Genomic DNA, 72,089 nt, shown 5'->3' with positions numbered 1-72,089 from the left:
TGTGTCTGCCTGTTAGGGTCTCAGGATTTTTATAGGCACAGGATGGGGGCGTGGCAGGCCACGGTGGTCTTGGGAGATGCAATATTTGGGCAGGAAAATAAAAATGCCTGTCCTCACCTAGGTCCGCGGGCACAGGCCCGGGGTGGAGTCCTAGCCAGGGACCACACCCTTCTCTCCTTCTGTATCACTTTCAATGCTTTTTCTTATTTGATATCTAGAGAGCAAAGAAATACAATACCAAGTGCGAAATTTCATGGCACCCACTGTAGGTTAAAAAAAAAACAAAAAACCCCAGCCCTTGAAGGAGAGAAATGGAGGAAGGGAATTTTGTTTAATTAGAAACTCTCTAGAAGTAAAGGCAATAAATACATAGTACTTCAAAAGATCTATTAATGAATGTTTCATTCAGATGTTCAGATGGAAACTTCTCTATCAATAAGAAGTGACTAAATGGAATAGATAAGTTTTTGTTCACATTTCACTTTTCAAGAAAACCTGCTTTGAGATTCTCTTCATAATTCATGGTTAGTTGCTCGGCAGTCCAAGCTATGGAGTGGTACAATGGCTTTAGAGTTGACAGCGGGCCTAAATGAGAAACCAAAGTTCAAATCAAGACGTCTAAGTATTATCTGAATCATTACAAACGTCTGCAATTAATTCTCTGCACTGCTGATGTCTGTCTTTCATCTAGTGAACAGAGAAAAAGGAAATTCAATAGGATCTACTCTTTATGTCAATTGGATGAGAAAATTTCCCACTGCCTGAAAAGCATGCTGATACTAAAATATACCACCGAATACATTTCATTAAGAGTTATTATCACTGTGATCACAATGACCAAGAACTCCACGAAGAATTAACGTCATTTGGCCGATACCTCCTCAAATGGGTCCACTGGATTCATGTTTTTCAAGGTATTGTTCCCAAGCATCTCTAGCAGAATGACTTGAAGTGCTTTTCCTGCTGAAAATTACAAAATTAAATTCACTGAATCAGAACATCTGAAGGTGGTTTCCGGGAATTTAATATACTCCTAGGTGATTCATATGTTCACTGAAGTCTGAGAACCATTATACTAATTTCTCCATGAATCAAACTGATATAGTTTGAGATACCAAAGATACAAGCCGGGATTCTTGTCTTTAATAATATGGTAAATCAGAAAAAAAAAAAAAAGGCCCAGTTTTCTCTGTGTTTCAAGCATATGGATGTGAGGATGGACATCAGCTAACAGAACTAGAGATGTCATTTTTTTCTTTCCCAAGACCATCTCTTCAGGTGAGAAGAAGCTTGTCTTTACCCTGCAGCAAGTCACAATTAGCAAATCATGGTCTCTTACAACACCAGAAATCACAACTTTCTCTCTTTTCTTTGAACTCCTGGCTTCTAAACTATTTATTTATTGACAGAATCTTATTCTGTAGTGATCATAGCTCACTGCAGCCTCAAACTCCTGGACTCAAGCAATCCTTCTGCCTTAGCCTCTTGAATAGCTGGGACTACAGGTGCACATCAACATGCTTGGGTAATTTTTAAAAAAATTTTATGGGCCAGGTGGCATAGCTCATACCTGTAATTCCAGCACTTTGGGAGGCCAAGGTGGGTGGATCACTTGAGCCTAGATGAGTTTGAGACCAACACAGCAAAACCCTGTCTCTGCAAAAACTGAAGTAAAATTTTCAAAATTGCTTTAGCTTGGGAGGTGGAGGCTGCAGTAAGCCATGATCGCACTACTATACTCCAGCCTGCGTGATAGAGCAAGACCCCCTCTCAAAAAAATAAAAATTTTTTTACGGAGTCTTGCTCTGTTATCCAGGCTGGTAAACTTTCTTGAAACAATAGATATAGATAGATTAGATGATAGATAGATAGATAGATACATAGATAGATAGACAGACAGACAGATACCGCATGAACACCAGCAATAATAAAACTTACTTAGCAACCCAAAAGCTTTTCATTAGCTTTGTTTTACGGGGTTCATTTGAATTGCCCACAATGTTAAAAGGGAAGCAGTCACATCCTGAATACCCTCAATTGTAGAGTGGCTGCTTTCCTCAATTCTTTCTTCATTCTTCATTTTCATTGCTTTACTTTCACTTTTTATGAACTCCTATGCTCCTGAATACAATGGATCTCTCTAAAATCTCTTGGTCTCTTAGAAAATATCTCCTTCCCCTCTCATTAAAAAAAAAAAAAAAATCAGAAGTCTTGATTTTGTCTTGCTGACAAAAAATAAGCAATCTCTGCTCTTGATTCCACCAGCTATGGGTACATGGTTGGCTACTGTCAGACCCACTAAATCGTAACATCAAGCAAGCCCAGGAGAAAGCAATTGTAAGTTAGAAGTGGTACCTACTGAATTAGGCATGAGCTGGGCCAGAGGACACAGCATGCTTGTATCTCACCAGGAAGTAGCCCAGATCCCCAAAGTTCACCAGTATTGCACCCACACTTTTTTCCCCTCAGCTTACATAGAGCTTTAGCCACATAAAGGATTCTTTTCTTTTCTTTTCCTTTCTTTTCTTGTTTTCTTTTTTTTTTTTTTTTTTTTTTTTTTGAGACTGAGTCTTGGTGTGTCACCCAGGCTGGAGTGCAGCGGCACAATCTCTGCTCACTGTAACCTTCACCTCCTGGGTTCAATTGAGTCTCCTGCCTCAGTCTCCCACGTAGCTGGGATTACAAGCGTGCACCACCACACCCAGCTAATTTTTGTATCTTTACTACAGATGGGGTTTCACTGTGTTGGCCAGGCTGATCTCGAACTCCTGACCTGAGGTGATCCTGAGTGCTGAGATTACAGGCATAAGCCACCACACCCAGTCCACATAAAGGATTATTTATGACCACAAAAAATAGGATAAATCTTCAGTTTGGTTCATAGATGGGTCAGCTCAATATCTTTGTGAAAGATGACAATAAACTGCTGTTACACTACAGCTTCACTCATATGACACTTACAACCATGGTGAAAGGAAATCCTACCTAGGGGCAAAACTTTGAGTGGTACACCTGGTCATCCACTTTATGTAGAAAGAAAAATGACCCATGATAAGAATATGTGTGGACTGAAGAGCAGCGGCAAATGGCTTGCCTGATTGGTCAGGGCCCGGGAGAGAGATTAGAGGACTGTAGAGACAAGGCAGTCTGGAGAAGAGGCCAGCAGACAGACTTATGGGATTGGGCACCAAGCGTGAAGGTCTGTGTATTGAATGATAATGCCCATTACAGGGCATCCTACATCGAGGAAACACTAAAAACAAAGTAGACAGAGTACTCGGGCTGACAAAGCCAGGCTGCCACTGGCTACCCCAGGGCTGACACAAAGAGCACATGAACAGAGTAGTTATGGTGGCAGACACAGAGGCTATGCATACGTCCAACAGCATTAATGCATATTCACCAAGGCGTGTGTAGCTACTGCTGAATGCCCAACCTGCCAGTAACAGAGACCAACACTGAATTCCCAATATAGTACCATGCTTTGAAGAGAACTATTAGCTATTGATAGCAAATTGATTACACTGGACCCCTTTCATCTAGGAAAGAGATTGGTTCATCTTACCTGTAATCGATTAATAATATTGATATGAGATTGTCTTTTCTGCTTGTATGGCCTCAGGCAGTACTATCGCTATATAAGATTCTGAATAACATGGCTTCGAACCAAGAAGCCCACTTTGTAGCAAGGAGGTGTACTTGTTAGGGTTCTCCAAAGAAACAGAATCAATAGGATACGTGTGTGTGTGTGTGTGTGTGCGCGCGCGCACGCGCGCGCATGTGTGTGTGATTTATTATAACGAATTGGTTCATGCAATTATGATGACTGGCAAGTCCAAAATCTGCAGAGCCAGTGTCTAGCTTGAGTCCAAAGGCCAAAAGCTTCTGTAGAACCAGGAAGAGCTGATGTTCCAGTCTGAAGACTATCAGGCAGGGGAATTATCTCTTACTCAGGGGAGGGACATCCTTTTGTTCTCTTCATGCTTTCAACTGACTGGATAAGGCCCATCTACATAAGGGAGGGCAAAATGCTTTACTCAGTCTACCAATTTAAATGTTAATCTCATCGAAAACACCTTCACAGAAACACCCAGAATAAAGTTTGACCAAACATCTAGGCACCCTGTGGTCCATTTAAGTTGACATATAAAATTAACAATCACAGAGGGTGTAGCAGTCATAGCAGTGGGCATGTGGTTATGCAAGTCACCTGCACACAGAAACTGCCAGTTGGATAGAGTAACAGATGGCCTTTTTAACGGCGTAGATGAAGCACCAGCTTGAAACTGATACCCTGAGGTACACCTCAAATCAATGAAGTTTATATGGTGCTGTGTTTCCAACAGGTAAACTATGTGGGTGCAGAGACAAGTGGTAGAAGAGAGTGGCTCTGCTTCTACATACCCACTTGAAGAAGTTATGCTTCCCATATCTGCAATTCTGGGCATTTTTGGTTTAAAGGTCCTGATTCCTATAGGGGTAATGTGTCCACCAGGGACAGAGGAATTTCTGATTCTTATTAACTTTGAGTTGTGGCTGCCATCTGGTCATTTCAGACTTTTTTTTTCTTTTATGATAGAGTCTCGCTCTGTCACCAGGCTGGATCTTGCAGTGGCGAGATCTTGGCTCACTGCAACCTCCGCCTCTCAGGTTCAAGCAATTCTCCCGCCTCAGCCTCTGGATTATCTGGGACTACAGGCACATGCAACCACGCCCGGCTAATTTTTGTATTTTTAGTAGAGACAGGGTTTCACCATGTTGGCCAGGATGGTCTTGGTCTCTTGACCTCATAATCCACCTGCCTCGGCCTCCCAAAGTGCTGGGATTACAGGCATGAGCCACCGCGCCAGGCCCTATTTCAGACTTCTTATACCAAAAGATTGGCAAGCTACAGAAGGAATTACCATCCTGGCAGAAGTAATTGACCCTAGTGATCAGGCAGAAGCAGGTCTTCCACTGGGACAGGAAGCCTTACATGGAGGCAGGGAAGAATACATTTGACCACCTGGCAATCCATTGGGACATCTCTTGGTACTACCCTGTCCAAATTGGCAGTAAATTGATAAGTGCAACAGCCATCATCTGAAAAGGCACAGTGGCCAGGGGATCAGACGCTTTATGGATAAGTGTCTGAGTTGCCCCAATATTTAAGCCATCTAAACCAGAAAAGGTGGTAACTAAGGGTGAGTTGGTGGAGGCGAGAAGTGATGAATGTCAGTTGAGCTCCTTAGGCTAAGTACAGAAACAGGGCTAGAGCTTATCTTAGTAATACTCTTATTTTAAATTTTCCCAGGGAAAGGGACTAACTAGAATCCTGAAGGAGCTCTCTTTGATGGGGTAAATCTTTTTTATATGAGTAAGTGGATTTGAGCAGCCCAAGGGGTTGACTATAGTGGATGCTGTGGTTTGAGGACCATATTCTCCCTTTAAGAATGGGACATCTATTTCCCTATGTCAGGACTGTAGCCTACTGTCAGCTCATAGCTGAATTGCTTTCCAGAAATTTCCCTTGCCAAGAGTTCTGTCTCATTCAAATATATGTTCCCCTCTCCCCAAGAACAGCCCTCCTCGGAAAGGAAGTACAAAGGCCTGGGGCCCTTACCTTAATTCAGGACAAATCTGAAAGGCAATCACAGCTTCATAGCTGAGACCATAGTTGTGACTGTATCACAGTTTAGTTTCTCCCTCTACTTAATTTTGCTTTCTTCCAGTAAACTTTCTGTTCACAAATAACTGTCCCAGAATCTGTTTCCAAGGAACTTAACCTAAGACAAAAGGACATATTAGTGACCATCCAAAGAAGCCTTAATTACTTTCACATGAAGTCATTTAAAAGCCAAAAAAAAAAAAAAAAAAAAATCCACTTCCATTATGGCACAACTTACTATGGTACATCTTTTCAGATATATGTGGGCCTCCCTGGCAGCATAAGCTGATGAAATAAATGAAACAGCTCTGTCAGTACCTGTAATTCACAGAGTTCTTGATGCAAATGTCATTTAAAATAATCAGCCTCTAAGTGGATTCCACATGATTCAGATGTTTAAGTTTTCTCTCTAGGCCATTCTGAACTAAGAATTATCTTAGGTTCATCCAAAAGATGGATTTGGGAACTGTTGCTAGGTTCATTTTATGGGTCCAAAGTAGAGCAAGTTCCGTTGTCAGAGCATTTAGAAATACGGATATGGTTTGCTTCTTTTCTACCTCATTACCAAAATATATAGGATTATTTGTAGCTTCAAAAAGCGAGATAGGTAAATCCCGCTGTGTTCTAAGTTTAACAGGTATCTCAAACTGTTTTTCACGTTGACTTGAAATATAAAGTCACAACGCCTCAAGGCAAATGTAAGCTGAATCTTGCTGACTCTTTTTAAACTGTCCAGATACTGCTATTTTTTGAAAATGTCCGGAACAACTGGTGATATTTCAAGAGGAAAAAATTGGAAATATTTTTTTCTTTAGGCAGAAGTGAATTATTTCAAGCTCCAAGTGGTTCCAAAGTCCATTGAGCTCCAGAGGCTGGGTTTCCTGAGATTTCTAGTGGGCACAGTACTTGGCATAATAAACTTCTTCTCCTGCTCCATTCCCTCCACCTCAAATAGCCACGTGCCCTCTAACCAGCCCTGGAGACAGACCTCAGTGTTGAATGATGGCTAATAGTCATTTTCACCAATTCGCTTTAAGAACTATGTTTAGTTTCCAAATACTAAAGGAACAGGAACCGCTCCCTTAGGAGAACAGTGAAAATAAAATCAAAACAGTTTAAATTTCGAAGTTCAAATTCATAATTCTATGCTGCAGTCTAGTTTCCTCCCCATAGGAAATGTGGTATTACATACAGTACAAAGGGCTGCACTCACGTGGAAGGGTTAGTCCAAGGCTGTCAGAGCTGAGAATGACCTTGGAGATTACCCATTTCTATGCCTTTCATTTATAGATGAGACAAAAGACTCCAGGGAAGTGATAGCAGAATGGAGAGGAAAAGAGACACAAACTTAGACACATAAAGTTCTTAACTTTGTTCTTAGTTACTTTGTGACCAGCCTAGATATTAACAGCATTCCCTTATCCAGAGATTTCTTTAATTTCTTTCACTTGGGGTCTGCCTCTCAGCCACAGTTCCACTCCACTCTGCCTGCCCTCAACCTTGTCACCCCTCTTAGCAAGCTGACCTCATTGTTAAGGCTTCATATGTTAAAGAATATCTCTCAGAGAAGCTACCACATGTGTTACGGTCTTTTATGTAAGCCTCTTTTAGGTAAAATGGATGAGAGTAAGGCCTGGCTGATGCTGATGGGGCATCATGCAGAAGCAGAAAGCTGTGTCTCCTCTTTGTTAATCTTGCATGCAGGGCCCAGCAACCAATGCCCTCCTTCTCTTGAACAGGACGGAAAGGTCCTGTCTTTGTTTTCTTACCTAAACCAGCCCTAGAGACAGACCTCAGTGTCTGAAGCACTGTGATGCCTTGGTTTACTTACTCTAACATGTCATGCACTATGTCATGCCCTTTCAAAGGCTTCCTAAGATTTCAGTCTCTATTTCAATCCCCATCCCCTCTCTTTCTCTACTTTTTCAACTATACTCTTTTTTTCCATGACAAAGGTCACGTTTCTTTTCTTAATTCAGTAAAGTTTTATACAAAAGTCTCTTGTAATCCTACATCTATCTATATATAATATATATGTTATTTTATGTAATCCCTGGTCTATGATAATGTAAAGTCAATAAATGACAGCAATTATTTTTAATTATCAAAATAAATTGTTAGAGATTCAAGTTAGCACACAAAATGGAAATACATTGACAATCTAAAAACTATGCTAAAACATAAACTCAAGACTTTATTCCTCTTCCTGTTCTATCAAAATTGTGCCAAGTAAAAAAATAAAAATTGTTCTTTTTATTTCCACATTTTCTGCTGAAATACCTTTTATGGGTAAACAGTTTGGAAGAGAAGAGCTGAAGTCCAGAAAACTGATACATTAGATAATTAGGCAGTGAATAATTGAGAGGCAACAGAAATGAGTATGAATTTTTAAAATGGCATCACAGGCTAAGATCACCTCTCTCAATCAGATAATATTGTTAATTAAGACATCTGATTTCCACTAAAGTTTGAAAAATCTGCAGGCAGATGTTCTCATTCATTTTATAGATGATAAACCTGAGGCTCAACGAGACTATGATTTGTCCAAAGTAAAAAAACAAAACAAAACAAAAGCATGTTGATAACACGGCAAGATAGTAACAGGGTAGGAATTCACATTTTTTTCAGTATTTTTTTTGAGCTAAATTATATCTGTGAAGAAGCGAGCAGATTTTAAGTGTACAGCTCAATAGGCTTTCACAAATTGAACATTCACATATATACCACCTAGATCAAGATGTAGAATATTAAGAGCAGCCAGAAGTTCCCTAATAAGGTGTATATAAAAGAAGCCAGATCTTTTGACTCTGGGCTCAATCTATAGAGGTCCTTAGCATGATTGGACTTTTTTTCCTGATATACACAGCAATGGAATGACAAGATCAGAGTGACAAGATCAGAGCAATGGAATGACAAGATCAGAGAAAAAACAGACTGAAAATCTTTATATGCTATTGGTGTGAAGCAGTATTGTACTATAAGTGCTATGGAAGACCACTCAACAGAGGTCCTGGAAACCTATTTAAAATACTGATCTGTTGTTTATTAGATGTGTCATCTTCCACAAGGCTTAGTGCCTTTGCAATTTTTATTCCCTCTTTCCAAATTGCTCCTCCCCCTTTTTTTTGTCCTGAGTAACTAACTCCTACCCATCTTTCAGGACTGAGCTTAATCCTCACGTCAGTGAAAGCCTTTCTAACATCCCCAATTCAGATTCCATTTTGCCATTACTTGTCTCACAGAAACTGGCACTTCTCCTTAAAAAAATTGCTTATCTAATTTTTCCATTTATAAGTGATTATTTTGTAAGTATTGTTTGTTGATAATAATATCTGCATTCTCAGCTGGTAAGTTCTGCAAGGGTAGAGTGATGTCTGTTTTGCTTGCTACACCTGTTTGGGGTTGCTGAGACTACCCTCAAGTTTGATAATTTGCTAAGAGGACTCCTAGGACTCAGCAGATATTTGTGCTTACAGTTGTGATTGTTGGAGTGAAAGGATACTGTGCACAATCAGCAAAGGGAAATAGCACATGGGTGACGCTCAGGGAAATCGAGCGTCAACTTCCAAGCATCCTTTCCCAGTGGGAGTCACACAGAATGCACTTAATCTCTCCAGCAATGAGTTGTGACATGTAAAACGTTGCCAACCAGAGAAACTCAGAGACCCATTGTCCAGTGTTTATACTGGGGCTAATCACATAGGGACCCTCTGCCAAGCACTTACCTAAATCCCAGACTCCCAGAAGGAAAGCAGGTGTTGAGCACACACCACATTGTCTATATAAATAGTTTTGGCACCAGGAGCCACTCTTACTGGTTCTGGGAATGGAAGGAACCGTCCTAAAATTTCTGTTCACAGATGCGAGGACACCAATTCCATGAATGGTTCTCAAAATAAGGATTTAGTTTGGGAAACTATCAGGAGATATTGGTTAACAGGCTTAAATAATTTGCTGGTCTTTCTTTAATTGCAGGAGTTTCAGACATTTCAGTTTATATAAATCTCCAAGGTGGTAAGGGAAGGTAGAATATGCAGTGTTTCCTAGAATATGTTTTTACCCTCTCATTTTAAGAGATTAGTGTTCTGGGAGAACATGTTGACAAATGTTGCTCTAATTCCAGCCCCTTTTTTCAGACCAGTCACCTTCCCACCTCAGCATGTTGTGCTGTCAAGGTTTAGGATAGAACAGTTCAATGAACACATTTCAGGTTGCATAGAACATGTTAGAACTACAATTGCTTAGTCTATTAATTCTTTTACTTCCTTCTAAGCCACTTGCAGTCATGATCATAACCCCATAACACATAGCAGTGACCTGAATCACAGATAATGGGAGAGTAGAGGGGTTAAGCATATATTTTCACTGATAGCAAGAGACTATTTATTCAATATCCCACCTTATATGACCCAATTTCTGTTTCTTGGCAGAATTTTGCAAAGGCAATTCAGTTTTGCAAAGGTAACTTAATTGAAACTCATTAGCATGTTACTGACCATACAGCACAAATAGTGTAGAACAGAAGTAATTAACCACCGTTCCAGTTGAAAACCTACATTCAGCTCCTTTTCTAATTTCTTCATGGCTTCTGGGGTTGAGACTACTGAGGTGAAAGCTGTGTCAAGGAGGTCATAAATAAAACCATTGCTTTGGATAATTAATATATAGTACTATGATTTTTTTCGAGTCAAAACTATTAATTTTTGACAAAATACTATGTATATTCATACAGAAACTCATTTGGAATAATGGTTTTTATATAAACACTAGAGGAACACCTTATTTTTCTTCCTGGGTTTAATTGAACAATTTTAATACAAAGCAAATTAAGTAAAATAGGATCCAAGCTTCTCTGCAAAGTAATAGTTTACTAAGTTTAGCTAGATGTGTGCTTAATGAAAAACCATAATTTTTTCCACGGTTGGAGGAACTGAGACAATGGTTGTTTGTCAAATAATTCAGACCATATATTTAGACTCCTCAGCCACCTATGAAGGTATTGGTAAATTAGCTGGCATGAAGTCTCAACTATGGGCAATTAATGGAAACAATTACAGCCTCAAAGAGTGACAAATTTTCTTCTAATTCTAAAGACAGGGACCAAGGCTTTATATTTTCATAATGAGAATTTTTAAAACTATCCCCAAAATGATGCTTGGCTTCTGCAGTTGGATAGAGAACGTCCTATGATCATTAGGTCTGATCTGTTCTAGAGACAGAGCTATTAGCAACTCCCAGCCAGGAAGTGCAGATAACTCAGCGGACGGCTCCCTCCACATCAGAGGAAAAACATCACAGAGTGCCTTTGCTGCACCATCATTCTATGCCAAGGAAATACTGCTTGAGGGTTAATAATAAACTTCTATTCCTTGGTAGAAATATAATAAACTCAGTGCAGTAATACAAATGAGATAAATCAAAATAAAGTCCTTGAATTCCAGTACTTTGTGGTTTTCTGTCCTTTGTGCAGCATCACAGGGGTGTATCGATTTATTTCAAGGGTGTTAAATTCTATCATTCACTGCCACCATCTCATAAGAAAAAGCAACACTCTTAAGGCAACAAAATTGAAAGGCATCACAACAAGCTATTTAGCAAAGGTCTGGAATGTCCTCAAGAAAGTCAATGTCGAGTGTAGAGTGTTTCCTCAAGGAGGTGGAGCTATTCCTCATGGCACCGTCTGCAGAGGGTTTGCTGAAAAATCATACAGAGACCCAGCAGCTGTGCCATACATCACATATCAGAGTCTTAGGAAAAGGAGATGCACTTTGGAATGAAGATACTGGAATTAATGCATAGTTAAGAGGTATTTGGACTTTATCATTGTACTGACCAGTAGTAGCTGGTCATTTTTTTTAAATGGGGTCTGTTATAGAGGCAAATTTTTTAAGTAAAGATATTTAAAAATACCATCATTTAGCATTACTATTTCATGTGGAAAATTAAAAAAAGCATTTAATAGCAACAAAAAGGAAAAACGTAGTTCCCAAATAAAACACCATATTTAAATTTAAAAAGAAAAGTAAGAGCTTTGTGAAAAATGTATCCTATTTCCCTATTGCTTTTCTAGATAGAGTGGTGAAAATTTTATCAAGGGTCAAGACCACACAGTGGACATGGATAAGAACCACCGATGTGCATGATATTACTTAATGTTGTCCTTTTCGCCTAGTAGATACCTTTACGGTAGGATTTGAGAATCTTTGATTTTGAAAAGATTACTACTTCAGCTGCCTGCTACTGTTCACAGAGCAAATGATGGTTGAACTCCTGGCAGGCAAAATTTCATTTATTTGTTCTGAAAATGTTTAATGATGTCATTTTATCTCTTAAGATCCAAATCAAATAGAAAATGTAAAACAATAAACACAAGGTGTCAGGTGTCTGGCTTATACAATCCTTTTAAGAAATGGTCCACAAACAGTGCATCCAAATTAGTTGGTGATACTTTTAAAAACAATGAAGGTTATGGAGCCACACCCAAGATCTGTATAAATCGGAAACATTAGGAGTAAAGCCTAGGAATCTACATTTGTAATATGCTCTACAAGTGATTCTTATACACACCAAACTTTGAAAATAACTTTTTTGGATGACCCCAGATAGATAAGATCATATCCTGTTCTGGGAGCCAAATTCAGTCATTTTTAGCTGCATTTTGAAGGATGGGTAGGACTTGAGGATTAGAATTGGAAGGAAGGGGCATTCTTTTTGGAAATAATGACATGAATGGAAACATAGAGGCAGGAGAACAAATTGTATTTAGCGAATGGTGAGGAGACCAGTGTTGGAGACAAGCTATAATGTAGAGGAAGAGCAAAAAGAAAAATGAAGAAGCACATAGGAGTGACATTGTGATTGACTGTCCCACTAGAAAGCATCTGCTTCCCATACAACAAATAAATAGAAGGTCCTCCAAGTATAGGTGACCTAAGCAAATATAGTAAACGTTACAGGTTCAAAGATGGTGGAGAGGTGAGAATGGGGGGTTCTGTAGAGCAGGCACTCCTCTATTTTCAATTATCTGTTTACTTATTAATGTTCAGCTTTAATCCAAAAATTTAGGAACAAGCTCTGACAATCTAATTTCATTAACAGAATTAATAAATGAGCTTTGTTGATGTGTCTGCATTGTAATATCCTCAGATAAAGCAGTGCAAATCAACTGCTGTGGTGGATAAAGATAAGCACACAAAGACTGTGATGTAGTTTCCCTCCCTTTTTATAATTAACTTTTGAATCTGTCATGCTTTTCAAGGTCTAAAATAAAATAGTAGGCAGTGAAAGTTTGATCATCAATTGCATTTAATAACACCAATTGATATTAGATCTTACTGTTCTATTTAATATTTTACTTACTTTTTATTTAAACTTCAGATTCTATCGGATTCTATATTTTCATGCTGTTTCATTCTTAAACTGCTTTCATTCCCAATTCCGGGATATTTGTAGATTCTTACTATTTGAGTGCATGAGTTAAACCTTCCATCTACTGGCTCACTAGGAGGCCTGTCCACCATGAGACCAATCCAATGCTGAGCCACAAGCTGCAGCAACTGTCATGGTGGAAGAACCCTATGGCCACATTTTGATGTTTTTTTCTTCTTGGCCACTTCTTTCTTCAGATATTATTCTACAGCTGCCAAAGTCCACACTGCCACCACTGTTCATGGCACACAACTCTAGACCAGTTTGAAATTAGGTGTTCATGTTCAAATTCTGACCTGATCACAGGTCATGGGCCTAGTGTGGAAGAATAATTCAATGTCATGTGGTACAGAACATGGCCAGCTATATAAGCAATCACCTGTAAATAACTCTTGAACCCCTTTGGAAAGGAGTTGTGGTCATGACAGATTACATCACTAACCTTTCCACTACAGCATACTATTCAGTACAGGGACCTTTTGACACAGGCAACCAGTTTATAAAACCAACATACAATGTGCTTAAAAAGATATTCAATTCATCCATCCTCAAATGATGAAGGCTTGATTCTGGAAGCTTGACCATGAGTGACTGAACTCTGTTGTAGAGAAGTAGCACCTTTCTGATCTGAGTCATAAATAGTGGCATAGGATATGATTTCAAGTTCAAATTTTGCAGCATTGAATTCAAACTTATCAATAAAATATATAAACTCTTCAAGATGAAAAATCTGTGTGAAGTTCAACCAGTAGACCATAGCGAACACAAATTGAATATCCAAGCCTGAATGCAAAAGTGATTTCATAGCTCCAGAGCTTTATCCTGCAAACCAATAATAACAATAATAAAAACTATGCAGCTGGAGTGGTCAGGTCCTCTTCATCACTGCCAGGGATTCCTAGCTGGTCAAATTGCAATGCTGGGTTCTCATAACCACTGCCACTAAGAGTGGAGCTGGAGGCATAAGCAAAGGACAGACCAGTGTCTCCAATTCTCTTATACCTGGGCACTGAGCCTCCACAGCACCCATAAACAACCCAGTAGCCCCATGGGATAGGGCCAATGCCACAGCCCACAGGCTATGTGCTTTTTATGTTTTCTGTTTGCAATCGCACTGCAAATTACAGAGCCTTTGTTAATGTTGTCATGACTGAAACACTGATGAATGATTTGAAGCCATTTCCCAAGAAGCATGAAGAAGCTTGTCATTCTGGCTTAACACCCAAACTTGTTTGCAAAAACTACTTTAACCTAGTTTTCTCTAGATTTTCTCTGTCCAGAACCCAACAATCAACTGCAGCAATCTCTCTCTATGTCTCCCAACATATTTTTGTAATATTCCCCCACAAGGCATGGAACTTCTCCATTTCCACCCTCTTATTTTAGGGAAATGTGAGTTTAGAGAGTTGATAGAAGCCTCTCCAAAAGAGTGGTTTCTTCTTTGGTTCTGGTATATTTTCTTGTCCAAGAATGTCTTTGCCAGGCAGATCATTTCTCCCCCTTTCTCTATACAGAAGGAAGGCTAAATGGCTCGAGAGAAGGGTCATAGCATTTAAAGTCTGGCAGATGGTTGTGAGTGGTATGACTGGGGAAATGTTATTCAACTTCATTGTACTTCAGTTTTCTCTGTAAGACTAAAAATGGGGATGAGAAATAGCTAATGTAGTGTTTGCCATGGAGCAGGTATTCCAGTGATGGATATATATTGATTAATATATATCAGTAATGAGGAGTTAATATATTGAATATATATATATAGTCTAGTGATCGGTCTATCTGGTTAAAGCCATGCCATTGGATACCTCTTCTTGGATTCCTATGATAAACTAGATAGATAGGTAGATAGATGATAGATAGATAGATAGATAGATAGATAGATAGATAGATAGATAGATGATAGAGTAGATAGATGGGTTCAAGAAAGAAAAAGTTATTTTTAGAACAGATGGGAAACACCTGGAAGTCACTGAACCCCTGCCTTTCATGGGTCTATAAAATAAGCCATCTTAAGCCAGCTGCGGGATGGATAGAGCCATTGATTTGATCTGGCCCCTGAAGCTACCCAGAAATCAGAGTTGAGCTAAAAGAGATGCTGAAGAGTTAGCAAACATTCCTTCTCCATCTTAAAATTTGACTGACTGTGGTCTGGCCAGTTAGAACCCAGCTGGAAAATGGAAATATCTCCTAGTAGATGAGGGAAATATTCTGCTTCTCCCTGCAATGACATGTATTATAGATGATATATAGGCATCATATATATTATACCCCACCACACACGTTTACACATAGTTGAACAATAGTCGGAGTTTTTGTCATTTCTTTGCCAAACTATCTTCAAAGTGCCTTAGAAACTGAAAAATCACTGAAATGTAGTATTGGGAATCTGAACAGCTAGATTCTAACAGTAGCATACTGGTAAACCTACTCTTCTGAAAAAAAGAAAAAATGGTTTGTAGTGTTTGCTGATTTCTGTGGTGTAAATATTCCCACAGTGGCTGATTTCAAGCTATCAACCTGACATCATCAAACACAGAATTGGGAAGAGAAGAGCATAGCTCGCTCTTGTGAGCTGGTACAAGTCAATTCTAACACAGTAGTGGTTCTAAAATAAGATATGTGTTTTGTGAACCAAACATTACTGTCTGGGTTTCTGTTTTCTCATACGTACATCAAAGAAATTAAACAAGACTAAAGTTTTTCAATTTGGATGTTAATAATAATTATACACCCACATATATATAAATATATTACACATGTATATGCACACAAATGTGTGTATGTGTGTGTATATACACACATATATTCACATATGTTCTTTGCTCAAAGAAACTTGAGAAACTGTAAAGAAAATTAAGTAGATTTCTTTATAGCGGGACCTCTTAGAGACTTTAATACAGTGATTATGTAAGAAGAAGCTATAGTATTTAGCTTTTCCTAAACATTTGTTTATGCCATAGCTGTTAACAACAACCAGACCTCTGTGTCTGATATTTTTGCAGCTTTGAAATCCAATTAAAAAAACAAAAAAAAACAAAAAAACAAAAACAGAAAGAAAGAGGCCTCAAAAAGTTACCACCCTCTTCCTCATGCACACTTTCCAACTCCACTCCTCGCTTTTAAGTTAGGGGAGCTAACTTTTGTTGCGTACCTACTAAGTGCTGCATCTGAAACTCAGCTATAGCAAGGTTTTCTACCCTGAAAGACAGAAATTATCTCCTAATCAATTTCTATATTAGAAATCTGAGCTTCACTAGATAATTTAGCCAAAGCCATAGTTCGTTTGGAGTGAAGGAGGCAACGAACACTGCCAGTCAAAAAGTACCTCTCCCAGGGAGCCTATTTAGAAACAAAAGTGAAATCTAATTCACATTCACATAACCGCAATCGATCCTGTAGGTGGAGAGCGATTTTAGCAATAGTGACACCTTGTGGCTTTATCTGCCATGGCTTATTAGCCAGGAAGGCTTAAAGAGATTCCTTTCCAGACAAGTCACCCACTGAGAGCAGTGGAACCAAAGTGAAAAGAGTGCTGAGAATTTTGCAGGGTTATCATTTTGTTTTTTCTGAAATAACCTGAGATAAAAGCAGCAGAGCTGTCTTTTGTTCCTCCTTTTCTCTTATCCTTAGTTCTTTTCTTGGATTCCTATGATAAACTAAGAAGCAAGTAAGTATACATTTATATCCTACTCCACCTATATCCAAAACAAAATAGTCCATTTTAAATGCAAAGGTGACTCTTTATTATACAAAACACTAATGGCCTTAATTTCCATGGGACTTGCAGTTTCCGGGAGGCTCTCTGTGTATTGTTTTCTTGTGTTTTCAGAGAGACTTCAGATGCTGCCTAATAAGATGAAAAAACACATTTTTCTAAAGCAGCCAAAGTGCTTTTAGGTTCTTAGAAGATAACAGGACTGCTGTCAAGTCATTTGAAGAGACATCTGGAAGGCAATTTTACAAAGATGAGGGAAAATAGGAAAGCCAAAACTGGACAATAGAGTAGAGAAAGAGGAAGTTAAAAAAAAAAAAAAAAAAAAGGACTTTTACCAGCCTTTTACTATAAGACCAAGGACATACACAGGATTCTCAGATTTCACAAGAAGCCGGCCGGGCGCGGTGGCTCACGCCTGTAATCCCAGCACTTTAGGAGGCCGAGGTGGGCGGATCACGAGGTGAGGAGATCGAGACCACGGTGAAACCCCGTTTCTACTAAAAATACAAAAAATTAGTTGGGCATAGTGGCGGGCGCCTGTAGTCCCAGCTACTCGGGAGGCTGAGGCAGGAGAATGGCGTGAACCCGGCAGGCGGAGCTTGCAGTGAGCCGAGATTGCGCCACTGCGCTCCAGCCTGGGCGACAGAGCGAGACTCCGTCTCAAAAGAAAAAAAAAAAAGAAGCCAAAACATTGTTTAAAACTTTCATTTGGAATTCTGGAGTGGAGAATTAAGGATGCATGTGAACTTGTTGTAGATTTTCAGGGGTTCAGGCAGTGGGGAGAGAAAAGGTTTAAATTATGCAAAGGCACCATGACTCAGAAGGCAAAATAAAGAAGTGGAAAATGAATGTTTGTGACTTCCGTTTATGTCATGCTGCAGGCACATCAACTCTCTGAGCTTCTGTTATGCTACCCACAGAAAAGAGATAAATACCTAGAGGGAGACAGGACAGTCACACGAAAGACCAACTCTAAAGCCCTTTGTTTAGCTTGGTGACCTGGTAACTGCACCTGTGCCCTGTCTCCTTGGTTGACGGGGGATAAAGATGGTGATGGGAGCTCAGAACAAGGGAAAAAGAAAATAGGACTTAAGGGAGATGTAGAAAGTTTCGGAATGAAAGAATGGGATTAAGGGAAGGAAGCAAAAAAGCAAGGAGGGTTTGTGAGTACTGTCAGAAAGAGACTAACGAAACTATTTTCTCCAAGTAAGTCTTGCTTCCAATTATCTGTAGAGAAATCTGTCCTCAACATCCCTGGATGAAGGGGCCGGGGGCAGTGAGCAGAGGAAGTTGAGCAGGGATTCCATGTTTCTGAACTGTTTCTCATATTCTTTTTTTCCACTAGAATATTCTTCCAACTCTCATCTCTGATTCAAAACCTTAACTTTTCTCTCTAGTAGCACCTCACATGACTAGTAAGCCCTTTCAAAGGGGTATGCACACCATTGGATACCCCTTCTCAATAACTGCTTGGCAAACACTGCAGAGCACCCACTGTGCACCAGACACACCAGCAGCACCTGGATGCAGAGGATGAAGTCACAATCCCCTCAGCCCTCCAATTAGCAGCTCACTCAAGAATGCTCTGAATCTCCTTCCCATTCTACATCACTGCATCTCTCTTGCTGTGCTTACTATTGTTATTGGAAACAATTGCTTTCTTCCCAAGACGGGTCCTAAACTACACGGGGGTAGAGACAATGTTTCCATCTTTGCATCTCTCTCTCTACCGTCCCAAAGCCATTGCACACAGCAGATGCCTCCTGAATAAATGATCACGTATTTGAGTTGAATGCCTGACTGACTGTGGGGTTAGGACTTGCTGTTGCTTCCATTCCCAAAGTGCTACGCTCCAACCTAGTGAGATAGAGGTAGTGATTTTCTGATTGGCTTCTGGCTAGGGAAGGCTAAGGTTCAGCCAGCAAAGAGATTTAGCAGGAGGGCCAGCCAAAAGAGTGCACCAGGGAAATGGAGGTCTGTGGGTAGATAACATCAGATTGGTTAGGAGGCAAGACAGAAAGCAAAGTGGACCCAACCATCCCACCACAAGTGTCCCGCCTGCCCTCGAGCTAGATCTGAACATTCCTTTATTCTTCCTGTTCTTCCTGTCTCCAAACCTATTCCTCATGCCCTAGCCCCTCTGGGCAGCTCTTCTTGGTAGAGTTACAACAGCTGCTATTCTAAGTACAGGAAGCTGTCTTGTAAACAGTAATTTGTTCATATCAAATGTGTAGGACTAGAAACAAGGTAATACATGATAACTTTAATTAACACATTCTCAGATAAGACAGCCCTATTTTGAAACAACAAAAAGAAAAAAAAAATCTTCATAATTCATCCTGAGGAAATAAAGCTCCTTATAACAAAACAACCAAGTTATCTATCAGAAGCTGCCAGGACACTGCCCCTCAATCAGCAGGAATGGGTGACCAAATGCCCTGTGTGGATGGACAGCAGCAGCCAGACCGGCTAATCAGTAGATCCCCGACGTCGCCTCACAATGCAACGTCTACTCACTGATGCTTCTCTGACCTCAATTCCCAATCTGGTCTCCTCACTTCTCTTTTCTCTCATTAGAAAAATCCAAGCCAATAAAGATATTTCATTTTCTTTTTTTAAAAGAAAGGCATTTCAGAGATTGATAGTAGAGAGACAGCAAACAGCAAAAGACCCTGATCTCCTGCTACACTTTCTGCTGTGCTTCTCTGAGCTATGAAGGCCAAACTCATTTAGTCGCTTTCAGGCAGGCCATTTCCCTCAGGATAGCGAACCTGGTATAAACGGGTCTGGAAGGCCAGTGTTCAGTGATCTCCAAGTACCTGAAGCAGTCTGAGTCGCCTCCACTGGTCACCTCCGCCCTGTCCTGACTTGTCCAGCTGTTTCCTCCATGACTGAGTGCAGATGCATTGTTCCCTTTCCCCATTCCAAGGTTCTTAGAGGCATTGCCTGTGGTTGACAGAACATTTTGTACCATTTTAATTGGTATTTAAGGATATTTTCAAGCTAGAGTTACATAGTTTTCCCTTTCTTTGCAGATGTCCTATAAGGCTATTTGTATGCATCTTATTCATTTTTTGTTTGTAAATTATTAATATGAATGATAAATGCCCACTTTAGAAAAATGTGAATCCTAAAAAAAATATAAACTGGTAATAAAACTCCCAAAATCTCACCATTAATTACTAAGCTACTAATGTTTCTGTAATCCTACTCTGAGGCATCCATTCTGTCTCCCTTTCTCTCTCTTCCTGAATATAGCAAAATGGACCGATCTATTCAATCTCTATCTCATACAGATTTTCTCAACTGCATTGTATGGAGACAGAGGAATACAGAATTGAGCACCAGGAAAGTTTTAGGTCCCTTTTATTCCTAAGGCCTCCACCATGAACTGGGTTTATGGAGAAGCCACTTCTCAACACAAGTACCATTTAGGAACTTCTTTCCCTATTTAGGTCACCTTCCTACTGGCCTCTTGATATCAATATACAAGTTGTCAGAAAACAAAACTACCATGGCAGAAGAAAGTGACAGGCGCATAAAGTACCAAAATATCTCAAAGTTTATCAAAAATCCTGCCTCAGGTATGGAAAGTGCAATCCATTTTCCTTCCCAGGGAATATGTGGCAAAAGGATTTTCTTCTCAAATATTCATTTTAAGATAAGATAAGGAGCAGGGAGACAGAGATCTATATGCATTTGATTTGGGATGGTTTCTTTGAAGGTTATTTTGGTGGAATTGTGACTTTAAAACTATGACGTCCTTTTATCAGAGCACAATGAATGAATGTAAATGGCAGGTAGTCATTGGCAGAGAAAAATTTCCAGTTGTCAGAAAACGAAAAAATGTGCAGAGATACACCAGAAGAGCAAGTTGGGTAATAGTGGAGATGCTTCTCTTCCGGTTATCTCTAAAAGGAAGTTTGGTATAGTGAGGATTTGAATTTGTTCAGCCCTTTTTTATCAGAGTTTTTCACATTATCAAGGAGGAAAAGTGATAGAATAAGTCCTCTCCTGGCAGCCTTCCTATCCTGTGGCTTATTAGTGTGGATGTTTCACTAGTAGGGCATAGAATAAAGATTCTAGGGAGGGGACACAGGAATAAAGTGAAGGAAATATGCTTTTGGCATGTCTGCCTAGGGTTGAAGCCAGCTTCCCTGTATACTTTTTGAGTGACTTCACCAAGTTGACTGGTCTGGTCTCATCTGTATAAAGATAATAAAATGAGTTCTTACCTTATAGGGACACTATAAAGATGAAGCAATGTACTAAATATCTTGAACTGAGTGTGTACTAAAAATTTAGTTATATTCTAGAAGCTTTGCCAAAAAGTGAAGGCAGAAACTTAGGTGGTTTGACCTCTCCCTGATCTTCTTCAGCCCAAGGTATTGCTTTTAAGGCCAAGAACTCTCATGTATTTAGCAGGTACAAATTTTGGTCCACAAACTTGAGTGTGCATGAACTCTTCACCTTGTATCATCCTTCAGAGCAGTAGGAGTTTTTTTTATCAGTTATGACAGGTTCTTTCCCCTTGGTTATGGCAGAATCGCAAAGATTTCTGTGGTACCTGGAGGGGATGAGCTGCTGATGTCCAGTATATCCCGGCTGCTACTGATTCCTGATGGCTGTTGCCTACTCTGGTCCTTTTGAAGTTCCCTGACTCGCTGTGTCCCTACCCATGTAAGTAAGAGAATCTTAAGCAAATGCTCTGAACCAAGGTGCCAAGATCTCCCTTCTGAGATGCCCCTTGGCTCAGAGGAATGAGCTGTGTCTCGTACCCTTTGCCCCCTTAAAACCCCTCAAAGGCTTTCTCTCTCATCACCCTCCTAGCAAAATCTCAACTGATAAAACTTTTCCAACAATGTGCTTTGGGATTCTTCTGTCTTTCATCCTACTCAAATTCTGGCTGCAAGGACTACACGAACCACAAAGCCTGGTAACTTGCTTCAAAAAAAAAATGAAGGCAGGAAAATCTTAGGGCTAACAAGAACAAAGTAATATTTCAATTAATTATTCTGACACAGACACAGGATACCATCAGTTTTCTTTAACGCCAGGGTAGTCAAATGGGAATTTTTTTCCTGCTGCATTCAGCCTTGAAAAAATATATTTTAAGAAATGCAGTATGAGAATTACTTGTAAGTGTAATTATTTAGCCACATTTCTGCCTTATGGGGCTCTTCTATCCATGAAATCCCCACATTCAGGGGCCATTCTTGGCCTCTGCTCACTCCTCCCTCAGCCACAAGTGCATTTGCCTCCACCTTCTAAGAGCTGTTTCTTAGCTCTCAACACCTGGAACAAATGCTTTCTCCTCCATGAAGTCCTTTGTGATTCTTCACACCCTCCTCTTTAATTCTAATGAATCACTTCTTTCTCTCACAGCACCATATTTATACCACTACTCAACAATTACTTCTTCTGCATTTTGGACTGGTATTTTCTGTTTCTGCTTTCACAGGATGATAAGCATCTTGAAAACAAGTTAGGGTAGTGACAAATAACTTATTCCTAAAAAGAATTTGAGTCAATTTTAATTAAAGTAATGATGTAAGAGAGAGACTAGGTTGCAATGAAAGTCTAGTAAGTTTCTTTATGTTTAAAGGAGAGAACACACGGGATTTTTTGTTTGTTTGCTTTGTTTATGTTTTCAGGGGGTTTTTGTATAAGACAATCATTCTTAATTCTTGTTGCATATTAGTATAAACTACGTGATTTTTTTTTTTAAGTAGCAGTGCCCAGGCCCCACCCTCAGAATTCTGATATAGCTGCTCTGAGGTGGGGTTCAGGCATTGAAATTTTTTAAAAGCTTCCTATGTGATCCCAATGTAAAGCCAAGGCTGAGAAACTTTAGTGTAGAGATGAACTCCATTGTCCTGCAATTTATGAAGGGTTTTTAATTGACGTTTCTTATTCTCCTGTCTCCTCAATTTCCTAATTTATTTATCATCCTTTTGTGTTACATATATTTTTGTGAACCACCTCAGATTCTTTTGAGAGTAGGCAGAGTTTAAATAAGCCACTAAAACGGTGAGCCAGCAATTCCCAATAATCTCTTCCTAGTATACTAAGATGTTCCCATCAAGTCTATAAAACTTATTTTAATAAGTTTTTATTCTATAAAATATATTTTTAAAGAACATTCATTGCATCCTCTCCCCACAACTAATACCTCAAATGCTTCCTTTAGCTAAAGAAAACAGCAAAAGAGATTTTATTTTTTTAAAAAAGACATATATCAAAACTTCAAAAACTTTGAGTATCTTATAAAACTTGCTTAGGTTTCCCAACGTTCTATTAGTCTAAAATTCTGAATGTAGAGCTGATTAAGAAAAAAGAGTTCCTTAAGAAAAAAGAGATTTTTACATCAGGACTGGATTATTGAAATAATAGAGCCACAATTCTTTTAGGACCTGAAATTGTGAGATTGAACCAAATAAAACTGAATCATGTGTTTTAAACTATATATTTGGTCAGAACTCTCTTTAGTGTAGCCAAGTCCTTTATTCATAATTAAATATTATGATAGAATCTACTATAGTTTTATCTTAGTTGAATATGAGCAGTTCTATTAAGCAATTTGGGCACTGAAATTTTTCTAAAATAAGTAGAAAAATTACATAAAATCTTCCATAATTGATCTGATTTAATTCCATAGTACCAAAATTTACCACAATAATTGTATCTGGTCATAGATGAAGAGACTGCCTTTTAATCATTTCAAAACAATAGTAAATATCCAAGATCAATATCCTGACACAGCAAAAGCAAAAACTGCTTTCACTGAAACTTCGAAGGGCACAAATACTCCACTTATTCCAGCTTATTTATAGAAATTTATTCTCTTCTCTACTTAGGTTTCACAGAACTTCTAATACCTGATTTTTTGGCTTCCTTCTGGTTTCACCCTAAAAACTCACCAGAAAATAAATCTTTTATAAATTTAACAAATTATGTTTTTCAGGACAAAAAAATATAATGAGAAAAAAGGGAACCATTTTCCCACCAAATAGCTCTGAGGGATGTAGGAGCCAACTCGCTCATATTTCAGGCATGCTGGCAAATTGTTAGGTTACACGAGCTGTTACAGTAGCTTCGTGTTATGGTCTCTCCATTAATAAAATAGAAATGAGAGCACCTCCTACTTTCCTCTAGCCAAGACGGAAGTTATGAGATATTAAATTCTATTCTTTCTGTGAAGAGAAAAGGAAGAGCTGTCTATACCCATTAATCTATACAGTAGGAACTTCACAAATACCTAAATTATATATGTTAGAAATTAATAGAGATTTTTAAAGCTCATTAAAAGCTTCCTGAAGTATGGACCAATTTTTTACATATGTAAGACATTATTTGTTAAATTAAAGTAGCAAACTCAAAGATGAATTCATTTTCCCTCCTGCGTTCTATCTCATAACCTCTGGGATAAAACACATTTTTATTTCCCTGAATTGCTTTTTTTTTTTTTTTCTTAATTGGCCTCTCTGGGTAATTCCACGGGATAAAACAGAAAATAGTCTTTGGGATTAGTAACACTGAACAGGTGCAAAATGTACCATTGAAAAGCTAGTTAAACCTCAAAGGTGGCTGCTCCAACTATAATTTCAATGAGAGACACACAGCCTCATCAGTGCCCATATGCTGGCCAACTGGGGATGCTCTTATCAGAGCAATCTTTATAAATGTAACAAGCCTGTTTCAATGCTACCCACAGCATGAGGCTGCTTTCTATTTTGCATTGTAATAGATTATACAGCTTCAATTTTCAATGGACATGCCCTAACATATTGGGTCTCTCAGGAGACATAGCAGCAGCATTGACAAGGAGGGGCAGAGGGCTAAGCAACACCATGCAATATTTAAAATGGTTTTTTTTTTGACAACTAGCAAACTGTGATTACCAAATAGGATGATTCACCACTTCCTGCTGTCAGATATAATAGCATCTTCTATTGTAGAAGCCTGTTACAGAATGACCAACTAAATATCTTCTGAAAGATATGTGTGTTCACATATTGATCATAAGATACAATGTTTAACTTGTTATATATGAAAAAATATTACCGTATAGCTTTTCTTTTTAAAGAGTGGAATAGGGTAAGGGAGAATGTGGAACCAAGGGAACAAGGCCAGCACTGTACCACAGATCACACTAATACCTGCTGAGGTTATGTCACCTTTGTCAGAATGGTCTCCAGGTAGTTACTAAACTAAGTGAGAAACTACAGTGATCAACAATTCGAGTTTGTCCTGGGACTCAGGACTTTCAGTGCTAAGATTGAGAAAGCCCCAGGCAAAGCAACGTCATTTGGCAAACCTCCTGGAAACTTGTCTTTCACTTACCATCAGTGCACACTTTGATCTGAAATAGCATAAAACCATGTATTAACTACCCAAACACTGACAACTTTGCTGGGACACACGTGATGGTATTTAAAAGAAGACAGAATAATGATAGACTTTCCGAGATTACCTACACACACACACACACACACACACACACACACGTATATTTTGGTAGATGGAGTCTGGCTCTGTTACCAAGGCTGGAGCACAGTGGTGCGATCTTGGCTTACTGCAACCTTCCACCTCCCAGGTTCAAGCGATTCTCCTGCCTCAGCCTCCTGAGTAACTGGGACTACAGGCACGCACTGCCATGCCCGGCTAATTTCTGTATTTTTAGTAGAGACAGGGATTTTGCCATGTTGGCCAGGCTGGTCTTGAACTCCTGACCTCAGGTGATCCACCCGCCTTGGCCTCCCAAAGTTCTGGGATTACAGGCATGTGCCATCACACCCAGCCCCTAACCATTACACCTCGGCAAATAATTTCTTGACCGTTTTCTAAATGTTTGTATGAGAATTGGGCACTACGATCTTCAAGATGACTGGGAGGTCTTGCCAATATGATCTCATACCAGATGGAAGGAAAATCAAAACTGTATTGGGTTGGGTTTTACTAATCTCAGTCTTGATGGAATTGTTGATGTTACAATCTTAGCAGAATGTAAGACTAGATATCACAGATTTGAAAATTGTGCTGCATTGGACTAGGGTATTCCAATAGGATTTTCCTTTTGAGGCAATGAGGCAAGGTTACCCATTGTGAGTATCCAGTATCCTGAAGGAAGGGGGGATTCCCAGGGTCAGTCACCCTGAAAAGCAGCAGCTCCAGACAGAAAAGGAAGCAGGCAGGGAAACAGGTTGTGAGGCACCCTAAGGGCAGACATGATCTGAGTGAGACCATATTTAGCACTAATCCAGGATGCTCACCTTCTAACCCCCCAGAATCTTTAGTAAAATTTGTAAAACACCTACAGGTTAGTCTAAGCCAGACTACACAAAGTTAGGGGAAGGGGCTAGCACTGTTTCCACACTTGGAATCAAGGGTTAAAACAGTGTTTCTCAACTTTTTTTTTTGTTACCAACCCTCTAAGAAGCCTTGTTAGGCAATTTTCCCCTAATTGCCTCCCTTTATGAAATTTTAATATTGCAGATAGACCGTATATCTCTGTTTACATACCCATATGCACTTCTGTGCTTTATACATAAAAAGAGTAAGATATTGTCACTCCCCAAGAACCAATTTTCACCCCTGTGGGTTTGCTGTCACCCCTATTGAGAATGCATGGGTTGGGGGAAAGGATAATTGCTCCAGAGACACTGCATTCTAAGAATATCAAGAGGTGACCTGCAGTGGAACAACTAACAACTCACTGGGCAGAGTAGAAAACAGAAGACTGATAAAATCCCAGAAGACAGCCCTGAGTTGTAAAGTACTTAAACATTCCCAGGCAGAACTTGGTGAGAGACTGCATTCCCTGTAGTCAAACTTGATGACAGTTCTAAGTTATCAATAATATGGTTATTAAAAGTAATGTATTTTCATTTTGTCTTTACAGGCTGGTAAGCCTAGGGAACATTTGGCTTACAAATGTAGATGGGATATATTTTTGGCAAAAATGGATGAAACTGGGACTCAAAGCTCTCAATGAAAATGAAACATCATATAAACTCAACTGTACCAACAAAAAGGCATATATGTAGAAAGGAATGACATAATGGCATTCACAGCAACCTGGGTGGAATTGGAGATCATTATTCTAAGTAAAGTAACTCAGGAGTTGAAAACCAAACATCATGTGTTCATACTCATAAGTGGGAGCTAAGCTATGAGTATGCAAAGGTATAAGAGTTATACAATGAACTTTGGAAACTCAGGGAAAAGGGTGGGAGGGAAGTGAGGGATAAAAGACTACAAATTCAGTACAGTGTATACTGCTTAAGTGATGGGTGCACCAAAATCTCAGAAATCACCACAAAAGAACTTATTCATGTAATCAAACACCACCTGTTCCTCCCAAAACCTATGGAAATAAAGAACAAAACAAAACCAAAAAAAGGCATATATGATGAAATATAAACAGAACATAGTGATTAAGTGATTAATTAGTACTTCTGAAAACAAAGCAAAAGTTGTCATAATTGACCAAGAGCAATCCTGTAGAGTGTTTCCAGTGCTAGGGCTTGACTAATGTCATGGTAAAGATAGTCAGAAATAATAATATAAGAGTCAAAATGCCACAGCTAAGATTTGTGTATTACAAACTCTATCCACCTTCAGTCTTTTGCATCAGAAATTATGTTGTCTGCTCTGTGGGAAATAGCATGTTGCATAGTGGGAAATGGATTGTGCTGAGGAGATCTGAGTTCTCTTTCCAGCTGTGCGACTCTGGGCTCCTGGTTCTTCACTTGCTAGCTGTCAATTTGCTAATCTGTAAAGTGAGGGTACTAAAATAGATGGTCGCTAATATACTCTCCCACTTCTAACATTACTTAAAGATAGGAAATTTCATACTTTGCTTTCCTTTCTTAAGCAGCTAATATTTGATGAGCCTTTAAGTAGTTACTAAGCATCTCCCACTTTCCACATTGTAGTAAGTAATGAGTCAGGGTTGGATTAACATAATTTATTCAATGTTATCTCCTTTTTCTACTAAAAAATATCACAATTTATTGTATTCAAAATAAAAGGTAAGACCTTAAAAGCAAGTAACCCAGAGAGAAGCATGCAGTAGTGTAAATTTACACTAAAAAATATCAGATTTTTTCCTACTAGTAGGGTTGGCAAAGAGAAAGCTAAAAGACCAGGAGGCTCAGGACACCTAATCTGGAAGAAGGACATGTGAGTAAGAGAGCAACTCCCTGGGAAGCCAAGGCTGTTACTGATGGTACCCTTGACTTAACACACTTGGATATATCCTGAGCACCCCAATAGGCTAGTGTGACTTAATGCTTTGGCATGGGTTTTATGATATCAAATTACCTAAAGATAGAGTCAAACCCTTAGCCACTGTCTCAGTATGAAAAAAAAATGACAGGAATTGGCTTCAATTGTTTAAAACATGGGGCACCGAGTCTATGATTGACATGACCTTCAGGAAAATAAAATACATCCACAAGTTTTGTCACTTCAAGCTTTGCTTGTTCTTAAATAACACTAGTGAAAAATTTCTTATCTAACACTAGTGAAAGTTACGTAGTTAGAGGAAAAACATTTTCTATTGGAAACCAGAAGTTCCAAGTAATAGAGATATTATTTTTTGATTTTGAGTATTTTTATTGGTAAATAACACCACTGGTCAGATTTGAGTTAAAAACAAAAACAAAAACTTAATTTATTTGGTTACAATAAAAGCAGCAAAAAAGAGTACTATAACTACTATCCCGCTTTTGTATAACTCTAGCAAATGTAACTGAAGAAAATATTTTCACTTTATTTTTTCTCTAAGGAATGAAGTCTGCAGCCCACCATTACAGCCCATGTTCTGAAACAACCTGCCACTGAGCTCTGTGACCTCCAGCCACACAGAGCTGCTTGCTGGTCCCTCCATCTATGGCCTATGTTCACATGGTACAGTACGCACCTCTTTGCACTTTATGCTGCCACTAGTCACTTAACTGTCTGTTCTCCCTTTGGACTGTGAACTCCCAAAGGAAGAAACCATAATTATTCATCTTAGTCTTCCTAGCATCTGGCACAACATCTGCATAATATATGTGCTTGATTAGTGTTAATTGAATGAAAGTAAACTACTTTTATTTTCAGTGGCCTTCTAATTATGTAAAGCAGTATAATTCTAATGAATGCTAGAGTCCTAAATGTAACATAACAGTGTATCTCTGTGTTTTAGACATTTTAAAAAAAGAAGTGAATTTTAGTGAAGTACATATTTTCTAATTATGTAAACATAAAATGTCTTCAAATTACTCCAATTTTCTCATGCTCTCTTTTATGTGAGTATGTAGGAAAATGGGGCCTCCTGTTATTATCTGTCCTGTTTGGTTTTAATTAGCGTTGTTAACATATAATAAAGCATGCAAACATAGGAACATCTATATGACTATAGCATTCATTTTTTATTCCCATATTTGGAGGCACATAGATGTAGTCACTCGGTACTTAAATATTTCTTTACAAAATATCAACAGACAGGAAAAAATGTAAATAGAAATGCTAGTAATTTTAATCACAGCTAGCTCTAAAAATCCAAGATTAACTCCATCTCAAATACCATAAATAAATACTTATTTTTCTGGACCAATGCTTATCTGGAGCCAGCATCAAACGCAGAGCTATGACAAATGTCTTAGAACATTTTCCTGAGTAATAAATAAAAAATATATATAATGAAGGACAAATACTAACCCTATGATTCCTTTCTTCTGCCCTTCACTTGACCAGTTCTATGTAATATGTTATCTTCTGTAATATCCATGCACAGATTACACATGCTATTGAGAGGTGACAGGGTGCTGGCAGCCCTTGCTCGCTCTGGGCACCTCCTCAGGCCACAGCACCACTCTGGCTGCGCTTGAGGAGCCCTTCAGCCCGCTGCTGCACTTGGGAGCCCCTCTCCAGGCTGGGGGAGGTGCGGAGCCAGAGGCACAGGCAGGAATCGGGGCTGTGCATGTGCACACAGCCCAGTGTGAGTTCCAGGTGGGCATGGGCTTGGTGGGCCCCACACTCAGAGTGGCCAGCTGGCGCCGCTGGCCCGGGCAGTGAGGGGCTTAGCACTTGGGCCAGCAGCTGCAGAGGGGGTGCTAGGTCCCCCAGCACTGCCAGCCCACCTGCTCCACACTCGAATTCTCATGGGGCCTCAGCCGCCCCCCCGCAATGGGCTCCCGCCAGGCCCCAGCCTCCCTGACGGGTACCACTCCCTGCTCCACCGACACCAGTCCCATCCACCGCCCAATGGCTGAGGAGTGTGGGCACGTGGTGCAGGACTGTTGGGCAGCTCCGCCCGTGGCCCCGGCGCAGAATCCACTAGGCGAAGCCAGCTGGGCTCCTCAGTCAGATGGAGACTTGGAGATCTTTTATATCTAGCTGGAAGATTGTATATGCACCAATCAGCACTCTGTGTCTAGCTCAGGGATTGTAAATGCACCAATCAACACTCTGTGTCTAGCTCAAGGTTTGTAAATGCACCAATCAGTGCTCTGTGTCTAGCTAATCTAGTGGGGACTTGGAGAACTTTTGTGTCTAGCTAAACGATTGTAAACGCACCAATCAGCACTCTGTGTCTAGCCCAGGGATTGTAAATACACCAATCAGCACTCTGTGTCTAGCTCAAGGTTTGTAAACACACCAGTCAGCACCCTGTGTCTAGCTGAAGGTTTGTAAATGCACCAATCAGTGCTCTGTTCTAGTTAATCTAGTGGGGACATGGAGAACTTTTACGTCTAGCTAGAGGATTGTAAATACACCAATCAGCACTCTGTGTCTAGCTCAGGGATTGTAAACACGCCAATCAGCACCCTGTCAAAACGGATCAATCAGCTCTCTGTAAAATGGACCAATCAGCTCTCTGTAAAAGGGGCCAATCAGCAGAATGTCGGTGGGGTCAGATACGGGAATAAAAGCAGGCTGGAGCCAGCAGTGGCAACCCCCTTGAGTCCTCTTCCACATGGTGGGTGGTTTGTTCTTTTGCTGTTTGCAATAAATATTGCTGCTGCTTACGCTTTGGGTCTGCACTGCTTTTGTGAGCTGTAACACTGACTGCGAAGGTCTGCAGCTTCACTCTTGAGGTCAGCGAGACCATGAACCTACGGGAGGAATGAGTTGAATAAGCAACTCCAGACGCGATGCCTTAAGAGGTGTAACACTCACCGTGAAGGTCTGCAGCTTCATTCCTGAAGCCAGTGAGACCACGAACCCACCAGAAGGAAGAAACTCTGAACACGTCCAAACATCAGAAGGAACAAACTCCAGACACACCATCTTTAAAAACTGTAACACTCGCTGTGAGGATCCGCGGCTTCATTCTCCAAGTCAGTGAGACCAAGAACCCACCAATTCCGGACATGCCATCATGTACTAAAGAACTATGATACATTTTTGAAGTATTGTTGATGATCTTAGATAAATTTTTAGACAAGAAAACAAGCTCAGGATGGCAAGCAATTTCACAGATCTCAAAAACGTCATGTTGAAGTGAAAAACTATTATTTTGGAATCTGTTGATTATTATATAAAGCCTCAATCCATTTCTGAATATTAATGAATTTAAAATAGTTATAATTGTCTTTGTTCCAATATGTTTATAATTTACATCTCTACTTATATTAATGCTCATAGTAGTTTACAATTAAAATATTTATGTGAGACTGTTAACTATAAAGTGAGTGAGAAGAGATAATCATGTAATTCAGTGGTTCTCAACTTGGAGCAATTTTGGTATCCAGGGGACATTTGAAAATGTCTAAAGACGTTTTTGGTTGTCACAGCTGAAGTTGAGGGAGCTGGATGGGTGGATTGTTACTGGTGTATAGTGGATAGAGGCCAGGGTTGCTTGTAAATGTCCTACAATGCACAGGACAGCCATTCCTCCTACTTCAGCGAAGAACAATGATGTAGAAAAAGGAACAATAATTCAACCAGAAACCAGGCATAATTAACATTACTAAACATTAAAGTTATCTTCTGGTTTATTGCCTGGCAAATCACAATCAATAGAAGATACCTAATAATAATTTTGCAAAGATTATTGAAGTGTTTTCTATATACCTGGGTTTTCTGTTTGTTTTATGTTTTTGGATCCTCTGCAAAACCAAAAACTCAAAAGTAGTTTGTCAGTTGTGACAATACTAGAGAGCCAAACTAAGGTATTTTAAGAGTAGAACTTAGAAGGGTATAGTGATAGTTCTCAAACTTTAATGTAAACAAGATTCTCCCAGGAAGCTTGCTTAAGATATAGTTCTAGGAATTCTTGTTAAGAGATTACTATTTAATAGACATCAGCTCAATTGACCACATTTTGAGAAATATTAATTTAGTAGGACAAATGATTAAGTAAGCCTTGCATCAGCATTTCTCAAACCTGGACCATCAGAATTACCTGGGGAATGTCTCCAGAATAGAATATATATAACTATTCCCAGACATTCCCAGAAATTCTGATTCAACAGGTCTTGACATGGGGCCCACACAACTATGTATACTTTAAATCCCCCAGTTGATTATATTGATGAACCAGGGTTTAGATTAGCTACCATAGATTATTACTATAAAATATCATTTGTCCTAAATTGATTTTTGCTGGAAGCTAGATGAAAGTCTTTTCAAAGCTGGATTTTCTGGACAGGTCATGGGCTAAGTGTAGGGCAGATTTTATGTTTAGGTTTTAGCCCCAATTACCCAGCTTACTAGCTACGTAATCCTGAGTACTTGACATCAGCTCTCTGAGTTTCTTCTTTGGTTAAATGGGAATACTGCCCACTATGCAAAGGAATTTTACAGGTTGGTTAGAAAAGTGCCTGGCATAGTGTAAACAATTAACAATTGTAAACTTTAAAGCGAGATAGATATCTATACACTTATAGCTTTTCAGCTATTCCAGAATCAATATTAATACTATGCATAAAAATTAAAGAGCTTAGAATTATATCCTTGCCTAGAGAGTTATGCCCCTCTGTTAAATAAGCTGGCTATCAGAAGCACTCCACAGAAATACTCCAATATATTTACAAGTCAATTTGTATACTTCAACTTCAGCAGACACTGTGGAGAAATAAGCAACAGGTAGGCTCTAAAATGGCCTTTATCCCTACGTCTTGGTCATCACAACCTTTTTATTATCTCCTCCCCTTGAGTGTTGGCTGAACTTATTGACTCACGTCATATGAATAGACTATGAAACAAGTGATAGGATGTCACCTCTGCAATTGGGTTACAAAAAGATTGTGGCTTCTGTCTCTAGTGCCCTCTCTTGCTCCCTCACTCACTTGCTCCAAGAAAAGATAGCTGTCCTGTGGAGAGGCCCATGTGTCAAGGAACTGATGCCCCTGACCAAAAGACAAAGAGAATCTGAGGCCTGCTAATATCCACGTGAGTGAACCTGTAAGTAGATCATCCCCTAGGTTAGCCATTAGATGAAGGCAAACCACACTGACCATTTGATTGCAGCCTTATGAATCTGAGGTGAGGCACTTAGCTAAGCTATGCTTGAGTCCTGGCCCACAGAAATTGAGAAACAATGTTTGTTGTTTTAAGTTGCTAAGTATTAGGAAAATTTGTTACATAGCAATAAATAACCAAAACAAATGACATCAACATTCTGCTTATAAATTCAAGGATGTGATAAACATTTGAAAAAAGAAAGGTCACTATGAAAGAGAATGTATTTCAATATATACTTGGATAAAGTCAAGGAACCATCATGGTAATTCATATCATTTGGCATATAAACTTTATTATTCACAAGCAAAAGGGCCCGTACTGTATTCAGCAGGTCTAGGCACAGCTGCAGATATAGCTAACATGGAAGTTTTCTGCAACAATGCTTGTGAGTGGCCACAACACAAGGGTTGGTTCTAAAAGTGGCATATAATTGGTTAAAATCACAGTGATTTCTTAGGAAGTGAATGGCCAAGTTGACATTAATATGAAAGTTTTGAGACCTTGTGATCACAGAAATTCCGAGGTGACGTAGTTTCAACAAATATCCTAAATCACAGAGGAAATGGCAATTTAAATAGGAAATTAGTTCACAACATTCAGAAATGGCTTCTATGAAATCCTTGACTAGGAATTCCTTTCACTATCCTAGAATTGGTTTTGTTAAGACCATAAAGACATGTGTCACTTATCAGGCCAGTTAGCATACTCTTTCATATTGGGTCCTTTCCTGTGGAAAAGCATAAATTTTCCAGTGGTAATTTGACCCATATGGGCTACCATCCCCGAAAGTAAATTTGCACTTGCTTACAAGAATTTTAACTAGGCTATCCTTGAGAATGCCTCATTACCTTTATAGCAATAATCAACTGAAAGGATGATCGAGGCTGACCAAAAAGATCTGGCTGATTTGCCTCCGGGACTTAATCTTCCACAGAGAGGCCAATGTCAAGTGCTCAACTATAATTTCAAAATTAGACAAAGTCTTAAAAGACAGCAGGCACATACTCTGAACACTGCAGGACCACACGGATCATTTTACCCAATTTTAACATAAAATGTCTTTTTTTTTTTTTAAACTACAGGTGGTTTCTTCCAGAAAGTAGTAGAGGTTTAAAAAAGTCAGACTAATCAAACTACCCTTACGTGTTTCCCGACTCCATTATATAATTTCTATTTCCATTTCAATATTACCTCACTTCTCTAAGTGTTTGTTTTTCAACTATAAAATTGGATAACTAACAATATCTACTTTGTGTCATTGTAAACAATAAATGAAATAACCTAAATAATGTATTTATTATAATTTTTCTAACAGAGAAACTGCTCTATAAATGCATGTTATGATAATAAAAGTAATAATTACTCTATGTCATCTCAGAGAAAATAATATGTGGAATTTAGTGTCCTTTCCTTTTTGACCAATTGTGATATTGTTGTCAGAACATTGATGGAAAATCATTTGAAACCTAGAACTTCATGAGCTAAAGGATCATTCAACTGAGAAGGTGATGAAAGGCTTATTAGACATACAAAGACACTCAAAGTTAACATTGAAAGTCTCTTTCTGAAAGATATACTAGGTGATATACTCCAATTAGAGAAAAATGAATTCAGGAGAAGAAGAGGAATGAAACAATTACATGCAAAAGCTAGTAAAACTTAATTCTAAATAAGTATTAGTTTTTAATCAGTGTGCTTAACAAGTAGATTCCCTGTCTCCTTTATTGTAATTTGATTATTTCATGCATGAAGATAAAAGATACAAGCCAATATAATTCATGAAGAAAAATTGAGTATTGATATTTTGGGGAATGTCTGAAACACAAAAACATAAAAAGGAAAGTTAACCAGAACCCTTGCCAATGATAGCCTTTAATATTTGTGACCATCTTTTTATGTTCTGTGTATTATTTTAAATAACTGGGATTTATTTCATACATTCTATGTAAAAATGAATTTCAGTAGCCACTTGGGAAAAAAATAATCCAAAGAATATCTGGCATGAGAGGTAGGAGGAAGAGATGAAGGAAAGGAGAAGGAAATAAAAGCATATCAATCTCCTGTTGAGAAAGATGACTTAGGTGCTGGTTAAATATTGACATTGAATATAAAGTAAAAATTAAATTTTGTGTTCTTAAAAGTTAGATTTTCTACTATAAGAAAGATAGTAATCATCTATGATATAACTACACAAAAGATAGAGGCTTAAAAAGTAAAGATCATATGTGTAACATTAAACCAATAAAGTTAAAATGAAATGCACGATATACTGAGAAAGTTTAAATGATAAAAACTGTCACAACATAAGTAGAATACCTGAGTAGACCATAATCAATCAAATATATTTAATATATTGTGATTTCAAATATACTGAAATCACAACTTAAAACTATGTCCTGGCCCTCAAAACTTACTAAGACTTAATTATTTCACAAATGATATGTACCAAACCTTCAAGGAACATGGAATTCCCAACTTATACAAATCATTACAGAGTATAGGAAAATATAGCAAGCTACTAAATTTATGTTATAATTCACATAAAACACTGGAGTCATATATAGCTAATGATAGCACATAATCATCTCAGATAGCAAACTATAAGATAAAATCATTTATGTACAAACATTGATAGCTTGTCTAGAGACTTGCATAATTAATTATAATATAATAAGAAAACCAATTATAATACAATAAGCATAATAAGAAAAAATATGTCATTTCCGATAGATACAAAACTGACAAAATAGCTAGAAATATAACCAGTTAATTTTTTTAATCCATGGGAAAATATAGAATGTTACTGAAGAACCTTTAAAAACCCTTTAACCCTTTAATATGTGAAAAGATATTCCATATTTATAGATGCATAAACTCAGTATTTTGGCTATCAATTCTTATCATATTAATATATCAATTCAATGAATTCCAAACAAAATCCCAATACAGTTTTTCATGGGAGTTGAAAATATAATTCCAAAATTCACATATAGGAGTAAATGCATAATGATAGACAAGACAATATTTAAAAATAATATAAGATGGCTTTTCCCTGTTTGATATTAAAGTATATCATAAGGTATTGTGATTAAAACTGTGTGGAATTGGCTAAAGCATAAACAAATACATCAGAGGGATTAAACAGATAATTCAGAAATTGACCCATACATATTTGGGAAATTAGACCGTGATAGATGTAGCATTTCATATTAATGTTGAAATGACAGATTATTCAATAAGTACTTCTCAGATGATTGCTTAGTTATTTCTAAAAAAGCAGTTATATTATTCCATAGCAATTATAATATTAAGTTCTGAATGGATTAAAAATACCTAAATATAAAAGACAATATAATAAAATAATGGAAGAAGGTATAAATGATTATGTTTATGTCTTTGAAACAGGAAAGATCCTGGGACAAGACACTAAAAATTGATAAATTTGGCTGTATCAAGTGTTAGGATTTCTGATTGATAAAATACAATACTACTCAAATAAATAGATGTGGACATTCTAGGAGAAAATAGTTGCAAGGTAATGACAAAAGATTTTCATCGATAATATATAAAGAATTCCTACAAATCAACAAGGAAAGGACAAATAGTGCAATAAAAAATTAGCAAAAGAAAGGAATGATCAATTCACAGAAGAGAAAATACATATGGCCAAGGCAGGTACAGAAATGTATTCAACTTCACTAATATTCGGGGAAGGAAAAATTCAAACAACATATTTGTCTACCAGATTGTCAAAATATTAAAACATTTAATGCTATCAATTGTTTGTGAGGGTGTAAGGAATGTGACAGTCTCATATGGTTTAAAATTTAAAATGTGCGTAGCACATTTCTAGTAGCAATTGAGCATGTACCCTAAAAAGGTACTGTGCCTGGGAATAAGGTGGCTTGAGTAAAAATGCTTGTTGCAAAAGATGGAAACAACCTATTTCTTAGGATTACCAGTATTATATCAATATGAGTATAAAGCATCAACTATTCGTATATCAATATTAAGCATTCAGTATTAGGAAGCAGTTAAAAAGGAGGATTTGGACTAACAGTTAAATGTGTAAAAACCCTTTACTGAGTTTTAAATGCATGTTTTAGAATGGCATATATATCAATACAATTTATATTTTGCAAAATCACTGAGCAATAGTATTTATTTTTCATAGATACATGTGTCTGTGAGTACTTAAAATGGTCTGATGCAAGGAGAAGCAAACTATGGCTTGCCTGGTTTTGTGAGGTCTGCGTCCTAAGAATGGTTTTTACAATGTCTGTGTCCTAAGAATGGTTTTTACAATGTCAAATGGTTGGGGGAATAATCAGAGGAAGAGAATATTTTGAAGCACATGTATAAAATTCCAATTTTGTTGTGCATAAATAAAGTTTTACTAGAATACATCTACAATCATTTGTTTACATTTTGCTGATGGCTGCTTTCAGTCTCCAACGGAGGAGTTGACTAGTAGGTAACAGAGACTATAAATACACTTGTAAATATTTAATTAATTAATTAAATTAGAATTTCATTAACACTACATATATGCCTAAAATATTTACTCTCTGGCCCCTTACAGAAAATGTTTGCTGAACCTGAGGGACAAGCACAAATTATAGCAGCCAAAGAGAGCTTTACCTTAGCAGTCGGTTTTAAAATAGAATGAATTCAGCCTGGGTGACAAAGCAAGACACTATGCAGAAGAAGAAGAGGAAAGAAGAGGAAGAAAAGGAGAAGAAGAAGATGAAGAAGAATAAGAGGAAGAGGAGGAGAAGGAGGAAGAAGAGGAGGAGGAGTAAGAAGAAGGAGGAGGAGGACCAGGAGGAGGAGGAGGGGGAGGAGCAGGAGGAGGAGGAGAATGATGTTTTCTCATTTATTGGTTGGATTTCTGAAATAAACCAGTCTTTAAAAAGAGGGAAATCACTCGGATAAGCTGAAAATGTATAGGCCCAACGAAACTTTATTTGTGGCTTGATTCAAGTTATATTATCAACAAGATCATATCTGGGCTCCACTTCCCTGGGCTTCCTCCACTAACAGGTCCACATTTTTTCACAAGAGAACTGCCAACAATTCCTAGGGCCTTGGATTCTCCATTTGAATCCAGGAAAAGAAGCTAGCATCTTCATCCCAATAATCGTACCCAGCCCATTCCAAGTTGGGGAAAGACACAGATAGATTGGTAGGGAGGGGTATTTTCTCATTACCCTTGTTTAGAATTGCCAGCAGGTGGTGATTTAAAAAACAAAACAAAAACAAAAATGTATAGTTTCATTATTGCTTTTAAATTTCTCTGCAAACAAAGCACTTCTTTGTTGTCTGCACCTGGGCTGACCTCTGCTGGCCTGTCTTTGGTGAGCCACTGATCCTAGAAGAAGCTTGAGACTCACTCTAGAGTACTGAGTAGTTAGGATCCCACAGGTCAACCAATGATTGAGGTGGGAAGATAGCAACACACCATCTTAGGCTTTGACCCCTGTAAGGCACCTGGACCGTGAAGCTAAAGCAGTCTTTTTGTTACCAAAAGAGGCAGCGAATACTCCTGCGGATTTCTACTTATGTAATTAAACACTCATGTTAAAAATAAGGAAAAGCATGTGCTTGAGTTTCAGATAACTCTGGATTTAAATCCTATTACTTATTAGGGGTGTTTTCTTTGATAAGTTCCCCTGTGCCTTCATTTTTTCTCTTTTAATAAGTTTGACATCAGAGAGTCATTTTAAAGATTAAATGAGATTAGTAATATAGTCTAGCACTTAGTAAATAATAGGTGCTCAATAAATGTTACCTAGTGTTATTTGTTATTGTGCTAGAAGTATGGCATAAAGCCAACAACATGGAAAGCTTCTGGTAATTATTAGATAATGCTAGTTAAAAGGAACGAGTAATGAAGGACAGGCTGTTCTGTGGTTCAGTGTTCGCTTTTCGTTCTCTGCTGGGTTTTTTTTCTTTTTTCTTTTTTTTTCCCAGCACAGGTCATTTTGTGGAGCAATAGTTTTGATGTTGCTAGCCTATAATAATTTGTCTGCAATAAAGTCTTGTTTCCCTTAAAGCTGCTTATCTCCTGTGAGAGAAACTGACTACATTGATGGCCCACATAATGGTCTCTCAAATGGCCCTTTGAAAACGTGACTTTGAAACTCTCCCCATCAAGAGATGGAGTCAATTTCCCCACCTCTTTCTTTTTTTTTTTTGAGGAGTCTCACTCTGTCGCCCAGGCTGGAGTGCAGTGGCGCTATCTCGGCTCACTGCAAGCTCCGCCTCCCGGGTTCACACCATTCTCCTGCCTCAGCATCCTGAGTAGCTGGGACCACAGGCACCCGCCGCCACGCCCAGCTAATTTTTTGTATTTCTAGTAGAGACGGGGTTTCACCGTGTTAGCCAGGATGGTCTCCATCTCCTGACCTTGTGATCCACCCGCCTCAGGCGCCCAAAGTGCTGGGATTACAGGCGTGAGCCACCGCGCCCGGCATCCCCACCTCTTGAATATGGGATGCCCTTCTGATCTGTTTGACCAACAGAATATGGGGAAAGCCACAGCACACCAGTTCCAAACCTAGGTTTTTAAGAGAGCTCACTTACCTCCACTGTCTCAACCCACTGCATTTGCCATTAAGAACAAGCCTAGGCTAGTCTGCTGCACAGTGAAGGACAATGTGGAGGAGAGCTGAAGCACCCCAGTCTCCAAGCGGGCTGGTGCCCGATTTTGCTAGAGCTGCTACTCGACCTACAGCTGACCAGAAATACAGGAGTCCAGCTGAAACTAGAAGAATGCTCTCGATGCCACAGACATCTGAGCAATAAACAGTTTGCTATGCAAACCAATTCACCTTATCTATGTGCTTTTTCTTAAAATAACATGTTTAGTTTTCACATTTCTCTTTTATAAGTCCTTAGTTAACAAGAAGTATTTGATTTCAGTGAGTATAGAAAAAGTCTAACAAAAAGCAGGTGAATAAATAGTCATCTCTAATTTTTGATAAAACTAGGCTCACCACTTTGGACCTACTTTTGGTTGGCCTTTTTGTATTCCTTAGAAAAGGTTTGTGCCTTTCTTTTGTGTGTTTTTTGTTGTTATTTTTGTTGTTCAGGGAGAATAGAAATGTACAAATAGCCAGACAAAATATGTATAATTTTTTTCTAATGTTAACCGTCAAAAAAACAAAAAGACAGAAAATAAATAACGCTTTTACTTACTCTTGTTCCTTTAGGAATTATTTTGTTTTCCACCTGGGATGTTCTCGACAATTTCAATTGGAATTGGTTTTAGTTCTATTCTCAGAACTGTTAACTCTTAGACCAGTATGTGACTGAGCATCTTCCACTTTAATTGATCTAATTTGCACGCATAATTTTGATGGAATTATTCATTGTAAAGTGCACCTTTGGGCCTTACAAAAGCCCCCCCTTTTTTTTCTGTGAATCCATTGCATTAATTTACCTGCAAATTCCTCCTTTCTCTAGGCGCTTCCCTTGGTTATGTAAATACTTTTATACAGATTTCCCATTACAAACTGTTCAGAAACACTGTGTTCTCTCATTTCTTTCCTGTTTAGATTGGGAATAGGTCTTGGAAACTTCAAAGTTGCAATTTTTAATGATTTTTTTCTGATAAATTGGAGATTTTTGTCATATCTCTGATTCATTAATAACATAAATGTAATAAACACTAAAATGATGATTACAGCATCCTAGTCCTGAAGATTCTAGTTTCACTTCCAACACAATTTAATCATAGTTTCCAGGGTGCATTAGTAATAAGATACAAGGTTTTAAATATCATTTAACGATTATTTATTCTACAATCCACTAATTGGAGTAGCAATTGAAGAGTGTCAATATAGGAAACAGTCGTGATGGCAATAAATTTCTTTATTCTAATTCTGTATGGCATCAGTATCCTGAGGTCACTAGTAGTGTTTCTAAGATGCTTGAATTGAGACCTAACAGCCTCTCAAATAGGCTAAAGTTTGTGGAGATCATCAAACATATTCAACCATTCAGTCAATATAGCTCACTATACTATTGCATTATTCTTTAATTATTTGTTCCCATGCTTCTGTTCCTCCTAGACTGTGTGCTCCCAGAGGTCATGGATCTGCCTGAAATACAATAGATATTTAATTACTGTTTGAGAGAGGGAGAGAGGGAAGGAGAAAGAGAGGGAGGGAGGGAGAGAGGGAGGAGGAAGGAAGGAAGGAAGAAGGAAGGAAGGAAGGAAGGAAGGAAGGAAGGAAGAAAGGAAGGAAGGAAGGAAGGATTTAGCACATATGCATGTATATAATTGTGACTATAAGACTTCCAAAACAGAGTAATCACACTGCAGATATTGCAGCTAGACTCAAGTACATAAGCATATATATATTCAGTGCGGACCAGTCTTTGCTTTAGCACATCAAAGCAGCCAATCTGAGTTTTGTGCTGAGTCTTATAGGCTGACCCAGGCAAGAAGAAAGTAATGGGGTGGGAGAGAGGAGAGAAAACTTGTTGCTTTTAGCTGATACCAGCTACCTAGTAATATTAGCCTTACTCAGACCTCAGTCTACCTTTTTGACCCTTGAGGTTTAACTCCTTTCTCCTTTTCTCCCGGCTGGTAGGGAAAGAAGGGTGAATTTAATTCAATTGTTTCCTTCCTTCCTTCCTTCCTTCCTTCCTTCCTTCCTTTCTTTTTTCCTGCCTTCATTCCTATCTTCTTTCCTCTCTCCCTCATCTTTTTCCTTTCTTCCTTCCTACCTTTTTCTACAAAGACAAAACGTCTTGAAAAAGGCTCAGGATATATAGTTCTACCATGAATGTTAAATATATTACTACATGGTCAAAAATCTGGTAATTTTGTTCATATTACAGAATTACCCTGATTTTATATACAACTAATCAGACTTAAAGATTTATAACTGATTGATTCCAACAATTTCTTATCTAAGAAAATAACATCATGAGGCATTAGCTACACTTATTACAATGCACCTGTACTGAATAAATAGGAAACTGTAAATTGTTGAATTGCCCTCATAGTGCCTTCTGATCTATATCAGATTATATCTTGAAATATTAAGATTCTGGCTGACAATGTGGTATGACTCCTATAGGCTGAATTGAATACAGATGAGCTTTATTAAGGAGCTGAATGATTTACAGCAAATAAACAGCATCATAAATATTGGTGCTTATTCCTGAGATAGATGTAATCTTCAGGAAGAGATTAAGCCAATGTATGTATTAGGAAGATGGTAGATTGAAGTATTGCTGGGTAGTGGCTATATTTAACTTAATGCTATAACATCATACTCTAAAATAAGGACACATATATAAAAGAAAATCTTCATGACTCTAATCTTTACTGGTCTGAACATAACCTGCATGTTAAAATGTGTTATCTTACTGTCAGTCATAAGGAAAACTCAAGATAATTCTTCCCATATGGTGCTGTGTGTTTAATTCTCTTTAACACAGCCACCTGAGTATGTACAAAGTCAGTGATGGAAACAGAAGCTATTTACTTCGATGGCATTAGTCTTGAATCATTTATCACTGCCAATACTCAACAAAACTGCTGGGTCCAGATCCTGTTGATACATCATTGCATTCTGAACCTGTCATCTTATTTCTTGTATGCAATAAAAATGAACTCAGTATCATGACTTTTATACCAACTTTCTTCTTTTTTGGTAAATGGTCATCCTTAATTTTGATTATGTAGAAGGATGATTGCAAAGAGCTTGAGGCAGTTGTTTTTCTTCCACCCCAAACTTTTTATCACCCATATGCCTTTGCTGCCCTTCAGCCCTGCTCCTTCATCTGAGTACCTCAAAAATGCCAGAAGAGCATCTTCACTTTCTCAGATGTCAGCTTGCTTCCATCTTCATTCACACCCCAGACTGCCTCCCCTACCTCCTCTAGTAATCTAGCCAGAGTCTCAGTCTACCTTGACCACCTTCATCTATAACAATTACAACATAGATCCGATGGGAATAAGGCCAGTGGTCATACTCCCATGGTTTATTATTGGAATGAATGATTTACATAGTGTTGTCTCAGATTATAATGCTAGTCCTAACCAAACATGTCATGAAAACTTGGTTTTGTCAACCTGTTTTTGATTTTTTTATTCCTCTACTCTGTTGTCCTCTCCTCTTTTCTTCTATTTTTGACATATAAAACGGAGAAATATTCCATCAAAAGAGTAATTTTTAATCCCCTCTTTCTTTAGCCTCAAGTTGTTTCTCCAATTTAACATTCATAATTCTCTTAGCACTTAATTGTCCCTACAAGCCTGCCAGCAGTGAAAAAGCAGGTAATTAAGAAGGGTGAAAATTTAAGCCACAGAAAATATGCAAAAGGATTCTATTTCTGATAAGTAGGAGTCAGTGGGGTAGTTACTGTTGCCTGTAATTTAGTAATATAAGATGTCTATTTAAGTCATTAATTCTGACACAATATCCTGAATTTGAGGGAATGTTTTATTTTTGTTGAAGGTCAAAAATCCTGCCTAGTGGCATGCTAGGGCCTATAAGTTGTATATTGGATTTAAGCTATAATTTATTCCTTTAGGAGCTAACAAAATTTTAAAAATAGGAGTCTGCTGCAACTGCTGCACATTTTAAACACATACTAATGGAAGCTGATGGTTACTAACTATCACAGAAAAATTTACTGCGTTTACCTACTTGTGAGAATGCTGAGGGCAGCAAGCTGAGAATAAACTCTTAAGTCTGAAAGAAAGAGAAATAATTACTTGTTTGCCTCAAAAGTATATGAAATAAATAGGCATGGAGTTATTATACTGTGTGTAAGTAATTTGGTTTTCTGATTGGCAGGTGTATGATGAAGAAAGAATTAAAATCCAAGGGAGAACAGAAGACAAGTATACAGAAAAATGCTATTTCCCCAGGCTCACTACAGTGTGTTGTAAGGAAAGATGGATCCAGCTGCCAGCAACAATCGTGAAAAAGAAAATCATCAAACAAGTGGGACTAAGGAAATGGCCTTCTCTCATAGACGCAAGGCTCTTAGATAATATGGGATGACTCAGGTAATGATTATGATGAATGCTCACTCCACACCAGGCACTACTAACTCACGCCATCCTCACAATAATTCTATTGAATGAGTTCATACTCACATTTGTTTATTGTGCAGAAATTGAGGTATATAGAATTGATCTAGGCCACTTGGAACTAGTATTTGAACCAGTCATTCTTAAGTCCAGGCCCATGTTCTTCAATATTTGATACATTACATCTATAGAAAGTAGTAACAAAAGTAACACACACACACACACACACACACACACAACTTTACATAAACAGGTAAATGAACTGCATTTTCTCATTGAAATTAATATTCCTGACCTTAATAACCACTTTATTTGGAGTGATTTTCAAAATCCAGATTCAATTTTTCACAATTAAGCATATCCTCAAAGAAGTTATGTAATCACTGAAGGAAATTCTGAAGGAGCAGTTCCAAAGGCGTTTTAAACATTTGTAGATATAACAGGTACCCCAACATGACAACTTTAGAGACAAATGTGCTGAGTTGAGTGTTTATACCTGATATATTGGTTTTTTAATTAGCTATATTATCTTAGAGTCATAATTTTTAGAGAAATTGTATTTACAAACACCAATGAAAAGTTATACAACATATTTAAAAGTAAACTCTAAATGTACTAAAATTGTAAGCATGAAAAGAGAAAGCTAAAAGAAAAAATATAGGTTAAAAGCTAATAGAATAAAACCTTTGAAATCTTTGTTTAGAGAATCATTGCTTTTAAAAGATTAAATTAAAAAAACACAAACGTATGAAGGCTGAGAATTGATAAGTTGAATTATATCAAAATTAATTAAATAGTACATGGACATCCTTAGATAATGTGGACAGACAAGTGACAGACTAACAAAAGATATCTGCAATGCCTAAAACTTTCAAGGATTTCATATCTAGAATATTTAAGGAAGTCCTGCAAATCTAATAAAACACAAACAATCTAAAGAAAAAAGTATATACAAAGGACATAAATAGGCCTTTGAAAGTAGGGGAAATCCAGATGGTTAACACATATATGAAGAGATCTTTTTCTTTTCTTTTTTGAGAGGGAGTCTAGCTCTGTCACCCAGGCTGGAGTACAGTGGTGCGATCTCAGTTCACTGCAACCTCCACCTCCCGGGTTCACATCGTTCTCCTGCCTCAGCCTCCTGAGTAGCTGGGACCACAGGCGCCCACCACCATGCCCAGCTAATTTTTATATTTTTAGTAGAGACAGGGTTTCACCATGTTAGCCAGGATGGTCTCGATCTCCTGACCTCATGATCCGCCCGCCTTGGCCTCCCAAGGTGCTGGGATTACAGGCGTGAGCCACCATGCCCGGCATGAAGAGATTTTTTTGTAAGAAATTCAAAATGAAATAAGCTACGACATCACATTAAGAAAACTTAGAAAATGTGATAATATGACCAATGCTGTAGACAAGGATAAGAAGAAGAAAGAGCCCTTGTCCAGACCTACTGGAAGGATAAACTAGCACAGCCATTCTGGAAAGCGGTCCAGGTGTGCTTATCTCTATCAATCAGCCATGGCTGCATTGTAATTCACTACAGAACCCCAGGGGCCTACAACAGTAGACACTTATTCCTCATGCCACTGTGTGTCTGTGGGAGCAGTTTGCTGATCTCCATCAGGCTCTTTTTAATCTGCTGCTGCCAGTCAGCTCATTAAGGCTGGACAGGGCTTGGAGACTGCATCAAGCTGCAGGTTTGTCTAGTCTGGGCTCCTCACTATTGGTTGAGTTGATGTCTTCCCCAGATGTTTCTCATCCTTCTTGACTAGCAGGCCAGCTGGAGCATGTTCTCATCATGGCAATGGCAAGGGCACAAAAGGGCAAGTGGAAACATGGGAAGGGTCTTCAAACCTAGGCTTGGAACTGGCACACTGTTTCTTCTGCCTACACTCTATTGGCAAAGCAAGTTATGTGATGGGAAGCACACCCCACTTTAAGTAAGCAGAACTTTCAAGTTACTTGAAAAAGGGTGTGGACACAGGGAAGAGTGAATAATTGGAGTGATTTTTCCATTTATCATAATTTCTTATGACTTAACCACCCCATTTCTTCATATATACTTGAGAGAAACTCCCCCACATGTCCACAAGGAAATAAGTATAAAAATACTGATTGCAGCACTGTTTGTAATAGTAAAGGTGGGGCAGCTCAAGAGAGGCTTACAAAAAAAATGAACACTGATACTAAATATGGTATCTAATATGATACTAAAATATGGTATCTGCCAGCAATAGAATACAATGCAGCAGTCAGAACTAATTCATTAGATATTCATATAGCATTATGAATAGATCTTCATAACTAAATGTTGATTTTGAAAAGCAATAAAGAGTATGAAAGCCATTGTACAATGTCAGGTATATATCCCCATCCTAACACTGTATATTTTTCAAAGGTACACATACCTGTCAAAGGCCCTTTATTAAATAAATAAGAATGGTTTCCAAAGAGCAAGCAAAAAATAGGATTGGGGATAGGAAATTAAGGCAGAAGAATAAAATAATAAAAACAGGAGCTTTGCAATACAGTGAGAATTTAATCATATGAATTTTTGCCCCTGTGATTTTTAAACATAAAAATTTTTATAACAAACCCTAAAGAAAGAAGGGACTAAAATGAGCAAATTACATTCAGAACACTTTGTAAGGAAACAAACTTTTAAGCACAGCTTTGGAGTCACAGAGACTGGTTTGAGAAAAGATGAACTAGGAAAGAACACATCATGGCCAAGGCTTAGAAGCAGGGACAGGAGAAGGATGTGTAAGAATTATATAGGGCTTATTGTGACTGAAATTTAATGAAAGCCTGACAGGGTGTGACAATAGATGAAAGAATAAGGCAGAGTCTCTTGTAGTCTCTGATTGGGGCTTTTATTAGGATCTTTCTATAGTTTGGGAGTCCTTTAAGTCTTGCTGGAGACATTTGAACAGAGTGTAAAATGAGTTCTGTGGAAGAGGAGCTGTTGAATGCCCATGTGTTGATCCACTGTCCTTCAGAAATCACACTGATCACAGTTTCTGTGACACTTTATTGATCTGAGAAACTAATATAAGTTTACTGAGAGTATTAGGAATTATTCTTCCTCTAAAGTACAAAACAAACAAATGCCAAAAACTAAAGAAGAAAAGGAAAGAAAGAAAGAAATAAAGAAAGAAAGAACAAACGAGTGAAAGAGAAGAAAGAGAGAGAAAGAGAAAGAAAGAAAGAAGAAAGAAAGAACAAACGAAAGAGAAGAGAAAGAGAAAGAAAGAAGAAAGAAAGAAAGAAAGAAAGAAAGAAAGAAAGAAAGAAAGAAAGAGAGAACGAAAGAAAGAAAGAAAAAGAAAGAAAGCAAGCAAGCAATAAAAACAACTTTTGTTGGTGTTGCAGCTCATACTGAGAGAAATTACTGAAGGGGAAGGAATTGGAAATGGACTATACATGGTTTTCTGTTTTATCATCTCAGTGCCACCTATCACAGCCTCTGAAATTATTAACTCCTTTCTTTAACATCTTAAACACCTTTTATTTAAATCAAAAACTCTCTTTATTAGAAGAGCTGATTTATCCTGGTTAAAAAAAAACACATGTTTTAATCACTGTTGAAGAAACTGTAAATTTTCAGGGCAAATTACGAAGGGCAATTTGACAGTGTATATGGTTTTAAAATGTTAATATTTTAATGCAATAATTTAACCCTCAGGAATTTTTCTAATTCGAATTTCTAAAGGAATAATCAAATATGCACAAAAACACTCACCACAATGTGACTGTAATAGCAAAACATGAGAAATAGCTAAATGAGTAATAACAAAGCATTAAAGAAATTATGGCAATTTTGTTTAATAGAATGTCATTTAGTCACAAAAGCACATGCTTAAAAATATTTAGTAACATGGGAGAAACATTACAAATATGTGAGGAAGCAAGTTATACAAATATACCAATATTGGGAAATATATTTAAATATAAACAGTTTTTATCACTGAGTGTGAAACTACATCAAAATAACTTCTGTTTCTTTCTCTTCCAATTTATCCTAAGTGATCATGTGCTGCTATTATAAAACAAAATAAATAATATATGTACTATATATAGTATTATAGAACTATAATACCATATTGAATACATAAGTTAAATGTTGTTGAAACTGGCAATTTAAATAACTCATAATCACTCCTTTTATCTGTTAAAATGTATGTTTCGATTGCTCTAAGCAATCTTCAAGAATGGAAAATTTTGATATACATTCAACCATATTTTGGAAATTCTCCAGCAGTGTTTGAGGTACACATCCTACCTGGATATAGGGGATTTGATTAACAGCAACTAGGCAAATTAATAGAGGATTTCACACCCTGAGAGAATTAAAGGATATTTAAAAGGCAACAAAAGCTATGTTTCTGCAAAACAAAGTCAAGTACCTTGTTCAAAAGGGCGTTTACTCTAATTCATACACCAAGCCTCAGGATGGATTCACATTCTCAAGAATTCACTGCTCCCAGTATCTAGGGCACTTTCCAAGCACCAGGGGTGCCATGGTGGTGTGTGTAATAATAGATAGCGAAACGAAGATGCAGCTCACTCTGGAAATTATGAGGGGAATTCAGCAAAATAAACAAAGGCTATGAAGGTAATGACCATAACCTATTAAATGCTGGTCACCTTCTGTTTTCTCCTCTTATCTCTCCCCTGAGGTTCTTAACAAAGTACTCCCAACAACAGGTAATATTACATTCAGCCGTGTAACCACCTGCAGAATTTCTGATCAGCAGGGATCACAGTATATTTCATTTGCAAGAACCAATGCTTTAATCCTCAACACAGAAAATGAGCCACACACTATGACAGACCCAGAACACAGAGTGTCAGCTTTTCTTGCTTATAAATAAATAGCGGGGAAATCTAGCTTGATTTCAAGAGATCGTGCTTTGAGGCTCAACATTGCAACTGGACCATGAAGGTGCTGAGAAGAATGAACTCTGAATTCTTTCCCTCGCTTTCAAGAGTGTTTCCCGGGTGAAATGTGCGGATTCCTGGTTGCTCAAAGAGTGTATGAATGAAAGAGAAAGTATTCCCCATTGTTTGCTCCATCAGAACCATGGGCTTGCCTCTCCCAGGACTAGGATTAATCACTGTGCCCCTTTATAGGAAGCATGCTTCAGGAAATGAGCACAGCATGAAATGGAGTAGCTGGAAAATGATCTAACCTCAAGGTACCAACAGATCAAATAAATATTCTCTGTCCCCAAACAAAAGGAACAATATTTTCCCTCACTCTTTCTTGGCCATTACCAGTCAGAAATCATGGGACTGGGGTTGGATTGCTTCGTGATCTGTTGAAAGAAACTAAATATAAAATCATTCCACATTACGGGAACACTTGAGTTGCATTTTCATACAACTTTCCCAAATTGCAAGACTTCTGCCATGGAAGAAACACTTACTAATTTACCAAGGCCTCAGAGGCCTGGAATGCATAAGGGCCCATTCAAATCAGAAGTCAACATTTAGATTGGTAGTTCAAGTAAGTGCCAACTCAGACTAGAAGGCATAATATTTTCCATCATAAAGGCCATAAAAAGTCATATACATTGCTCATAAATATGAGATGGATCAAGATTGACTCTGAGGTCTAAAAGCTATGATCTCTTGCAATTTGTTTTTCACTTTTAGTAAATAAAAATACAATGTATACTAGGTGAACAGAGTATACATCCTCTAAAATGCCATCTTTATTTTTTTCAACATTGTCTTGGCATACTTTTATAGTTCAGTTGGAACATCATCCAGTGTACAGAAACTGAAATGGATTAAGGTTTGACAAATAGGAAGCTAGAGGGGGAATAAAAGAATCGCCCTGAACAAGAAAAATAATCAAAGACACAGAGGGTGGGAAAAGGATCTGTTTTCTATCTCCAGTGGAATCAGATAAAGAGAAAAGAGTTTAACTGGCAAAAGAAAAGTTCAATTTAGACATCTTGAAGATCTTCCTGTTCTGTCAGCTGCCAATAATATCCAACTTTTAATAAGAGCTAAATGCTTTAGATGCAACACAGGTATGAATTTCACCATCACAAATTTGTGTCAGCAGAAAATGTGATTTTCTTTGTTGCCGTAATTGTCAGATCTCTGATCCGAGCTCCCAACCTACTTCAGGCAAGCAACTTAATAGTGTCATTTCTGATTACTTTTCATTCTAATGCAGTGATTTGTTGGTCAGTTCATGCCTAGAGGGTCAGAAATCCTGTGGTTCAGTCTTCCTTTCAGGGTTTCTCTCTCTCTCCTGCCATCCAAAAGCCTACAGGGACAAGAGCAGATGAAGTATCTCACATACTCTGCACCTTTCCTTTGGTCCAGACAACACCTCCGCTCCTTCCTCCGGGTCCTGGCTTGGTCTTCAGCCTCCTAGAATTTCTCCCTATCCACCTACAGTCCTCCCCTGAGCTCTCCACCCCACAGCCCATCTACAATGTCCCCTGATACAGAAAACAGCTGAAACACTGCTGAACTTTGAACATTCACTAACTTTTCTGAGTTCATGCCTTTTTTATTTCCAGCTATTTCCTACATCTAATATTTATTCAAACTCCATCCATTCCTCAAAGCCTCAAATACTTTCCTCTGATCCCTTTAATCACAAGGAACTTTTCTGAATTCACAGTGTCTCTCTCCCACAGCCTTTGTCACTTTCTGTGGGTGCAAACATCCAGCAGGCATATGACTGTGCAGGTAGAATCCCTGTTGACTGCTGGCATCCATATCTTTAGTACTGTATTTGTCCCAGTTGCCTCTTGGCTTTATCCCACTGGTTGTTTTACATTTTTAGTACCACCTCTGCCTTCTGCCCTAGGTTATAAGGATATAACCTTATATATAAGATAGATGCCTATCTCTCCTACTGTAAACTCCTTGAAGAAAGGCCAGTGCTTCTATTCGGTAGCTTATTCAGTGCCCTGCACATAGTAGACAGTCAAAAATGTTATTAAATGAAGCTTCTGGTAAAACTAGGCAAAGGCCACAGCATTTCCAATGGTATGAGAATGAAATAGACAGGTTGTATCTTCATCGTGGGCATAGAAACACAACTATACTACAAGGCTACAGTAACCAAAACAGCCTGGTACTGGTACCACAACAGAGACATAGATCAATGGAACAGAACAGAGCCCTCAGAAATAATGCCGCATATCTACAACTATCTGATCTTTGACAAACCTGACAAAAACAAGCAATGGGGAAAGGATTCCCTATTTAATAAATGGTGCTGGGAAAACTGGCTAGCCATATGTAGAAAGCTGAAACTGGATCCCTTCCTTACACCTTATACAAAAATTAATTCGAGATGGATTAAAGACTTACATGTTAGACCTAAAACCATAAAAACCCTAGAAGAAAACCTAGGCAATACCATTGAGGACATAGGTGTGGGCAAGGACTTCATGTCTAAAACACCAAAAGCAATGGCAACAAAAGCCAAAATTGACAAATGGGATCTAATTAAACTAAAGAGCTTCTGCACAGCAAAAGAAACTACCATCAGAGTGAACAGGCAACCTACAGAATGGGAGAAAATTTTTGCAACCTACTCATCTGACAAAGGGCTAATATCCAGAATCTACAATGAACTCAAACAAATTTACAAGAAAAAAACAAACAATCCCATCAAAAAGTGGGCGAAGGACATGAACAGACACTTCTCAACAGAAGACATTTATGCAGCCAAAAAACACATGAAAAAATGCTCATCATCACTGGCCATCAGAGAAATGCAAATCAAAACCACAATGAGATACCATCTCACACCAGTTAGAATGGCCATCATTAAAAAGTCAGGGAACAACAGGTGCTGGAGAGGATGTGGAGAAATAGGAACACTTTTACACTGTTGGTGGGACTGTAAACTAGTTCAACCATTGTGGAAGTCAGTGTGGTGATTCCTCAGGGATCTAGAACTAGAAATACCATTTGACCCAGCCATCCCATTACTGGGTATATATCCAAAGGACTATAAATCATGCTGCTATAAAGACACATGCACATGTATGTTTATTGCGGCACTATTCACAATAGCAAAGACTTGGAACCAACCCAAATGTCCAACAACGATAGACTGGATTAGGAAAATGAGGCACATATACACCATGGAATACTATGCAGCCATAAAAAATGATGAGTTCATGTCCTTTGTAGGGACATGGATGAAACTGGAAAACATCATTTTCAGTAAACTATCGCAAGGACAAAAAACCAAACACCACATGTTCTCACTCATAGGTGGGAATTGAACAATGAGAACTCATGGACACAGGAAGGGGAACATCACACTCCGGGGACTGTTGTGGGGTGGTGGGAGGGGGGAGGGACAGCATTAGGAGATATACCTAATGCTAAATGACAAGTTAATGGGTGCAGCAAAACAACGTGGCACATGGATACATATGTAATAATCCTGCACATTGTGCACATGTACCCTAAAACCTAAATAATTAAAAAAAAAAAAGAAATACAACTGACTTGCAAGCGTAACTCTGTTCTGTCTACTCCCTAATGCCCGCTCAAAGTCTCATAATTTTTAATTTGAAAAGAGAACTAGTGGGGTATTGTGGCTTTAATTTGTGGGGAAAAAGGAAAATAAAATTATTCAAATTTCGCTCTTCTGCCACTGACAGTTAATAATATCACTGTCATCATGCAGTGCATATTTAAAAGACAGTTGAGCAATTCTATCCATCTTTTCCCCGATTCAACAATCCATTTTAATTTCTGTTCCCTCTCAGGAGGATTCTAACTCAGCAGCCACTTTGCCACTTTTGTGCTCCTCTGCTGCCCTGATATAAAAGTAGAAATAATAAATACAGTATAAAAATAATGTAATTCACAAGGACCAAATCTGAAGAACTTCATAAAATCCGTTGCACAGCATGGTTATACAAAGAATTGACCTTTGTTTCAGAACCATTCCATGAAAACAAAATAAATGAAAAAATGAGCCACTCTCACCTTATTGTAGATACTGAAAAACCAAATTTTTATCCGTGTAGAAGACTGAGTTCGTGAAAATAGAGAACAGCAAAGTTTTTGAGATGTGGAAGTTGGTTGGTGGGCTTTTCTCCCCTCCTAGCTAAGAGACTGGTGCTTACACACTAGCTTCTCAGGTCCTGGATTCAGTATCCTGTCTTCACATAGTAACAAACAAATATTTGAAGTACTCATGAGATCATTGGCACACTGCTGAAACCATGAATGTTAAACTCACAAATGCCAGATGACTGCTGTTCAGGCAGTCACCAATTTAACACTTATCTTTGGGGTTATCCATGTTTAAGTGGCTGTTCTGCTACTACCACCTGCATTCAAAGCTCCTAAAAGAGCTGCAACCCCCATGTCATCCTCAGTCTCCTGGATACTTAGGGCTCAGAGGAGTTTAGGGTTTGATAAGGTTCAGAAAGCTCAGTGTCTGGAAGAGACTGGATTCTGGATTCAAGTTTGTAGCCATGATTCTCGGAATATGGGCCACAATCCCTGTGCATTGGAATCTCCTGGGTGCCTAATGAAAATGCAGATTCTTGTTAACAACACCTGACCTACTGAACTAGACTCTCTAGTGGGTCAGCTCAGGAATCAGCATTTTTAACTCACTACTCATGAATCATTTTAATTTTTTTTAAAAATACCGCATTAGAGATACCATGTAAATTTCAGATTACCTAAGATGCCTTACAATCCCAGAAAAATTAGCTTTCAGCATAAATAGTTCTACTGATAATTTCAGTCAAAAAACCAAGGCACTATTCCCAAGTAGTGCCTCAACCTGCGTAAAAGCTCATGACATTTTAAATCTGCAGAAAAATATTGAATTGAGTTAGAGACACTAAAATTAAATTTCCAATGATCTCAATACAATTTGCTGATGTTTTTAAAGAATATTTGAATGACTCCTTTGTTTCCCAAAAATCCCAAGCAAGAAGCCCATTCAGCTATTGTTAAACTAGAAGCCCCCAAACCAGAGTAACCCAGGTGACAATTCAGTCATGATGAGGTCTGAGAAGGGGTTGGCTATCTCTGACTCTGACAGAACAATATTATTCAAGTAACTTTTATACAATTCACACGTCTGTAGTGACCATTCCAGACTTATTTTCAGAAGCCATGCATGGCAATTGCAATACAAAAATATACTCCTATCCAAAACTAAATAGAAGAAAGAGGCTACTGTTTTATTTAGAGCTGAAGGGTTCTATTTTAGAGAAGAATTGAATTTTTTTGTTTTTCAAATGGCACATTATAAACATCACTTAGAGCATTTCCTTATTCAGTTTTGGGCAACTAATAGTTTCTTCAAGTTAGTTAGGTGATTGCTAGCAATTAATTAGTAGGGTTAACATTGTTTTTATTGATCAGCCTGGCAGTAGTGATTGACAACATTAATATAATTGCTTTACTTCTCAGAAAACCTTTGTGTAAGAACCTAATAGTACTGAGGAAACAGTTGTGAGATAAAGAAAAATAGATTGTGTGCTTTAGAGTAGGCCAATTGCGTTAACACGCTGCCAGGGCTTTGATAACTGAATTAACGGCTAAGGCTCTCTTTCCTTAAGTAGCTAAGAGCTTATTTTTCTGTTCTTCCCCTATACCTAGCCTGACCATGAATCTTCACAGACACCAGAAGAGAAGTGGTTTTGTGAGTTTAGGTACAACCCCTACCTCACTGTTTCAATTATACTCATGATCAGCCCATAAGGAAATCGTTTATAACTAAATTTGAAAATCCAAAGTTCAGTGGATAAGTTTAACATCTTTTGTGAGAAATCAGAGACCAAAAGGAAAGGGAGGACAGCCTACTCTTCTTTCTACCTCTCTAAAGTTCCAAGGAAATTGCATCTGTTCTCCTCTATTTGTCAGATGTGGAACTAATACTGGTGATGTCCCAGAACAATTCTGGGTCTGCCTACAGTGTTATTCCCAAAGATATCACAAAGAGCTCTAGGAAATAAAGATAAAGCCTAAGAATCAGATACATCTTGAGACTGATAAGGAGTTCCAGAAGTTTCTCTCCTTCAGTACCTTATTGTAGTGGACCTATGCCTGCAAAATGACTTGTCCTTTGTTGTACCTAACCTACTCCTTCTAAATGACTAAGTTAACTCTTTAATAATTACCAAAGCTGGTGAAGTTTTTAAAACTAGCTTTTCTTCTAGTTCAAATAACAAGGGAAAAAGTACAAGTTTTGTTTGAATATTTGCTCAAGATGATTTATAACTATTCTAATGTTCAAATAAATATTTCAAGCTACTTATGACAAACATATAATTGCAGATCACTTTCCAGTAAGGATAAGCATCATCACTTACTGAGTTCCAGATAGTTTTCAAGGTAGATTGAATATATTATCATCAATTCTTACAACAGCTTGGGAAATTGTAGCCCAGTTTAATGGATGAGGAAACTAATCGATAGGATAAATTACTAGTACAAGATCACGCTGGTAGTAAGAGGCAAAACTCAGATCTCTCTTGTTCCAAATCCTGTGTCCTTTGTGCTACAGCAGACTTCCTCTTTGCAGAATTCCCCAGATTCCATTTAATCTTCCTGCTCAAAGGTGTCATTGTTCCCTTTACTATGATAACTGTTATGGATTTGGGGTTGCTGCTGGTGGTAGTGCTATCAAACAGAAAAGTAGTAAGGTAGTGAAGATCACAGATACCATGTCAGCCTCTCTGGGTCTGAATCTTGGCTCCACCCTTTGCTGACTGAGTGTCCTTATGTATGTAACTCAACTTAGTGCCTTTATTTCTCCCTCTTTAAAATGGAAATAATAATAGCACCACCTCAAATGGCTGTTGCAAGAATTAAATGAATGAATTCAGTGCTTCTCAAACATCAGTATGCATCCGAATGGCCTGGGAATCTGGTAAACCTGTGGATCCTGACTCCAAGAGCTAGAGTGGAGCCTGAGATTCTGCATGCAGGATACTTAGGACAGTGGCTGACATGGAATGAGTTTTCAATAAATGTCATGTATGATCATTTAATGATCAGATAAGGGAAGGTCTGTTGGAGAAAATATTAACTTCACACATTCAAATAAATTTTTGAGATAATGATGATTTAAGAGATCCTGTACTGTGCAAGCCAGCCCACCGTGCCAGACCTTCTACAGGGTTTCACCTTTGCATGACTGAGGAGTCAAGTACAGGTCACTTTTTTTTACTGGAAATGGTATAATTTTCAAAATGCAGTTAGAAGGAATGTGGCTCACAGTGATGTAGCCCCCTAAAGAGCATTTTTTCAATTGAACAAATATTTATGGAGTATGTGTCAGGTATCAAACCAGGCACTGGGAATACTTGGCCATGCCATCACTTTAAGCTTTTCCTCCATAGAAAATGTAGCATACATCCCCTAAGACTAATTGGAAACTAACTAGTTGCAAAGTGGGTGTTACAGGGAATATCAGTCTTTCCCCTAAATCTGTGTTCCTTTTCACTTATCTATCATTTTCTATTTATTTCTCCACTTTCAATCTGTTTAAGTACAGCCCTCCTCTGGACAATTCTTGAGCATATTCACTGTCTTATCCACCGCACACATTTTACAGTATTGATTTCATATATAATATACAGCTTTTAGCATTGTGTACTGGAAAAAATAATTAACAATTAACTATAATTTATTTACATGTTCTACATTGTTTTCAAAATTTTCCTATACTGCTACAAAAGAAAATTTTTCTTGTCCATGTAACTTACATATTTGTGAGGAGGACTTGTAGACACAATAATCTAAATTCAACCTTTAAAAAAGAGGACTATTTTATAACCATATTTAATTCTATGATATAAAGGCGGCGTTAGAATCTCAGCTGAAAGCAAAATCCCAGGACACTTGGCTTAACAGATGCCTTTTTTATGAAACATATCTATATTAACATAATTTGCACACTTGTACATGTCTATCTTATATCAGCTTAATCCTTATGGACATCATTCTCATATTATCCCTTAGGAGGTAGTAATAATGGTTTCACATGTTAGAAAACAACTTGCTAACAGCATTCCTAGGATTTTCCATTTTGCCGTAAAGCTACAGATTTTTGGCATTTGTTCTGCTAAATGCTCAAAAGAATAAAACAGAAAGCAGTTGTTCCTAATTAAACCTATTTGAGTCACAGATCCCTTTGAGCATCTGATAAGTTTATGGATCCTTTCTCCAGAAAAATAACCACATGCACATACTTGGAGATTCCAGGTATAATTTCAGTAGTTTTATAGACTCCCCAAAGTACATCCACCCAATGACCTTAGGTTGAGAGCGCCTATTGTAAGAGCTCTCCAGCCTGTCTATAAACATCAGCGTATATTACAGCAGACCCCTTCCTCTGAGCCATTCACATTGAGAAGGTGGGAAGCAGTTAGGCACTCAGGTACTTTTGAATGAAGATGGAGTCTCATGTTACCTATCAAACACAAGCCCCAAAGCTGTAATTGACATAAGAACCTAACTTATATGATCTGACATCATGGTGCTGTGACCCATGGAACAGTTCTCAAGGAAAAAAACATAAGAGTGAGCTGGGCTCAGTGGCTCACGCCTGTAATCCCAGCACTTTGGGAGGCCGAGGTGGGCAGATCACCTGAAGTCGGGAATTCGAGACCAGCCTGACCAACATGGAGAAACCCTGTCTCTACTAAAAATATAAAATTAGCCAGACATAGTGGCATATGCCTGTAATCCAGCTACTCAGGAGGCTGAAGCAGGAGAACTGCTTGAACCTAGGAGGCGGAGGTTGTGGTGAGCAGAGGTCGCACCATTGCACTCCAGCCTGGGCAACGAGAGTGAAACTCCATCTCAAAAAAAAAAAAAGAAAAAAAAAACAAAACAAAAACAAACATTAGAGTGAACAGTCAATGCTTATCAGGCTTCTACAAGGAAAGGCTTTGGGCACATGAGGATTTATTTATGCATGCACATACGCTTATGGAGGTGACTTCCACCTTGATGCCACTAACACATTCCTCTTCAGAGATGGAGATGTATGTACAGCTGTGATGGTAGATGATAGAAAAACACCTGTTTGTTATTACAGAAAGGATTCTGACTCAGAGCCAGGAAAGTCAGTTGTCTAATCCCAATTGCCATTAAATACATGATCTTAAGCAAGTCATTTTATTTCCCTTGGCCTAAGTTTATTAATCTGTTAAAATTGTGCAATGGCATGTGACTTTCATACCTCAGAGTCTTCTCTGAGTATAAAATCAAATAAATTGTGGAAGGTATTTTGGAAAAAAACGTATCTATAAATTCGCACAAAAGCACTATACATTATGAACATTTTCAAAAATACCATCAAAGATGTTGGAAGACCCTTTTCAAGTCTTACTATTGACTCGTTTTGCTATTACTACTCTTATCATTACTACCTCAATAGTATAGAGGCAGGAAATTTTCTTTATTTGCTTTGATGTTCCAATTTTTTTTTTTTAAACAACAGCAACTGATGGAACTCCTCTTACATGTATGTGGAGCCATAAAGTCATTGCAAGGAAGTCCCTGTGTTTTTAATCTCGATAATTCACTTTCTTACTAAAGCCCTAAAAGGCTTTCCAAATAGGTTAAACTAATTTAGAGAGAGTCTGAAGAAAATGTTGAATGTATAATTCATTCTGATTAACAAATAATCTTTAACCATATTTAAAGAAAATTTCCTCTTTGATGAGAACCTTTGATTACTAAGAGTTTCAATCTTCGGATGCAAGTTTATCACTCTTTTTAGAAAAAGAAATATAGCAGAAACTTTTGCTTTTACTTCAAAGTAATACTACACTAATGGACAAATAAGTTTTACATTGTTCATTCTCATGTATTTTTATTGGACCTTAATGGATGTAGAAAATTCCGATTGTGTTACCTTAATCTAACGAGAGACTCTTAAAAGGTAATGACTGTCACAGACCCTGTTTCTCCAACTGGATCTTCTCTGATAATTCATCTAGTTGGAATTCTCTGTAATTATATAGCATTTAGATTCTCTTCTCAATGTACTCATTGTTTTTATGTCAATTGCCAGAATTCTTCAGGGCAGAAGAAGCTGGGCCTTTATTTCCCTCTACTGCTTCCTTGGCAATTGTTTGAAGAGTACTATGAAGACTCTTTTTTAATTCCTCTCACTTTGAGGTAAGCCTTTATAAAGGCAGTCATAATGTGGAAAGCGGAGACTTGTGCTGAGAATGACATTGTTTCATAAAAATGTCAGTGATTATTAATTCATAGAAGATTTGTGAGGCGAGTGGAAAGACCTGATATGCCTCATTTCCTTGACCATATTCATTTTTACCCTGGAATACACATTTTGCTAATTACTATTTAAAATTGCATTTGCCTTTTACTCAGTCACAATCATATTCATTTTAATTAGTTCAAGTTTGTGGGATGTAAAAATGTTTTCCTATTCATCAAGATGTTACTAGAATAATACTGTACAGTGTCTTGGGCATTCCTGAGAAGGAAGAGTTCTGCATAACAGATTACAGGACACTATCCCAAGTACATGTACCTAAGGAGTACAAAAATATATAGCCCAAGAAAAATACTTATTTCCAAGCCACTTATCACCAAGAATTCAGCAATTCCAAGGAGTAATTACATTAACCTACACTGCTCTCTAAATTTGCTCAAGTAAACTCGAGGAACACAGAGTGCTGTTTTAATACAGTGCTGCATTAACCCCAAAGACTTCAACTGAAGTTATGTTTCTTTCCAGTACCAGATTTTTACAACTTGCTTTCAAATGCTTGGAATGTTCTCTGAGACTCCCATGTGCATCCAAAGGTCAAGGAATTGACATTTCAATATCAGCAACATGACTTCGGAAGCTAGCAGAAAGATAAACACAGTGAGTCACTTGTTCAATTTTGACAAGTAATATGGCTCATGCAATCTGAGGCATCCCAAGTGAAAACAACAGATGTTAGTATCTGCTTTGGGTAAGAGACCCCGGTAGGTCATAGCCAGTATAAAGAATGAGCATCTTAAACTCCCTAAAATAGAGCTATCAGGCTAAAAGGATCTAAATCCAGAAATTATAGCCACCCTCAGAATTCATATCACAAACTCTGAAAATGAACAAAATTAAATGCCAGTCTTTGGAGACATTTTGTGAGCGACAGATATTTTTGTGCCGTTAAGTGCTGCAATTGAGTTTTAAGTAGATTTGGACCGAGAATGGAGCTGAAGAATTTTTAATGAAGGCTTTAACAGGGTTTACATTTATAATGATGAAATTTTTTTCCCAACCCTTCCTGAAATGTTCATTTAATACACATACATCCACTCAAATACATCTTTCTAAAACAAGACTTCTGAAATAAATTCTGATGAATTTTAAGCTTTCTTAGAGCAAAGACTTTGACTTGTTTATCTGGTTTGATGGGTTACCCAGAGTAGGTGCTCAATTCCTATTTGTTGAATAAATTATGCTTTCAATGTCATTTTCTTTAAAAAAAGAATAAAAAAAAGAGCCCCAACCCCATGCCTATCCTATTCATATCAAAACTCTCCTTTAGTCCTGTTTTCCACCACTCTCCCGCACTGTTCTGGGACTTATTTCCCTATGGCATTCTTACTACAAGGATTGCACTCCCTCTGTCCCTCTGTCTTCTCTGTCCTATTCACCATCAAGTTCCAATTCAAGTCCCGACTTGTCAATAAATTATTTTCCTACTGCTTGGCCCACAAAGCTGTTTGTATGGTTGTTTCACCCTCAGAGTCCGGCAATTCTCATGCAGCTCTTCTCTAGTTGTCAAGCCTGTGTTCAGTTTGTGATACAATCAGAGGGTGGCTCCTTCAGAGAAAGTAAGGATCATGTCTCCGCTCCTATTCTCTGCAGGTTCCAGTCTAAAGAATGAATACAGGTGCTGGGCCAGGCATGGTGGCTCATGCCTGTAATCCCAGCACTTTGGAAAGCCAAGGTGGGTGGATCACCTGAGGTCAAGAGTTCGAGACCAGCCTGGCAAACATGGCAAAACCTTGTCTCTAGTAAAAAATACAAAAATTAGCCAGGAGTGGTGGCATGTGCCTGTAGTCCCCAACTACTTCGGAGGCTGAGACAGAAGGATCGCTTGAACCTGGGAGGTGGAGGTTGCAGTGAGCCGAGATCGCGCCACTGCACTCCAACCTGGGTGACAGAGTGAGATCCCGTCTCAAAATAAATAAATAAATAAATATATATTAAAAAATAATGAATATAGGATATGATGGGCTCCTAAAGCCTCAGCTAAGAGATTCTCATGGAGTCAGAACAGCCCAGTTAACTTGAGGATTTAGTTCACTGCTATTAATAAATATGGCTCAGTTTTAAGCTCAGATCATGAGAGCTATGCCAGACCCTTTCAAAATGGGCTAGGTGTGTGATTTTCTTGTAGAATTATTGCAAAATTTCAATAATACAGTTGGCCCTCCCTATCCGTGGGTTTGATATCTGTGGATTTAACCAACGGCAGATCAAACATATTCAGAAAACAAAATGGATGGTTGCATCTATACTGAGCATGTATCGACTTTTTAAACTTGTCATTATTCCCTAAACAATACAGTAAAACAACTGTTTAGTATTTACATTGTATTAGGTTTTATAAGTAAGCTACAGATGATTTAAAGTATATAGGAGAATGTGCGTAGTTACATGCAAATGTTATACTATTTCATATAAGCACTTAAGCATTTGTGGATTTTGTATGGAAGGGGTGGTCCTGGAATCACTTCCCTACAGATACCAAGGGATGACTATTTATGACCCCAGACCCACAAAACTCAGTTTTTTGAGTAATACAAGTTCTGCATTGATATCGGTCTCTCCCTTTCATCTTAAATCAGATGTGCCAATCTTTGTATTGCGAGAGTGAGTTCAGACTGATGTGTAAATATATAATTTATAATTACTGGGAACTCTGTGCAATTCTTTTTAGAGAATGAGTTTTGCATTGTTGAGATCCCCACATTTTATTTCAAATTGTCCTCTGGAGTACCTGTGACCACAATATCGTAGCATGAAGAAGCAAGAATTACCTTATTCCTAGTTCTATTTTCCCACAGACTCACTAAACCAAAATTTACACAGAGTTTAAAAAGTGAGCCAATTTCCCTAAAACTCAGAAGTTTCTGATAACAACATCTGTGAAAGACAGTCAACTAAGGAAAATAGATCACCATCCTTACAGCAGGGTAAGGGCTGATAATTTATAAACACTGGATCGAAAGGGCCGAGATCGCACCACTGCACTCCAGCCTGGGTGACAGAGCAAGACTCCGTCTCCAAAAAAAAAAAAAAAAAAAAAACAAAAAAAAACCGGAAAAAAAAAAAAAAAAAAAAAAAAAAGCAAAGGAGAACCAGAAAGAAAGAAAGAGTGAGAGAAAAAAGGAAAAGGGAATAAAAGTCATCAAGAATCATGTATGATCTGAAATAGAAACTAGCTCTAATGTGACACTTATATAGAAGTCTACATGAAAGCTTCACATCTTTTCAGCTAATACAGAATGGGATCCAGTCTTCACTACAAGCGTGTTACAAAGCTCAAACTTGCCCAAAATGTTTCAAATACTTATTCATTCAAGATATATTTTTTTGAGCTACTACTATGCGTCCAGCACTCTTTAAAATGTCCATATATCAGTGAACAAGACAAAGTCTGTATTCTCAGGATATTTGTGTGTTCGTAAATGGCCAGGATCTAATTTATCAGACAAAATAGTAGTATGCATTAATTGAACAACTACTAAGTTCCAGGCACTTTGTATGTTATATCTGATTTAATCTTCAAAATAACTCTAGGAGGTAGAAATAGTATTGTCCCTTTTTATAGTTGAAGAAACTGAAGTTAAGAGAGAGCTAAATAACTTCCATAGGGTCACACATCGAATAAGAATTTGAGCTTGGATTTGCACCCACATTTCTCTGACTGCTAAGCAGGACAGTCCAAACAGGCTTTAAATACTAGAGCACTAACAAAGTGGTCAAAAATATATTCCACCTCATAGATGTTCTGTGTTGTAGTAAACACTTGAAATTGGGAAAGATTTGATTCTTGAAATATTAAATTAATTTTACATTATGAGATTTATTTCGTGTAGAGCTATTAGGATAGCAAATTGCAGGATAATTTTTTTTCATATTAAACCCTTTACCTGTTAAACTTAATGTACCTTATGCAGCCTCCTGCAGTATCCTCAATTGTCTGTAAGAATGACATTTTGCTTGCCTACAAAATATAATTTTAAAACATTTCCCAAAATCTTCAAATGAAAAAGCATTTTACTGACTGACAAAGACAGCTCAGTATTTTCTTTCCTTTGAGCTCTCTGGCTTCTCTTTGGTTTGGTTCTCACCTTCCAGCTTTCCAAAGCATCTGAACCTTGGTCCAGGGAACGCACTGGCTCTGGCAAGTGAGACTCGGCGGTGCTAGGGTTCACCACCAAGCTGGCAGCTGTGGACGTCGTCATTTCAGAAGCTTCCAGAAATGAGTGTGGTTCTGCAGAATGATAGGATTCTTTTACATGAACAAGGGCTTTTCTGCCTCAGAAGTGTTAATGAGAATTTCACAAGGGGGTGAGGGAGGCCAAACCGCAGCTCTTTTTAACTCTCAGCTCCCGGGACCTATTTAAAGTTCCTAGAAACCCTGTGGGAAAATGCAAGACACAGCAAGCCAGACAATAAGACCTGGTGTAGACCGCAGCATACAGAAAGTTGTACTCAGCATAAAGAAAACAATAAACATTGTCTCTGCCCCTGAGGACTTTATATTCTAAAGTGTGAAGGGAAATCATTTTGAAATACCCAAGTCAGTCAATAAACCACACACCTAATTAGAGCTAGGCAAATACAGGAGAAATCTACAATAACTGTGGCATTCTTCCTCCGCAAAGAGCATTTTCTTTCCAGAAGCAGTACAACACGGTGCTTGGAAAACAGCCTCTGGAAGCAGACTGCCTAGGTTAAAATTCTGACCCTGAAACTTTCCAGTCATATGACCTCAGCTGGGTCATATGAACTTTTGTGTCATGATTGTCTTACGCGCAAGATGAGAAAAATAACAGTATTTCCCTCATAGCACTGTTGTGAGCATTAAATGAGTTAATATATATAAAGTACTTGTAATAAGTATTGAGTCAGTTAATAAATATAAAGTGCTTGTAACAAAGTTTGACTAACGACAAGTGCTATAGAAAGTGCTGCTTCTGTCTGGTAGTATATTGTTCGTCTTTAAGACAGTTCTGAAGATTGAGTGAGTCATTTCCCTAGTCTAGTAGCAACGATAATAATTTTTCACCAACCTTATGAAGTAGCAACAATTTTAAACCTCATTTGAATATGAAGAAAATAAAACTTAGCAAGGTTTAAATAATTTCTCTAAGATTTAATTGCAGATCTGTTCGACTCTTCTGGAAATCATTTTCTATACGATCTCTTGCTTTGTCCCCTCAACCATGAAAGAAGATTAGGAAGAATGTTCTAGCATTTGAAATGGGAACCGAACTAAAAGAAAGTTGCTAAGTGAGCAGAGAAAGAAGTTAAGCAGATCTCTAAATTTCAAAAGCAAAGGCGATTGACGTACAGGTCTTCGCAGCAGAATTTTGTTGCCTCTAAAATTTCTTCAAGCATCTGAAGAACCACACATTGGAAGTTCACTCAGAATATGTTTTCCGTTCCTAAAGTCCCCTTCACTGATATTTATGACAAGAGAAGGCAAGATGAATTTGAAAGGCAGAGGTTCTGAGGCCAGAGTTACTAGGATCTGATGTGTTTATCACAAAAATCTAAAAGCTGAAGGAGTTATCAGAAGTCAGTTGAGATAGGTAAGAGGGAGAAAAGAGATCTATGTCCTGGGACAGACACCTTGAGCTGCTTAAAAGCAGCAGACAGCTCTTAAAATTGGTGCCTGCATCCTTCATCCTCAGCGCAATCTTGTCTTAAAATATCTAGATTGTGAAAAGAGCTAGTACTGCTCCAAGAAGCATCAAGAAAGTGCTGAAGTTTTATTCAGTCCTTGGGGGCAGACTGAAAAACTAATAAGTTTATTAAAATTGCCTATGTATCATGCTATGAAAACTTCTACAAGGATGCACAGATGGGTTTCAATTTGGACAACTTTGTTGCTGCACATTAAAGGCCTTTGATTTTAATATCCAATAATGAATAAAACTACTGGTGGGTGTCCTCCTGAGTCATAATGTAATCAGAGGAGAATGGCTCAGTCTGCCTCTCATTTCTTTTCACTATCGAATATTTGCTCTCAGCCAGACGTACCTAAGCTGAGAACACAACAACGAATCATTGTATATGTGGTAAAGGAGACCAAAGGGATTTTGTCAGAAGGAAAGCAAGAACTAATTAGAGTCAAATAAAAGCGTGGCTTTGAAGTTATGGAAATTACTGGACTTTCTAGAAGCAATCAACCCTAGTATCCACAGTCTCCCAAATAAGCCAAAACTTTTCTGCAATAAAATGTAGTTTACTGAGAACTGTCATCTTTGTTCCCTACCTAATGGCCCAGCCCCACCCTGATCTCAGATCACTGTAAAGGCAGAACTTAACACTAGGTTTTAGCAACACCTAACTTCCCGGGTGCCTGAGTGCTAACTACTGATTACCTATGCTGACTAATGAATTAAAGCTTCTCTTCGTCTGAAGACCTAACTGGTGAGAAGGATTTATATGTGCCTTGTTGCCTGTACCTTTCTCACTTGGTACACTTCATTGCTTAGCTGAGTTAATTTGAAGTCAAATTCAGGTTACCTTATGTTCCTTCTTGCCCCCAAGTAAAACATTGTGCAGCCACAATTTTTCACCCTTTCCTCTACCCACATTCTTTTCAATGTGATTTTGCAGCTCCTCCCTTCAATTAGTAGAGTCTATTTCTCTACCCTATGACTTGATGTGAATACCCTTTTGACCTCTTTTTGATATGTGGTAGAAGTAAATGTGTAAATGCCAGGCTAGTCCTGGCCATGGACACTTTGGCTTTCTACCTTAATCATGAGAACAAGAACAGACTATTATGCTGGAAGATGACAGACTACATGGAGCAGAGCTGAGTATGCTTAGTTGTCCCATTCAAGGTCTCAGAGAAGGTCTGTCCCATATCAGCAAAGCTGATCTGACATTGGCATGCTAGAGTGCCACTGACTGGGAGAACGACTAGCCATCCCAGTAACTCTTGGGGAAAAAATGATTACTGTTTTAAGCAACTAGATTTGGGGATGATTTGTAACATGGTGCTATCTAATAAATACAACCACCATGTTTTCTACCCAGTTCTCAGTTCTGACATGCATTCTAACATAGCCCCTACCTGAATGTAAGCTGTAACCGTCAGCTCCTGGCATGGTCTGACATTCAGTACTTCTCATAACATAATTACTAAACAAATAATATAATTGAATTCATATTAGTGAGCATTTGGATTGCTTTCTAATTTGAAATCAGATTTAAGTTTTTCTTTTTCTTTTTCTTTTCTGGGTTGTGTCTCTTTTGTATTCTAAATTTGATGTCTTCTCTATCTCTTTTTCACTTTCATTTAGACAGAAATGAACAATAAATTTGAGATATTAATAAACTTTATACATTCCTTTGGTAGAAGAATTTGGACAGTAGAAGGAACCATACAAAGAGAAAGGCAAATAATCCCAAAGCAAGTGCAAATGGAAAGTCTGCCTTGATCTTACAAATATAATGAAATTCTAAATCAAAGCACAAAAACATTCTTAGAGGTATTATTGCATAATTTTTATATTTTTATGTGGTTTCCAGTAGATGTTACCTGTCCTACATTTTATACATTGTCATATTTTTTAAAATTTTTCTTGAAACTTCATTCAGAAGTCTAGGCACTAAAGGTAACTGAATCTTTTTGATTTGGTGATTTAGTTCTTCTGCTTAGTAGAATTCAGAATATCACTGAATTTTCTTCTGTCTTCTAGCACTTTGAGATTTTCAGCCAAAGGAACTGCTTTTTAAAATAATTAGCAACAGCATTGATTCACAAAAGTGGATAGACATTGCTCGTTGGGGCATAATGTTTTCAGGAGCAAGCATTCTACAAACGTGAGGGACTTAGGGCAGATAACCACTAATTTTTTTTTTTGTTTTTTGCATAATTCTCTTTATGGATAAAACTTATCAAATTTTATCAATGTTAGCTTTATGCAGCAAAGCAATGAGTGCTTTTAGATTACTATTTGCCCTTCTGTACATCTGAAGCAATAAGCACAATGTTGACATCAGAAAGCTGTTATATTCTATGGAGATGGTAGAGATGCTGTTTACTTGACACAATTGAGGACTCTACTTGTTTCCCCTTTCTATGGAGACAGGTGAATTTATCGTCATAACCAGCAGTTTGGGAAGGGCTGTATAAAAAGGAAATAGCCTATGTTCTCCTAATTAGCACATTAGATAGCAGTCATTTAATGCTTGGCACTTGATTGTGTTCCTTGTCTCTTGCAGTAAGCGAACATTTCCCATCATGGACTGGCTGTTGATGCAAAGATGCTGTGAAAGCCTTGTTCTTGTCTCCTTCTTTCTCTGCCTCATTAACTGGTTCATTTAAATTGTGGCATCTTCATAAAGTCTAACATTTCAATATCAAATGTTCCATTATTAAATTAGGCATTAAAAAATAGGAAAGGGAGGGTTGATCGTCACATAATATGTCTCATTTATTTCAATACTTACAGTGATTCCCCTTTATTATTTGGTGGTATGCTGGGGCCCATGTACCCCTGCATCCTTACAATCTATTGAAACAACTATACTTTTTAATTCATTTGTATATTCAACATGCTCTTACTGAGCTCTTTCAATGTTCAAGGCCCTGAAGAGAGACTTTGATGGGAAGAAAGAGAAGTTTTGATCCCTCCTTAAAAAGAGCCTGTATCTCCTTCCCTAGGAGAGATCAACTTTAAGAAAATCTTAATAAAGAAAAGTAACACACTAACGTAAAGGATAAAAGACTTGAATAAATATCTGGAAGATTAGGAGTAGACACAGGAAAGGAAAAGTGTATTAGATTCACCATTGCTTGGCTTCAACAACTTGTTAAGTTCTGCATTTGTGTTTTGTGTAGTTTTCTCTAGATTTATTATATCTGCAATTAAAATATCAATAAAGTAGAAGTACATTGATAATGCTGCAAAGGGAGAGACATGCAAGACAAAATGAATGGATGTTCTTAGAAAACTAAGGAGAGTTAATTTTTAGGATGACAATTAAACTGGTATCTCATGTCAGTATAAATTAGACTCATACAAAGAGTAGAAGATACTCAAGTATGATTTTATTCTTTTCCCCAGAGAATTAAAATCTGACCTCTGTCTAGTGTCATTAATTAGCTTTCTCTCATCTTCCTTTCTAAATGTAGTCTATCTACACTAACTTTTTTACATCAATCAAGTTAACAGATATGAAATGTTCGATCAATTTAAATATGCTAGTTTGTTTTACATGGGAATAAGTACATTTCTATTCTGTGTAATTGATTTTTGTTCATCTAAATCCAAGTCTTCACAATATCCATAAAACTTTTATCTGCATAATTCTAATCTATCAAGATTATTTTTTAAAATCTTGATTCTGTGTCAATTATTCATTCTTTCTATAAACGTATTTTTATCACCACTTATTAAATCACTCAATAAATATTAACTGATTCCTTACTATGTGTTAGATGGATATAGCAATAAATGAGACAAACTTTCCTGGCTTCATGAAACTTAATTTATAGGGGAGAAGACAGATAATAAAAAGTAGATAGAGAAGTAGATAATATGTCAAATGGTGATAAGAACCATGTGGACAAATAAAGTAGGATATAAGGGATAGGAAGCATAGAGACCTCTAGGCCCTGAGACCAGTATCAGATTTTGTAAGGCAGGGCAGTGAGGTCAGTAGGAGTAGCAGAGTGACAGTGAGAGGTAGGAAATGAATATGAAGATATAGAGAGGAATCATGCCCTGTGGAGCCTTTTGGACCTGGAAAGACTTTGGCTTTGACTCTGTAAATGGTGGGAAGTCATTAGAAAGTTTGAGTCAAATCGTGACATAACAGCCTACCTTTTAAAAGATCACTCTGGTTGCTGCGTTGAGAATAGATTGAAGAGGTACAAGAGTGGAAGTAATCAGATCTGTTGATTATTTCAGCAATCCAGGCCAAAGCTGGTATTAGCTTTGACCAGGTGGTAGCAGTGGAAGTGGTGAGAGAAGTGGTCAGATTCTGAATATATTTTGAAGGTAGAATCATATAACTTGCTAACTGATTGGACATGAGATATGAGAGAAAAAGAATTCTAAGTTGACTCCATGGTTTGAGGCCTGGGCAACCAGAAGGATGGAGTTAGCGTTTACTGAGATGGGCAAGGCTGCAGGAAGGAAACTTCAGGATGGGAATCAGCAGCTGGGTAATGAACATGTTGTATTTGAGATGTCTAACAGACATGCACATGAGGATGTTGAGTAGACAGTGGAATAAATGAGTCAAAGGGGAGTTAGTTAGGAGATGTTCAGGGTAGAAATAGAAATTGGAAAGTCATAAGCATATTGGCGGTTTTAAAACCAAGACACTGGAAAGAAGCATACAGGAACAAGTGTAGATAAAAAAGAGATGCTATCCCAGTTCAAAGCCCTGGAGAACACAAATGTTGAAAGATCCATGAGCTGAAAAAGAATCAATCAAAAAGACTAAAAAGGAGTAGCCAGTATAGTTGGAGGATATGAGTCTCGCTCTTCTATACTTGAGCAGAGCAACTTCCTATACAAGTTGTTTTAATAAAATATTTAATTAGATGTACTTAAAATATAGAGAATAAACAATGAAAATTCATATAACCCTTTGTGCTTTATTGAATCTTTACTTTGTTTTATACATACAACATTGCAGCTAAAGTAAGAACCTCTGTATACCCTTCTAATTCCATTTCTTTCCATCCCCCTTTCTCTCAGAGGTCATCACTCTTTTAAGTTTATGTTTATTATTCTCATTCATGTTTTTCATTTTTCCAAATTTAAATATGTGTAAATACTTAATTTTTGTACTATATACGTATGTAAACATTATATATATATATATATATATATATATATATATATTTTATAGAAAAAGTCTCACTCTGTCGCCAGGCTGGTGTGCAGTGGCACAGTCTCGGCTCACTGCAACGTCCGACTCCCAGCTTCAAGCAATTCTCCTGCTTCAGCCTCCCATGTAGCTGGGACTACAAGTGCACACCACCACACCCAGCTAATTTTTGTATTTTCAGTAGAGACAGGGTTTTACCATGTTGGCCAGGATGGTCTGAATCTCTTGAGCTCGTGATCTGCCTGCCTCAGCCTTCCAAAGTGCTGGGATTACAGGCGTGAGCCACCGCGCCTGGCCAGTATTATTTTTAATGTGTTATTTTCCAGGTTTTTAAATTTTACGCACAAGCTGTATATTGCCTTTCATACTTTTGGGGTTTTATTTGCCTAGTAGTAAATTTTTGATATAATGTGATGTCATTTTAGATAGCTTTTATAATGCTGCACCACATTCCGTTATACAAATGACCACAGAACAGTTTTCCGAACTTTTTATGCTGGACAGTGTGACTGTCTCCAAGTTTTGCTGCTTCCAACAATGATGCTGCAAACATTCATGTACTGTCTTTATGTACCAATGTGTGTAGCTTTCTCTAGCATGTAGTCCACAAGTGGAATTGCTGGTCTTAGGACACATGCATCTTTCATCTTATTAAATATCCCTAAATTGCTCTAAAATATGGTTGTGCCAATTTACACTGCTACCAGCAGTGTTGGATAATTCCTTTTGCTGGACTTGCAATTTTTAAATCTGATTGGACAAAAATTTTGGTCCCTTTTAAATCTAATGGTACCAAAGTGAGCTCTCATTGTTGTTTTAATATTTATTTTCCTGATTACGCATGAAGTTAATTCAACTTCTCCAACATCTATTGGCATTTTGGGTTTCTTCTTCTGTAGAGGACCTCATTATGTCTTCACCCATTTTGTGATTTTTGTTTGCTAATGTTTTGCAAATGGGAAAACTCACATTAAATCTTTCTTTTTTCTTGAAAAAGAAAATCTGGCAGTAGTCAGCAACATTGTCACAAGGCAAGAGTTGACAGAAACTCTTGAGCTAGAGCATACAATTTTCAGTTTGTCACAGTCCTGGCCACTGCTTATTGCATGACAACTAGCCAGATAACTTTTTTATTTATCTACCTGATCCCTAAACGAATCTGAATGGAGAATCCTTTTCTTAGCACCACCTGAACCCAGAATTCATCTGGGTTTCTCTTGAGAGTATTGCTTAACAAAGGCTAAACATTTGCTTAAATTGTCTAAATGGCACACACGGGGATGTTATCCTAAAAAAAAAAAATAAACCAAACATTAAAAACTTAGTTTATTTTATGGACATATCTCTGATTCAGGTAATTACGAGGCATGAAAATCCAAATTTCTTAACATAAGGGAGTGATTATTCTACCTTTTGCCACTAACTACTTCTGCGAATAGACTTAAAAATTTACCAAAACTTACGATGGAATTTCCTTTACAAAGCAAGCTTTCCTAATGCACTTAAAAGATGTATTATTATTCAGCCAACATATATTTAACAACCTGCTCTTACAGCCCACTTTCTAAAAATATCTATTGCATAAAGGAAGTTACATGAATATTTTGTACAACATTTTCAGCTGATTAAAAAAATTAGTATGTTTATTAGTACCTGCCTCACTGGAAAATTAGAGTGATGG

The 72,089-nt window shown here is 37.8% G+C and overlaps 1 long non-coding RNA gene across 1 annotated transcript; it reads right to left on the bottom strand.

The window, feature by feature from the left end:
• Positions 1–41,295: 41,295 nt before the first annotated feature.
• Positions 41,296–60,141, bottom strand: LOC131382865 (uncharacterized). The gene is made up of 3 exons (XR_009212452.1): positions 60,053–60,141; positions 43,916–43,960; positions 41,296–41,350 (listed from the first exon to the last, which is right to left on the bottom strand). It is a non-coding gene; the product is annotated as an uncharacterized LOC131382865 (long non-coding RNA).
• Between the last annotated feature and the right edge of the window lie 11,948 nt (positions 60,142–72,089).

The sequence above is a fragment of the Hylobates moloch genome, unplaced genomic scaffold (genome assembly GCF_009828535.3).
Source record: "Hylobates moloch isolate HMO894 unplaced genomic scaffold, HMol_V3 SCAFFOLD_1, whole genome shotgun sequence".
NCBI lineage: Eukaryota > Metazoa > Chordata > Mammalia > Primates > Hylobatidae > Hylobates > Hylobates moloch.
Note: the sequence above shows the minus strand (reverse complement) of the source record. Positions and strands in the feature narration are given on the sequence as shown.